The 72,089-nt window shown below is 36.2% G+C and overlaps 3 protein-coding genes across 3 annotated transcripts; 1 reads left to right on the top strand and 2 right to left on the bottom strand.

Moving 5' to 3' along the window:
- Positions 1–22,454: 22,454 nt before the first annotated feature.
- LOC130956025 (phosphoglucan phosphatase LSF2, chloroplastic) lies at positions 22,455–24,669 on the bottom strand. The gene is made up of 4 exons (XM_057883047.1): positions 24,397–24,669; positions 23,982–24,187; positions 23,481–23,651; positions 22,455–23,261 (listed from the first exon to the last, which is right to left on the bottom strand). Exons 1-4 carry the CDS (start codon positions 24,665–24,667, stop codon positions 23,058–23,060), a joined length of 852 nt encoding a protein of 283 aa, XP_057739030.1. The 5' UTR covers positions 24,668–24,669; the 3' UTR covers positions 22,455–23,057.
- A 5,322-nt stretch (positions 24,670–29,991) lies between these two features.
- On the bottom strand, positions 29,992–32,373 carry LOC130955362 (adenine/guanine permease AZG1). Its single transcript, XM_057882203.1, has one exon. The coding sequence runs from the start codon at positions 32,188–32,190 to the stop codon at positions 30,421–30,423; it is 1,770 nt and encodes a 589-aa protein (XP_057738186.1). The 5' UTR covers positions 32,191–32,373; the 3' UTR covers positions 29,992–30,420.
- Positions 32,374–48,055: 15,682 nt separating this feature from the next.
- Positions 48,056–50,442, top strand: LOC130957364 (protein FAR-RED IMPAIRED RESPONSE 1-like). The gene is made up of 4 exons (XM_057884228.1): positions 48,056–48,130; positions 48,448–48,934; positions 49,288–49,407; positions 49,853–50,442. Exons 1-4 carry the CDS (start codon positions 48,056–48,058, stop codon positions 50,440–50,442), a joined length of 1,272 nt encoding a protein of 423 aa, XP_057740211.1.
- The last annotated feature ends 21,647 nt before the right edge of the window (positions 50,443–72,089 follow it).

Raw genomic sequence — 72,089 nt, forward strand, 5'->3', positions numbered from 1 at the left:
TTCTCGAAAGCATTGAGTCTAAATTCCTCTAGCTCATTTAACTGAAGCAATCGTTTTTCTTCAGCTAATTTGGCATCAAGGTTTAGGAATCTGGTTGCCCAGTAGGCCTTATGTTCCAGTTCCACTGGCAAGTGACATGCTTTTCCATACACAAGCTGGTATGGGGAGGTCCCTATAGGGGTCTTGAATGCTGTTCTGTATGTCCACAGAGCATCATCCAAGCTCCTTGCCCAATCCTTTCTACGGTTAATTACAGTCCGTTCCAGGATTCTTTTGAGTTCTCTATTTGAGGCTTCAGCTTGCCCATTAGTCTGTGGGTGATATGGAGTAGCTACCCTGTGGCTAACTCCATAACGCACCAGAGCAGAGTAAAGCTGTTTATTGCAGAAATGAGTGCCCCCATCACTGATTAACACTCTAGGGATACCAAATCTGCTGAAGATGTGTTTCTGGAGGAATTTTAACACTGTTTTAGTGTCATTGGTGGGTGTTGCAATAGCCTCCACCCATTTGGATACATAATCCACTGCCACCAGAATATAAGTGTTTGAGTATGATGGTGGGAGAGGTCCCATGAAGTCAATGCCCCATACATCAAACAACTCAATCTCCAAGATCCCTTGTTGAGGCATGGCATAACTGTGAGGTAGATTGCCAGATCTTTGGCAACTGTCACAATTAAGCACAAACGCTCGGGAGTCTTTATAGAGAGTAGGCCAGTAGAAGCCACTTTGGAGGACTCTTGTGGCTGTTCGCTCACTTCCAAAATGTCCTCCATACTGTGATCCATGGCAATGCCAAAGGATCTTCTGTGCTTCTTCTTTAGGCACACATCTACGGATTACTCCGTCTGCACATCTCTTAAAGAGATACGGTTCATCCCAAAGATAATACTTTGCATCTGTGATAAGCTTCTTTGATTGCTGTCTACTGTACTCTTTGGGTATGAATCTCACTGCCTTGTAGTTTGCAATGTCTGCAAACCACGGCACTTCCTGGATGGCAAACAGTTGCTCATCCGGAAAGGTTTCAGAGATCTCAGTGAGAGGGAGGGACACCCCTTCCACTGGTTCTATTCGGGACAAGTGATCTGCTACTTGATTTTCTGTCCCTTTTCTGTCTCTTATTTCTATATCAAACTCTTGCAGAAGCAACACCCATCTTATAAGTCTGGGTTTTGAATCCTGCTTTGTGAGTAGATATTTAAGAGCAGAATGATCAGTGTACACAATCACTTTTGATCCTACTAAATAGGATCTAAATTTGTCAATGGCGTAAACCACTGCAAGTAGCTCTTTTTCTGTGGTTGTGTAATTCTTCTGTGCGTCATTTAGAACACGGCTGGCATAGTAAATGACGTGCAGAAGCTTGTCATGCCTTTGTCCCAACACTGCACCAATGGCATGGTCACTGGCATCACACATCAATTCAAATGGTAATGTCCAGTTTGGTGCAGAGATGATTGGTGCTGTAACCAATTTAGCTTTCAGAGTCTCAAATGCCTGCAGACACTCTTTATCAAAGATAAATGGCGTGTCAGTGGCTAGCAGGTTGCTCAGAGGTTTAGCAATTTTTGAGAAATCCTTTATAAACCTCCTATAGAATCCTGCATGCCCCAGAAAGCTTCTGATTGCTTTAACATTGGCAGGTGGTGGTAATTTTTCAATTACCTCTACCTTAGCTTGATCCACCTCTATTCCCTTGTTCGAAATTTTGTGCCCAAGGACAATTCCTTCAGTCACCATAAAGTGACACTTTTCCCAGTTTAAAACCAGGTTAGTCTCTTGGCATCTTTTCAGAACAAGTGCTAAGTGGTTAAGGCAGGAGCTGAATGAGTCTCCAAATACTGAAAAGTCATCCATGAAGACTTCCAGGAATTTTTCCACCATATCAGAGAAAATTGAGAGCATGCACCTCTGAAAAGTTGCAGGTGCATTGCACAGGCCAAATGGCATCCTTCTGTATGCAAATACTCCGGATGGGCAGGTGAATGCCGTTTTCTCCTGATCCTGGGGATCTACTGCAATTTGATTATAACCTGAATATCCATCCAGGAAGCAGTAGTATTCATGACCTGCTAGTCTTTCTAGCATCTGGTCTATGAATGGTAAAGGAAAATGATCCTTTCTGGTGGCTGTATTGAGCCTTCTATAATCAATGCACATACGCCACCCTGTAACTGTTCTTGTAGGAACCAGTTCATTTTTTTCATTATGAATCACTGTCATGCCACCTTTCTTAGGGACAACTTGGACAGGGCTCACCCAGGGACTGTCAGAAATAGGATAAATAATCCCAGCCTCTAGTAATTTAGTGACCTCCTTCTGCACCACTTCCTTCATGGCTGGGTTCAGCCGCCTTTGTGGTTGGACCACAGGCTTGGCGTCACCTTCCAATAGGATCTTGTGCATGCATCTGGCTGGACTAATGCCTTTAAGATCACTGATGGACCACCCAAGAGCTGTCTTGTGTGTCCTTAGCACTTGAATTAGTGCTTCCTCTTCCTGTGGCTCTAAGGTAGAGCTTATGATTACAGGAAAGGTATCACCTTCTCCCAGAAATGCATATTTCAGGGATGGTGGTAATGGTTTGAGTTCGGGTTTTGGAGGTTTCTCCTCTTCTTGAGGGATTTTCAGAGGTTCTATTATCTTCTCTGATTCCTCCAGATCAGGCTGAACATCTTTAAATATGTCCTCTAGCTCTGATTCGAGACTCTCAGCCATATTGACCTCTCTTACCAGAGAGTCAATAATATCAACACTCATGCAGTCATTTGGGGTGTCTGGATGTTGCATGGCTTTGACAACATTCAACTTGAACTCCTCCTCATTGACTCTCAAGGTTACTTCCCCTTTTTGGACATCAATGAGGGTTCGGCCAGTTGCTAGGAAAGGTCTTCCTAGAATGAGAGTTGCACTCTTGTGCTCCTCCATTTCCAGCACCACAAAGTCAGTAGGAAAGGCGAATGGCCCAACCTTGACAATCATGTCTTCAATCACGCCTGATGGGTATTTAATGGAGCCATCAGCAAGTTGAAGACATATCCTGGTTGGTTTGATTTCTTCAGTTAAGCCAAGCTTTCTGATAGTAGATGCAGGTATTAGGTTGATACTTGCCCCAAGATCACATAAAGCTTGCTTGGTACAAGTACCCTCTAATGTGCATGGTATCATAAAGCTCCCAGGATCTTTAAGCTTCTCAGGTAAGCTTTTCAGAATGACTGCACTGCATTCTTCAGTGAGGAAAACTTTTTCAGTTTCCCTCCAATCCTTCTTATGACTTAAGATCTCTTTCATGAACTTAGCATAAGAGGGTATTTGCTCAAGTGCTTCTGCAAACGGAATCTTTATTTCAAGAGTCCTGAGATAGTCTGCAAAGCGGGCAAATTGCTTATCCTGTTCCGCTTGGCGGAGTTTTTGAGGATAAGGCATTTTGGCTTTGTATTCCTCAACCTTAGTTGCTGCAGGTTTATTACCTACAGAAGTGGGTTGGGAAGCCTTTTTAGAAAGGTCAGCACTTGTATGTGACTGATTCCCCATTGGCATTTGAATGCCAGTGGTGGGGGCTGGAGTGGCGTTAGACGCCACTTCCTTGTTTGTTACTGGCGTTTGAACGCCAGAACCATGCTCCCTTTGGGCGTTCAACGCCGGATTCATGCTTGTTTCTGGCGTTGAACGCCAGGAATGAGCATGGTCTGGGCGTTCAGCGCCAGCTTTGTTCCTCTCTGGGCTCTGATTGTCCTTAGAGGGATTTTGAGTATCCTCTTGTTCATTTCTTGGTTTCCTGCTGCTTTGAAGTGAGGTATTTAATGTTTTCCCACTTCTTAATTGAACTGCTTGGCATTTTTCTGTTATTTGTTTTGACAGTTGCTTTTCTGTCTGCTTTAATTGTACTTCCATGTTCCTGTTAGCCATTCTTGTTTCCTGTAATATTTCCTTGAATTCGGCTAGCTGCTGAGTTAGAAAATCTAATTGCTGATTGAATTCATTAGCCTGATCCACTGGACTGAGTTCTACAGTTACTGTTTTAGCTTCTTCTTTCATAGAGGATTCACTGCTCAGGTACAGATGCTGATTTCTGGCAACTGTATCAATAAGCTCTTGAGCTTCTTCAATTGTTTTTCTCATGTGTATAGATCCACCAGCTGAGTGGTCTAGAGAAATCTGAGCTTTTTCTGTAAGCCCATAGTAGAAGATGTCTAATTGCACCCATGATGAAAACATTTCAGAGGGGCATTTTCTTAGCATCTCTCTGTATCTCTCCCAAGCATCATAAAGGGATTCATTATCTCCTTGTTTGAAGCCTTGAATGTTTAGCCTTAGCTGTGTCATCCGTTTGGGAGGGAAATAGTGATTCAGGAATTTTTCTAACAGCTGTTTCCATGTTTTTATGCTGCTCTTAGGCTGGTTATTTAACCACCTCTTAGCTTGATCTTTTACAGCAAATGGAAACAGTAATAATCTGTAGACATCCTGATCTACTTCCTTATCATGTACTGTATCAGCAATTTGCAGAAATTGTGCCAGAAAATCTATAGGTTCTTCATGTGGAAGACCAGAATACTGGCAGTTTTGCTGCACCATGATAATGAGCTGAGGATTCAGCTCAAAGCTACTAACTCCAATGGAGGGTATACAGATACTACTTCCATATGAAGCAGTAGTGGGGTTAGCATATGACCCCAGAGTCCTCTTGTCTTGTCCATTCATACTTACTTCCATAATGGAATACAAGAGATAATTTATATGTTGATATTATTTATTTTATAAAAATTAAATTTTTTTTTAATTTAAAATAAAAAAAACGAAATAACAAAAGAAATTGGAAATATTTTGAAATTGAAATTTGAATTTTTATATAAAATTTTCGAAAAATGAAGTTCAAAATTAGTTAGAAAATATAAATTTTTTTTTTTGAATTTTAAATTTTATGATGAAAGAGAAAAACACACAAAAGGCACAAGACTTAAAATTTTTAGATCTAATGCTCCTTATTTTCGAAAATTTTGGAGGGAAAACACTAAGGAACACCAAACTTAAAAATTTTAAGATCAAGACACAAGAAAAACTCAAGAACACCTTGAAGATTCACAAGAACACCAAGAACAAAAGGAAGAACACCAAACTTAAAATTTTTAGAAAACTTTAATCAAATTTTCGAAAATTATAAAAAGATTAACAAGAAAACACCAAACTTAAAGTTTGGCACAAGATTAAATCAAAGAAAAATTATTTTTGAAAAAGATTTTCAAAAGTATTGGTGCTCCCTCATCAAGAATATAAACCAATGTTCTAGCCAAATGGGCAGAAAAGGTAACAATTGTTCTGAATGGGTATATTCTTTTTGGAAGACTAATGCTTTGGATTAGTATAAGAAAAACAAGAAAAGACACAGAACAAGAAAATTTAAAGATCAATCAAGAAAAATGAACAAGAACAACTTGAAGATCAAGGAAGAACCAAGAACACTAACACGAAAATTTCAAAGAAAATATAAAATATGCAATTAACACCAAACTTAGAATAAAACACTAAACTCACGAAAAATTAACAATTAATTAAGAAAAATAATATTTTTGAAAAGAAATTTTTGAAAATAAACTATCCTATCAGAATTTGATGACTCTATAACAACAAAAAAGGAATTATTCCTAATCTAAGAAATAAAATAAGCCTTCAATTGTCCAAACTCAATAATCCCCGGCAACGGCGCCAAAAACTTGGTGCACGAATTTGTAATTCGCACAACTAACCAGCAAGTGCACTGGGTCGTCCAAGTAATACCTTACGTGAGTAAGGGTCGATCCCACGGAGATTATTGGCTTGAAGCAATCAATGTTTATTTTATTAATCTTAGTCAGGAGGCCAATAGGATTAAAAGTGAAATTACTAGATTTGATTATAAAAATAAAAGAGAATAACAGTGTTACTTGTTGTGCAGTAATGAGAAATATGTTGGAGTTTTGGAGATGCTTTGTCCTTTGACTTCAACTCTTCCTTGAAATCCTTCAATACACGCAAGGTTCCTTCCATGGCAAGCTCTATGTAGGGTGTCACCGTTGTCAATGGCTACTTCCCATCCTCTCAGTGAAAACGTTCCTATGCTCTGTCACAGCACGGCTAATCATCTGTCGGTTCTCAATCAGGTTGGAATAGAATCCATTGATTCTTTTGCGTCTGTCACTAATGCCCAGCCTTCAGGAGTTTGAAGCTCGTCACAGTCATTCAATCCCAGAATCCTACTCGGAATACCACAGACAAGGTTTAGACTTTCCGGATTCTCATGAATGCCGCCATCAATCCGGCTTATACCACGAAGATTCTGATTAAGGAATCTAAGAGACATTCATTCAATCTGATGTAGAACGGAGGTGGTTGTCAGGCACACGTTCATGGATTGAGGAAGGTGATGAGTGTCACGGATCATCACCTCCTCCATAATTAAGCGCGAATGAACATCTTAGATAAGAACAAGCGTGTTTGAATGGAAAACAAAGGAATTGTATTAAATCATCGAGACGCTGCAGAGCTCCTCACCCCCAACAATGGAGTTTAGAGACTCATGTCATCAAAAGTATGTAATTCAGATCTGAAAATGTCATGAGGTACAAGAAATGTCTCTAAAAGTTGTTTAAATAGTAAACTAGTAACCTAGGTTTACAGAAAATGAGTAAACAGAGATAATTGGTGCAGAAATCCACTTCTGGGGCCCACTTGGTGTGTGCTGGGGCTGAGACTAAAGCTATCCACGAGTAGAGGCCTTTCTTGGCGTTAAACTCCAGGTTATGACGTGTTTTGGGCGTTCAACTCCGGATCATGACGTTTTTCTGGCGTTTAACTCCAGACAGCAGCATGAACTTGGCGTTCAACGCCAAGTTACGTCATCTATCTTTGCGCAAAGTATGGACTATTATATATTGCTGGAAAGCCCTGGATGTCTACTTTCCAACGCCGTTGAGATCGCGCCAATTGGACTCCTGTAGCTCCAGAAAATCCATTTCGAGTGCAGGGAGGTCAGGATCCAACAGCATCAGCAGTCCTTTTTCAGCATAAGTCAGATTTTTGCTCAGCTTCCTCAATTTCAGCCAGAAAATACCTGAAATAACAGAAAAATACACACACTCATAGTAAAGTCCAGAAATATGATTTTTGCCTAAAAACTAATAAAATTTAACTAAAAATTAATTAAAACATACTAAAATCTACATGAAATTACCCCCAAAAAGCGTATAAAATATCCGCTCATCACTGGCCTTTTTCCTGAAAAGGTCAAAGCTTTCTTTATGGTTTTACTATATATCTAGGTATTTCGTCGAAGTTGTGATCTTTCTCTTTTGCTGTGAAGAAATGTTGATATCTGGGTTTCTTTTTTGCCTCTTTGTGTTTTCTTTTGTCTGAAAAGGTTAAGGCTTTGGCTTTTGCGCCATGTCTAGAGTAAGCACATTAATAATATCAAGAGTGGATAAGAGTATCATTAATGTGCTTAGTCACTACCTAATCATATCCCACTATTTGATCTTATCCTAATATCTATGGATAATTACCTAAGATAAATATGGATAAGATAGTAATTAATAATCCTAGTCATATCCTAGTCATGGCTTAGTAGGAATTCTTATCTCTAATGTCTATGGATAGTTATCTAAGATAAAAATTGATTAATGAAGAGGATATATATATATATATATATATATATATATATATATATATATAGAGAGAGAGATATATATATATATATATATATATATATATATATATATATATATATATATAGAGAGAGAGAGAGAGAGTAGGCTTAGGTAGTATCCTACTAGGCTTAGGTAGTATTTTTACCACATGATAAAAATATGTGTGGTCAAGAACCACTCTAGAAAATAGTGCATAAACATGTGGCTAAAATTCTTTATTGAAAAAAAAGAAAGAAAGTAGTAAAAATCCACAAACTAGCTTCTACGGTTTTTCGCAAAAAGCATAATTAACCCGGTTTTACTTTTGACATGGACTTTGACTGGCATTAATATCTTAAGAATACTGTAGAAGAAATAATAGATAAAATTATTTGTGACACTAGAATTACCTAATTAATTATTATTTTCAAAATCTTTTTTGAAAAAAAAAAGCGGGTTCTTACACAAGGAGCCATGAAAATGTTGATGTGGAACTGTCGGAGTTCGGAAAAATTCCTGACAGTTTACAGCATGAAAGAGCTGTGCAAAGCTCATTCCTCCAAGGTGGTATTTTTATTTGAAACAAAAAATATCACCCCATATGTAGAGAGGATTATGTGGGGTGTTGGCTTCCTTAACTTATTTTGTGTTTATTTAGGGGTTATGATGGAGGTTTAGTGTTGTGTTGGAAGGAAGATATGGTCGCTCAGGTAATTAATTGTGACGATTACTATGTGTAGTTTCTACAGACATATTCTAGAACACAAATAATATTGGAGATCATGGAGGTGTATTTAATCATTGAAGAAAGACAATGAGAGATACAATATAATGAGCTTCTCAATCTAATGGCTCACAGAGATGGGCTGAAATTATTTATTGGTGATTTCGACACATTAGAGCTTACCATGAGAAAGAAAGAGGTAAAATGAAATTAGCTTCATCAATTCAAAGCTTCAATGACTTTATAAACAATGGTGGATTGATTGATTTAGGTATGAGGAACCAAAGTATACTTGGTCTAACAAGCAATTTGGCAGCAACTTTATCAAGGAGAGACTGGATGGAGCTCTTGGCTATAGTGAATGGAGATCTGGTTATTCGAGGGATACAATCAACCATTTGAGTGACATTGGTTTAGACCGCAGACCTCTTTTACTTAATTCAGATATTGACTATCATAAACTGAAGAGAATGTGTCATTTTCAAGAAAAATGGTGCAATAAGGAGGAGGTCAGAAAGATAGTAAATAAAGTGTGGAAGACAAATGTTATGGACTCACCTATATTTAAGTTACACCAGAAACTGAAATAGTGTAGGCATGCTATTATCGATTGACAAAAGTCTCAACACTAATTCTGAGGCTCAAATATCTCACCTTACAACTTGGCTAGCCAATGAAAAAGAGAAAGAAGCATTAGTAGATGGAGTTACCATTCGACAATTTAAAGATGAGTTAGAAAAAGCACTAGAAATGGAGGAATGGTATTGGAAGGAAAAGTCCCGCATTTAATGGCTCAAATGGGGAGATAACTGTTCCGAGGGTAACCTGAAACTGTAGGTCGATCTCGGATGAGATCTTCTGTGCTGGTCGGAGCTGTTGTGTCCGACTTGTTGATGGTGGTCGGAGCCGCCGCGTCCGACTTGTAGATGGTGGCCAGAGCTGCCGCGTCCGACTTGTTGGACTGGTTGCACTGCTGATCCTTCGTCACCGGAGGGTGGGGGTACCTGCAAGAGACTCCGATGCTTAAGTTAGCATGGGTATTAAACAGGTTTTATGTAGAATCAGAGTATGAGTTATACCTGGGTGCTCCAGTGTATTTATAATGGTGAGAAGTGACCTTCTTAGATAAGATAAGTTAGTTATCTTATCTTATCTTATCTTATCTTTGGGTGAGGTCAGCTTATCTTCAACGGAACCACCTTTATCTTTCGGCTGCCTTTGGATTGGGCTGTGTTCCTTCGTTTGGGCCTTCTTGGGCCTCTGTGGCATTTTGGCCAAGCTCTTTAAGAAGAGGTCGGATATTGGCCGAGCTCTTTAAGAAGAGGTCGGATATTGGCCGAGCTCTTTAAGAAGAGGTCGGATAGCCTGACCTGAAGAGGTCGGTTGGCTTGTTGCTAAACATCCCAGGTCGGACATCTTGACCCAGGGTATGAACAGTGCCCCTGCTTGAGTTCGATCTTTTCGTGAGATCGTGTTTTTCAGAGTTTCGATCTCTTTGGAAGTCGTGCTCAAGCATCTGTCTGGCTTTGATTCTTCATTGCTTTGAAATCTTTTGCAGATTTTCTAGAGGTTTGGTACTTCATAGTCCGTCCTCTTTTGAGTAGTAGTGTGGGTTTTCTACCCTTGCCTTCTGGATCACGCCTTGCTTTTGTGTTGACAACCCTCTGCTTTGGTGAAGTTATCCTTGCGGCTTGATATCTGGACTCTTAGTGACTTGTCTGATGACTTTTTAGTGTTCTTTGTATAGAACCTTTTTAGTCTCGGATGACGTACGTAGCCCTGTTTGAGATTGTGCCTTCTTTGAGTGGAGTTGTATCCCTTTTAGCTAAGCACTTTTGAGCCTTAAGGTTTTTCTTAACCTTTTGGCTTGTTCTTTTTTGAGATTGTACTTGCGCCTCTTCTTAGCTGACGTCGACCTGTACGACTTTGCCCCTGCTTGAGTTCGATCTTTCCGTGAGATCGTGCTCTCTTTGGGGGAAGTCGTACTCAAGCATCCTGACTTTGGTCGATCTTGAGTAGTTTTATCTTGTGCGAGTTTGGCATTGCCTTTTTTAGTTTGTTGAGAGGTCTTTTCAGCCTTCTTCCGACTTGTTTGTCTTCACTGTTCGGGCTTTTTAGTCATAATCCAACAACTTTTTAGGTATAGTTCCTGATGGGAAACCTTTTATAGTCTGTTTGGATGACTTTTTAGCGCCGTTTTGATTTGTGCTTTTGCCTTTTAAGTAGTGTCTTTTTTCAAGACTTCGTACCTTTTAGCAAAGCATTCCTGGCATTCCTCTGGCCGTTGCGAGATGTCTTTGTCCCCTTTGTGGATCTTTGTAGAGTGTCGGTATTTTGTTGTCCGACCTCTTTTGATCACTGCTGGTTTTGTCCACTTTCTGCTTGGTTGAGGTGGTCCTTGGGGCTAACTTGTCCGACGACTTTTTAGTGTTCTTTGGTAGAACCTTTTTAGTTGGTCTGAACAATTTTGATAGCCTTGTCATGGAGCCGTGGCTTTTTGGGCAAAGCTATGTCCCTTTTAGCGCACGCTTTTCGTTGGTCCAATTTCTCGTGTCGACGAGCTGTAGCTTTCATTGGTCCGACTTCTTGTCGGTCCAAGCTGTGGTTTTCGTTGGTCTGACTTCTTCTTGTCGGTCCAAGCTGTAGCTTTTGTTGGTCCGACTTTTTCTTGTTGTTCCAAGCTGTAGCTTTGGGCCGACTTCTTCATGTCGGTCGCTTCTAAGTTATTTCTAGTAATCCTCTTTTATTGGACCTCTGTCAGGTCTCTTTCAGGGATTACTTTTTATAACTTTTTGTTTATGGGACGACTTCTTTACGTCAGTCCCTTCTCCAAGTTATTTTTGTAATCCTCTTTCTTGGACCTTTGTCAGGTCTCTTTCAGGGATTACTTCTATAACTTTATTTATTGTAGGAGACCGACTTCGTCATGTCGATCTCTTCTAAGTTATTTCATAATCCTCTTTCTTGGACCTTTGCCAGGTCTCTTTCAGGGATTACTTTTATAACTTATTTTTGTAGGAAACCGACTTCGTTAGGTCGATCTCTTCTAAGTTATAGCAATTCCTCTTTTATAGGGTTGTCCAGACCTCTTTCCAGGGATTTGCTGATAACTTGGGTTGACTTGGTCCGACTTCTCAACGTCGGCCAGTCTTTAAGTTACTATTTTAGCAATCCGTAAGACCTCGTCAGGTTCTTTTTTGGATCACTTTCGATAACTTCTTACATTATTCTGTGTTCATCTTTGCCGATTTGTAGAAAGTGGTTGGCATCTCTAGCTCGTCCTTTGGGTGAATTGCGTTTTCACCTTTATCGGACGACTCATCTTTATCGTGGTCGTGCAGTGAAATTGTTTTTCACTTTCTGCCGACCTGTAGCTTTATAATCGGACGATGAACTCTGCTTTCACTTTTTTGCCGACCTTGTCGAAATCGGGCGATGAATTCTGGTTTCATCTTTACCGAATTTTATCATGATCGGGCGGTGAATTTGGTTTTCACCCCGCCGACCTTGTCGTGATCCGGCAGTGAAATTTGCGTTTCAGATTAATGCGTCTTGGTATAGCAGTGAATTTTGTTTTCACTTTGTCGAAATCGAATGATGAATTCGGTTTTCATCGTGGTTGGGCGGTGAAGTTGGTTTTCACCTTGCCGACTTGTCGCTTTGTAATCGGACGATGAGTTTGGTTTTCATCTTGCCGACTTTGTCGTGATCGGGCGATGATTTTGGTGTTTCACCTTGCCGACCTGCCGTAGTCAGGCGTCTTGGTAGGAAACTTTTTAGGGAATCTGCAATCTTTTAAACAATAATATAAAGATAAGAGTGTGTACATGTTAGTACTTACCTTTCTAGGTCGGGCAATCTTTTTGGATCTCGGCCTGGCGCCCTTTTTAGATTGCAGGCATGCCATGACCTTGGTAGCTCTTGCCCTTCAAGTTCGGGCAGTCTGTAGCAACCTTTCCCCAGTTCTTCTAAACAACTTGGTATGGTCCTTTCCAGTTGGGTGCTAGCTTTCTTTCTCCAGGTCGAGTTGTTCCGATATCATTTCGGATTAGGATAAGGTTGTTGTTGGCAAAGCTTCGCTGTACTACCTTCTGATTTGTATCTTGAGGCCATTCGACGTTTTAACGCCTCTTCCTTGATCGGAGCTCTCTCTCGGACTCTTGGAAGTAGGTCGAGTTCTTTCCTTTGGATTTGGGAGTTGACCTCTTTATTGTAGAAGATCATTCTTGGGGGATCCTTCTTCGATCTCTACTGGGATCATTGCCTCCATTTTGCAAATCAATCGGAAGGGTGATTCCCCCGTGGTGAAGTGTGGAGTTGTCCGATATGCCCATAGGACTTGTGGGAGCTCTTCAGCCCAAGCTCCCTTTGTGTCCTTTAGTCTCCGTTTTAACCTAGCTAGTATGACTTTGTTGGCAGCTTCTGCTTGTCCATTGGCTTGTGGGTGTTCTACGGATGTGAATTGGTGCTTTATTTTCAAGTTAGCCACTCTTTTCTTGAAACCTGTGTCCGTGAATTGAGTGTCATTGTTTGTGGTGATGGAGTAAGAAACCCCAAACCTTGTAATAATGTTCTTGTACAAGAATTTCTGACTTCTTTGAGCAGTGGCATTAGCTAGGGGCTCTGCCTCAATCCATTTTGTGAAGTAATCCACCCCTACAATGAGGAACTTGACTTGTCCCGATCCTTGGAAAAATAGTCCGAGGAGGTCGAGTCCCCTCTTTGCGAACGGCTAAGGTGATGTTACACTGATGAGCTCCTCTGGTGGGGCAATGTGGAAGTTGGCATGCTTTTTGATGTAAAGCTTTGACTTTGTATTTGGGTTTTTGCTCTGTTGTTGCCTCCAAAGGGTGCCCTTGGACTTTTGTGTGAGTCCTGGGGTTTCCCTTTTACTGCCACGTCTGTCACTTTATGTTTTACTGTTATTGTCCGAGTTGTTTCCTTATTTGCCCGAGTTGTTTGGTAGTAATTCCATAGTCGACCTATGTCTTTGAGATGTCTACTAAGATCCCGGACAGCGTGTCTGATTAGCTGGATTTCATAGTTTAAATGCGTGTTACTGTGGCTGACCCTGAGTACATCCCTTATACCGCCTTCGAGACCGATTTGTTGTGGTCTTGTAATGTAGCTCGGATGAGGCTTCTGTTATTGCCCCTTGGTTGGCTAGTTTTGAAAATGCATCAGCTCGGGCATTCTGCTCTCAAGGTATGTGTCGGACCTCATATCCCCGAATTGTCCGAGCTGTTGGTGCTGGCTGGTTTTGAAAATGCATAAGCTCGGGCTTTCTATGTGTCGGACTTCATTTTTCTCCGATTTGTCCGAGTTGTTGGTGCTGGCTGCATTAGCTCGGGCATTCTATGTGTCAGACTTCATTTTCCCCGATTTGTCCGAGCTATTTTCTGTTTTTGTCCAGAGTCCCCCGAATTGTCCGAGATGTTCTCTGGTTTTGTCCAAGGTCTCCCGAATTATCCGAGCTGTCCTCTGTAGGATTCTTCCAGCTAAGTTTGTTTTCTGCAGGATGCCCTTTATTGGCTGGTTTGGTTGGAACTCTGATAGTGTGAGCTTGAAAGTATGGGTGGAGTCGTCGAGAGGTGAGTATGAGGGTGTAGGCGAACTTTTTCTATCTGTTGATAGGTTAGTTCGGTCCCTTGTAAAGCTTTGCTGATGAAGTAGACGGGTTGTTTCCCACTTTCGTCTTCTCTGACTAGTGCTGAGGCTATTGCCTGACTTCCCACTGCGAGGTATAATGAGTTCTTCACTTTCCCGTGGTCTGGAAAGGATGGGTGGTTGCCCCAAGAATTTTGAAATCTCGGAAGGCTTGTTCGTACTCCGTTGTCCTTTTCAACTCGTCCGACCTCCTTGGTGTGAGGTGGACGTTCAACTCGTCCGACCTCTTTGGTGTGAGGTAGATGTTTAACTCGTTCGACCTCTTTGGTATGAGGTGGACCTTCAACTCGTCCGACCTCTTGGTTGTGAGGTGGACCTTCAACTTGTCCGACCTCTTTGGTGTGAGGTGGACCTTCAATTCGCCCGACATCTTCGGTGTGAGGTGGACCTTCAACTTGTCCGACCTCTTTGGTGTGAGGTGGAGCTTAAACTCGCCCGACATCTTCAGTGTGAGGTGGACCTTCAACTTGTCCGACCTCTTTGGTGTGAGGTAGACCTTAACTCGCCCGACCTCTTCGGTGTGAGGTGGACCTTCACCTTGTCCGACCTCTTTGTTGTGAGATGGACCTTCAACTTCGTCCGACCTCTTTGGTGTGAGGTGGACCTTCAACTCGCCCGACCTCTTTTTGCTTTTGATTGGGCGAGGTGGTGGGATCTTCTCCGATTGATCTTCTCTTTTCTTGGACTCTTTATCCTTGTCCCGTGGTGGGTTAGGAGAATTCGGTTTTTTAGCTTTCTCCTAGTCGAGAGTTCTCTTCCATGTTGATGTATTTCTGTTCCCGTTCCTGTACCTCGTTCAGAGATGTTGGGTGCTTCTTGGATATTGAGTGGCTGAGAGGTCCTTCTCTTAGGCCATTGATGAGTCCCATGATGGCCGCTTTTGTTGGAAGACTTTGTATGTCAAGGCATGCGTTGTTGAATCTTTCCATGTAGCTGTAAAGGCTTTTCTGATCTCCTTGTTTAATTCCCAGCAAGCTTGAAGTGTGTTTGGCTTTATCCTTCTGGATGGAGAACCTGGCGAGGAATCTTCTTAACAAGGTCGTCAAACTTGTGATGGATCTTGGAGACAAACTGTCGAAGCACCATATTGCTGTCTTTGTTAGAGTAGTCGGGAAGACTTTGCATCGAATGGCGTCCGATGTGTCGGTGAGGTACATTCTTCTGAAATTACTGAGATGATGGCTTGGATCCAATGTGCCGCCGTACGGGATCATGTCGGGAGCCTTGAAGTCCTTTGGGACTTTAGCTTTCATGATATCTTTGGTGAATGGGTCTTGATCTTTGTAGGGGCTGTCTTCGTGACCGGATCGAGTTTTTTTTGGCCTTGAGATCTGCTTCGAGTTTTAGGAGCTTGTCCTTTAACTCGTGGCATCACCTAACTTCCCTTCGTAGGTCTCTCTCAGCTTCTTGTTGATGTTCCACCTTTTTTTCGAGTTGCTTTAAGCGATCTTGAAGTGCCTCCATAGCCTCCTCTTTTGGCGAATTCTCGCCTTTGGTGGGTTGAAGAGTATCTTTTGGTGTAGTATCCGCGTCTTTGTGCGGTGTTCTATCCTCTAGATCTGAATCATGGTCGTTGTCATGGTTGTCCGCCATGGTGATGGGATGACTTCCAGGTTCCCCGGCAACGGCGCCAATGTTCCGAGGGTAACCTGAAACTGTAGGTCAATCTCGGATGAGATCTTCTGTGCTGGTCGGAGCTGTTGTGTCCGACTTGTTGATGGTGGTCGGAGCCGCCGCGTCCGACTTGTAGATGGTGGCCAGAGCTGCCGCGTCCGACTTGTTGGACTGGTTGCACTGCTGATCCTTCGTCACCGGAGGGTGGGGGGTACCTGCAAGAGACTCCGATGCTTAAGTTAGCATGGGTATTAAACAGGTTTTATGTAGAATCAGAGTATGAGTTATACCTGGGTGCTCCAGTGTATTTATAATGGTGAGAAGTGACCTTCTTAGATAAGATAAGTTAGTTATCTTATCTTATCTTATCTTATCTTATCTTTGAGTGAGGTCAGCTTATCTTCAACGGAACCGCCTTTATCTTTCAGCTGCCTTTGGATTGGGCTGTGTTCCTTCGTTTGGGCCTTCTTGGGCCTCTGTGGCGTTTTGGCCGAGCTCTTTAAGAAGAGGTCGGATATTGGCCGAGCTCTTTAAGAAGAGGTCGGATAGCCTGACCTGAAGAGGTCGGTTGGCTTGTTGCTAAACATCCCAGGTCGGACATCTTGACCCAGGGTATGAACAATAACAATACTCGATTTTTCCACTCTAAGTTTCAAACAAGGAGTAAAAGAAACCGAATCACTAGACTAGAGACTGAGAATGGGGATGACAAAACTGATCCAAAAGGCATTGCACAAATAGCATATAATTACTTTGAGAATCCCTTTCTTGTTGCACCATCCACCATATCTGATCCAGTATGGTATCCAGATACAGGAGGTGCGCATCATGTAACTCCAAATCAATCTAACATGCTTTCTTGCTCAGAGTATACTGGCCCTAAGCAGGTTCAAGTTGGCAATGGTTCTCATATTGGTAGTTATTTTTGTATTCTTTGAATTCTAAACAATGGTTTTCATTACAATAGCTCATGCACACAACACACATCACTAAAAACCTAATTAGTGTATCCAAATTTGCTCAAGATAATTTTGTTTATTTTGAATTTCATGCACTTTATTGTGTTGTTCATTGTCAGTTCACTAAGAGAGTTCTTCTACAAGGTTTTAGAAGAGGAGGTTTTTATCAGTTTGTGAATGTTCATGTGCCTTAATATTCATCATCCCCTAATACTCCTTATGTTTTCTCTATTTTCTGTTCTAATTTTGATCTGTGGCATAAACGATTAGGTCATTCTGCCACCAAAACAATTCAATTAGTTCTTCATCAATGTAATATAGCTTATAATAATTTCAATTCTGATTCAATTTCTAAGATCTATAAAAATTGTGCTGAAGCTAAAATGCATAAACTGCCTTTTTCTTATTCTAATACATCTTATGATGCACCTTTACACCTTATTTATAGTGATGTTTGGGGCCCTGTCCCTGTTGTCTCTCATCTTGGTTATCGATACTATATGACTTTTATAGATGCATTTAGTACGTATATTTGTATTTTTTTGCTTGTTAACAAATCTCAGGTGCTATATGCTTTTAAACAATATAAAAATCTCCTGAAGAACCTTACTAATTGTAAAATTAAAGAACTCCAATATGATAATGGAGGTGAATACAAATCTCTTGATTTTGCTAATTTCATGGCACAAGGCATTTCACATCATTTTTCATGTCCTTATGTTCTTGAGCAAAATAGTTGTGCAGAGAGGAAGCATAGACATCTCATTGAAATGAGTTTGTCTATGCTATCTACTACGTCTATGTCTTTAATCTATTGGGATAAAGCTGTTATTACCTCAATATATTTAATTAATAGATTACCTACTTCTGTTTTGGCAAATAAATCACCATATGAAGTTTTATTACATTAAAAACCAGATTATAATTTTTTAAAAATTTTTTGTTGTTCTTGTTATCCATTGTTGCAACCTTATTCTAGCAATAAACTTGAATCTAGATCCCACAAATGTTTATTTTTAGGCTATGCCACAAATTATAAAGGCTACAAATATCTTGATTCTTCTGGCAGGATTTATGTATCTAGGCATGTGAAGTTTAGTAAAACTGAATTTCTATATCTTGAATTATTTCACAAATCTTTTTCTAAAAATTCTTCATAGGTTCCTGACAATAATGATCAGACATTAAGCACTATTTGTCCTTCCATGGTTCCTGTTTCATTATTACTAAATAATACTAATACTACTACTTCTATTGATAATTGTGCTGTTAATTCTACTTCCCAAAATGACATTGTTACTACCAGTCATAATTCCAAAGCTTTTGATACTAACAATCATCAAAATTTTGATACTAACCTTAACAGTCAGCATTCTAATTCTTCCCCCTTAGCTTCTGATCATCCTATTCCATCTCTTGAGCAAAGTGAAATTCCACATACTAAATCACTTTAAATTAAAGAATCTCATAATTTCATCCTATGGCTACCAGGTTTAAAATTGGACATTCTAAACTAAAGACCTATACTGCTACTGTTAACAGTACTTCTCGTGCAGATTATATACCAAAAACTCCCAAGGTTGCTCTTAGTATTCTACATTGGTATAGAGCTATGATTGAAGAGTATAATGCTCTTATGAGAACAAACACTTGGGATTTAGTTTCCATACCACAGAATGCCAAAATCATTGGTTGCAGATGGGTTTACACTATCAAAAGGCTACCTGATGGGTCTATTCAAAAGTATAAAGCTAGGTTAGTTGCTCAAGGGTTTCATCAGCAAGAGGAATTTGATTTTGAACAAGTTTTTAGCCTAATTATCCGACCTACTACCATTAGACTAGTTTTAAGTATAGCTCTCTCTAGAAATTGGGTTATTAGACAATTTGATTTCAACAATGCTTTTTTAAATGAAAATTTACAGCATATTATTTACATGTCCTAACTTATTGGTTTTTAACAACAGAGTGATACTCATGTTTGTAGGTTGAACAAGTCCCTTTATAGCTTAAAGCAAGCCTCAAAGAAATGGTTTCTGAAGTTAAGTAAGACCTTGAATAAGTTTAGTTTTAAAAGTGCTAATTCTGATACCTCTTTATTTATTCGAAGAACAACAGATTCTTTGATTTATATCTTGTATTATGTTGATGATATAATTATAATTGAAAATAATTATACTCATATAAATTCTATGATTAAGCAACTTGATCAGATTTTCTCATTAAAAGATTTAGAAACTTTGAGTTATTTCTTGGATGTTGAAGTCCAACATACAAGTGATGGAGTCTTACATTTGTCTCGAACAAAATATAAAACAGATTTATTGTCCAAAGTAGGTATGGAAGAGGTTTCTCCTATGCCAACTCCAATGATTTTTTCTTTGCTGTATTCATATGCTGAAGCTTTTGAAGATCCAAAATTGTTTAGAACTATGATTGGTTCCTTGCAATATCTTACCATCACTCGACCGGATCTCTCCTTTACAGTTGTAAAATCAGTCAATTCATGCATGCTCCTCTTCTTCCTCACTGGAAAGTTGCAAGGAAGATCCTCAGATACTTGTAAGAAATGAAGGAACTTGGCTTGGCTTTTCACAGATGAACTGACACAAGGCTTTATGTGTTTTCAGACTCAAACTGGGCTACTGACATTGAGGATAGAAGGTCAATATATGGGTTTTGTGTCTATTTTGGGACTAATTTAGTGTCTTGGTCATGTAGGAAGCAGTCTACTATAAGCAGGAGTTCTACAGAGGTAGAATTCAGGAGCTTGGCGTCTTGGGAAGCTAAATTGGTCTAGCTATGAAATCTTCTTCATGAACTATATGTCCCTCTGCCGACTCCTCCTACGATTCACTGTGATAACTTGAGCATAGTCCTCCTTATGCATAATCCAATCCTCCATGATAAGACGAAACATTTTCAACTTGAAGTTCAGCTCATTAGAGATAAGTTGAGGAACAATTCTCTACATATTGTGCACATTCCAAGTGTTGAGCAGATTGCAAATATCCTTACCAAGCCTTTATCTCATACTTCCTTTGAGAGATTAAGGATCAAACTGCGAGTTGCTCTTCGACCATACTCGAGTTTAAGGGGAGTGTAAAGGAGAGAAAAGATAAAGGTTCTAAATCTTTATTCATAAAAGAATTAGAAAAATAGTAGAGAAGTAGTTAGTTTGGTTTTATTTGGTGGTATATTCTGTTTTGAGTGAGTCTTGGTGTAGGACAGTTATATATATCTTTGTCTTGTGTATATATATAAGCTACTGCTGTAACTTAAGTGAGTTAGTGTATTCATTATCTATTCTTTTAATTTTTAGCTTCTGCCCTCTATTTTTCTCTTCTTTGACTTTTCTTTCTTTCTTTGGTGTTCTGCTCTCTCTCATTCAAAATTCACAATTCTAAAACTTCTTTAAATTTCAATATATCCCTTTCAATTTCAGTGAACATTTTTATTTGGTTTGAATTCTTTTTCTTATTTATCTCATTTGTCCACATTATGGTCTCATCACGAAATCCAAAACGAGAGTTTTTTACATCTTTAATCACTAAATGACAACTACAATAATTTAGGAGGTATTTATAACCTCTTATTAGGTTAAAATAAACAAAATCTTAAGTCCATAAACATAAAATTCAATTTATTAGCTAAATAAACAAAATTAAAATACATCAACCTAAAATAAACATTCTAAAAATATAAACTAATAACTTCTAAATAATATTTGAACTTTTCATATTATAAATATTTAAAATACATATCACTTTTAAATATTATTGACTAATTACTGATAAAAAACAATAAATTCTACTGAGTCTCTTATATTTTCCGTAAATATAAACTGATGAGTTAGTTCTTTTACAATCCTCAACTACAATATACAGAAACACAATATGTAGAGAGAAGACCATATACAAAGTACGCTTGGAAAAAAAATATTCTATTTTGTGCCTTGAAAAAAGGGAAGTTCTATGGTGTGGATGGGAAAAAAAATCCACACCTGTGGATATTATGTGGCAAGCTTCTTAGATGAACACGTTTTGGTTGGCCATAGTGACAAGTTCAGCTGATGGGACACTAGGTCAGGGAGAAGCAGCGGTTTTGCAGTTGTACTGCACACTGTAGAAAAGTTAATAAGTCTAATTAGATGGTAATTATTTTTGGCATCTTGGGGCTATTGGGCAAGTTTAATTTTTTTTTCTGTGTATGTGGCCATGAGTGGATTTTGGGCTTGGGTCACATTTTTTTTATGCAAGTGTGCAGAACAAGTTTTCTTGTGGTTAAAAATTAGACAAAGATAACATTAAAAAGGAAATAGGCTACAAGTTTTTTTGGACTTGTGTGGGTTAACCGGTTTTTTAGTTTCCAAAGAATGTGGCTAAGCTTATGTAACTTCCTAAAATCTTTTCGGGCTGGTGATCTGTGAAAAACCGTCCAATTATAAATCATTAAGAATAGCCGAACCGAACTGGCTTCTCGGACCGGATCTAAACTGGACGGTTCACAGAAGACGACGTCGTTTCGTTACTTGAAAGGGGGAAAAGGTATTGCACACGTTATCCCCCCTCCAAATCTTTCCTGTAGAAAATAGCTACTTCCCCTAGCCTCCGCCGCAGAAAGAAAACCCTAGCCTCCACCATCACTTATCGCCGTCTGTGGGAGTGGTACCCTGCACCCGCCGTTCGTCGCACCTAAGGAATTCCGCTGTGGTGCTCCCGTTCCTATCCCTGTCTCCTCCGCGTCCGCTGCACGCCTGTTCGATTTCTCTGTGCTAGGCTGCTCGCGCCTCCATTCGCTAGTGAGTGGTCTAGCTCTGCATGGTGGTTGTTGCCCGCCGTCCGTGCCTGTGGTTGTTGATTCTGTCTCCCAGTGTCACCCGAGTGTCGTCGCAGTTACTGGCTTCTCGTGGTTCGGCTTTGTCGTCGCCGGCGGGAGAAGGAACTCGTGGGGACTCTTGATTGGAAACTAAAAAACCGGTTAACCCAGACAAGTTCAAAAAAACTTTTAGCCCATTTCCTTTTTAATGTTATATTTGTCTAATTTTTAACCACAAGAAAATTTGTTCTGCACACTTGCCTAAAAAAAATGTGACCCAAGCCCAAAATTCACTCATGGCCACATACACAGAAAAAAAAAATTAAACTTGCCCAATAGCCCCAAGATGCCAAAAATAATTACCATCTAATTAGACTTATTAACTTTTCTACAGTATGCAGTACAACTGCAAAACCGCTGCTTCTCCCTAACCTAGTGTTCCATCAGCTGAACTTGTCATTATGGCCAACCAAAACGTATTCATCTAAGAAGCCTGTCACATAATATCCACAGGTGTGGATTTTTTTTCCCATCAACACCATAGAACTTTCCTTAAAAAAATTGAAGAAAAGATAGATGTCATTCTCTTCTCTAAAATTTATAATACTCACTCTTCACCGTACTTAATTCTCAATTTTTGGTGTCGTGAATCTACAACAAAGTTTTTCATTTTCCTCTCCTTATCCTCTTCTTTCTTCTTCTTAAGGCGGTATTGTTGGAAATAGACCAGTTTTCAAATTTCATATTATATAAATTTTCATTATTTTATGGAACTCAATTGAGAGTAATAGTGTTGGCAAGTCATTAGTAGATATTGTGGTATGAATTTTGTGTAGTTTGATGTTATTTTATTGTGTACAAGGGTTGGTTTTTGGTTTAAGTTTGTTCTGAAAGCTGCTTGAGGTTGCACGGCCTCTGGAAATTTACACGGTCTGTGAACTTTCCAAATAGTTAGTTGCTGACAGGATTGGCTATTAGATCAACAAACTATTCTGGATTCTCATATATTATGATGAAGTCTAGTACATTATTTACAAAATTGATTTATTTTTCATTCCATACTATACAAGTTATATATGCCTATGAATGTGCTTGGAAGTTGGATGTATTCCCAGATATGATTGCATCTTGAACCAACCCTGCAAGTTTCCAGGATATGCATGAATCTTGTTAAATAGAAACCTGTCAATCATGACACAGAACCTCCATGAAGGTGGGAAGAAGAGATGAACACCAAGAAAGAAAACAGAGAGCAAATCTAAGTGCTAGTGAGCGAATCTGAAATCTTTATTCATCTTGTCTTAGTCTATACGCTGAAACTAGCTAGCTAGAGTCAGTGCTAACTTCTATCATAACTGACCTGAACTACTTGTTATTAACTTAATAGCAGAATGCAGCTAGTTTTAGTATGCACAAGCTATAACCTAGATATACTACACCAGGCTGTATCATATACACTGAGCTATCACAAATATAGCATTGCATCGTTACATCATATGTTTTTTACATGAGTTGATAACAGTTGGCACATGAATCCAATAGGTGATGTTTTGATCCAGAATGCAAACACATGGAACCAATTTTCATAACAGGAACACTTAAGTAAGTTTTCAAGTTCCACGAACGGAGCGAACTCGATCTTGAATCAATTTCCTCTCCCAGTCTGCTATATCTTCAAATGCATGATCTGGAAGAGACTCAAATGGCTCCTTCCATGGATCATTCTTGGCCAAATCATAGGTAGCTCCTCGTATTGCTCTTTTATTAGGTCCACATGGTCTCTTTGAAGTTAACAACTCATATGCGGTATTTAGCTGTCACAAGAAAGATAACACATTCTTTTCTTGAAAATTAAGACTTCTTAAGAAACTGTGAACTAATCTGTCATACAGATTAAAAATACCGTTTTTCCATAACATGAGCTAAACCTCATATCTAGCAAGAAAATTAGTGCAACCATAACATTACACTTAAAAATATCAAATTTGATAATCATTTCTTGAATCAAAGATAGGTGGAAGTTTAGAACTCACATTCATGTCATAGAACCAGAACAAATAAGCTATTGCCACCCCTGGTGCTCTCCCAAGTCCAGCAGTACAATGCACATAAACTTTTCCTTTTCCCTCTGAGATTGCCCATTCCAATGATGAGACTGCTTTAGGTAGAACATTTCGCAAGGAGTTTGGATCAAAGTCTATTGCCTAATAGAATAGATTTATAAAATATATCAAGCTGTGAATTATAATCCAGTCTCAGAGAAGCAGGCAAAGCATTTAACAAACTCACAACTCTTTCAGAAAAAGGTTTTCTAACACATTTAAAGCACAATGTCAATTGCACCAAAAGTATATGGATCCTTGAGTTAGCCATACATTATTAACCAGATAGGAAAAATTAAAATCTGTATCTCATGACAATGCCATTAAGCAAGATAAGTTGGCATTGTTGTATATACTTTCATAAAATTCAGAGCGGGTATTATTTTCTCAACAAAATTGACTGAAATGCAGGCTTGTAGCTTTCTTACTTACCGGCCTCCTCATATGTCGAACATCGAGTTCATGACACCTCCTTGTTATCGACTTCAAGTCTATTCCCCAATATTCTACATCCTTATCCTGCTGCAAGTTCAGAATGTATGTCACACCCTCTTCCTTCTTGAGGTGATCGATGTCTTCAGGTTTCTGTGGTTGGGATCCCACAATGAGATTGTCAGTTATAAGTGTGTAATTCATACCTGAAATAAATCGATCACAGATTGCATCAGCAGCAGCAATCATATTACTGATGCTATGCATTTTATATAATAGACACAAATTAATACAGCAGTAACTGTTCCTTCTAGCACCTTATACAAAATGCAAGTAATTAACAAAGGAAACCCATCATTATATCAAACAGTTGGCATTCATAACTAACAAATAGGGAAAAAAAGAGGAAACTAACCCAGATCGTGGTGATACTCATAAGGATTTCTCATCATTCTCTTCATAGCAATATTGTAATCTTCCATTCTGTCCTTGGATTTAGAGGCAGTGGTATTGCTGGTGGAGGGTTTGTGCTTCTCATCAATGCCATTTTCTGATAGCTTCTTGCAGCATATCCGAGTGAATCTAAGAGAGTAGTTAGGAACCACAAAAGTGCATGGCGATTTGTACCTCCTAAGTACTTGTGTGTTCAACAAAGGAGATCCTGGTACTGAAGGAAGCATTTCCATCATCTTCTTCTTCTAGTTGGTTTTTGTTTCTAAGCGAGATTATATATATGTCATATAATTGATGAAGCTTTATTTACCGAAATACCCTCCAATATATGAGGTGGCTGATGCTGTAGCAAACTAGCAATGACACCAATAAAATGGATCCTCCCAAATAACTACCAGTGTTGGTCAGTCCATAAAGCTTGGTTTGTTTTATGGGTTGGGTCATGCTTACTCTTTCTGGGTATATATTAAAAAGCCTGTCCATGACCAAAAACAAGAAAAGAAAAGCCTGTCGAAGAAAAAAGAAGGGATGGGGCATCTATAGATTACTAGACTGCCATATCTGTTGGGTACATATGTAATTAGCAACTTTGGTTGGGTTGTAGTTAAATAATAGGAAGTAATGGGCAATGGTAGATGCTTGAGTAGTATGAAAGTGAAAAATTGAAAATTCTAAACCTGAATTTGGTAGCAGCGGATTAGGGGGCTACCGATAATATTCTACGGTTAATTAGAGGTATGCTTGGTTTGTTATTATCTGGAATTTGACATGCATTGTCGTATTGTTGCACTTATTTTCTCTTCGTATGACCTTTGTGTAATGAAGCAAGATATTTTCAACCGAAAATAAAAAAATCCTTTCGGTTACCAAAAAAGAAAAATGTAAAGAAAAAGGCGACTAAATGTATGAATTCTCTAGTCAGTAACAAACGTATGTATGAACATAAAAAAAAGGGATGTCTTCTGTTTAGGGTTGAATGTGCAGTCAATTTGTTGGATCAGATCCAAATAATTGTAATACTTACTCACTTGCAACAAAGATTGTCTAGTTGACTTTCCCTCATGGGTCAATTATATGGCACTAGCTAGCCACATGTTGTATACAGACTCCTCGATCTACTCTAGTACTCTTGATGAATCATATCATTTATATAATGTATAAGGTACTAGTTGTACAACAAATTGAATCTCCATATACAGTCTCTATTGTTTGAAGTTACTCACCCTCCAGGCATCCTATGTCATTTCACATTTACACAACTAAAAGTGGTTTTTGGACACAACCTAATTCAAATATAAAAAATAGAGTTATAATATTGAAATTTCAAATAAGTATTTCTATGAATTATATCTTCCGTTTATTTATGAAGTGAAATAAATAAACGTTGGGTCTTTTGATAATAAATACTGATATGCAGCTCATAAATTTTGGATAAGAATTCATGAATGTAATTCACAAACATACAACAATCTATGGTAGAGAATAAGGCTTCCCTTGACCCACATGAATGACATGCCATTGACTGCTTGTGGGTGACAGCTGAATTGAACAAGAATCTATCAACTCTACCTTAGCGTGTGCACTCTAATTATTATTATGATCCCATTCGATTAAATCCATTTGTTGAAGTGATAGAGCTTAAATCAAGGTTTTTAACGTTTATATTTTTGTAAGGATTTCTTAATCTCACTCTGTCACTTTCACATTATTAGTAGATAGATAAGGTATTCAATATGGGAGCGGGACTCAAAAGGTTTCTTTGCATTATAGTGCACCTAATCCCACTCTTGATGTTTACTTGTTTTGTGTTGTGTGCCAAAATGCCAATGCAATAAAGCTTTAGTCTTATTTGGTGCCACCACTGCCCTGTTTTCTCCGGCTTATTAATTATAAAACATTGAAAACCACATCTCTTTCAATGCCACTAATTCTTGAATGAGAAATTAAAGAAATGATCCTACATATGTAGCACAATTATATAAACGTGTAAACTTTTCGTATCAATGAGTGCAAAGTCCAGTGATCATTCCTTAGTCTTTTCATTATCTATACTATATATAGGATTATTATTGTTACAAAAACAATTGAATTTTCAATATAACGTAACCTTTCATTTGCATGGATATTAATGTAGCAAAAACAGAGAAACATCGGCAGAAGTTTTACACTAGAGAACTGCTCTGAGAACTGAGAAGCTTAACGACTGGAATCATATATGTTTCTTCAGTCTTGAGCCCACATTGTTTCCTACTAATCTTGTTTTTCCGAAACCTAAACCCTCATGAGAGAGTTGTTGATTTTATTTAATCAGTATCTTTCACATAAAAGAGCCACTCACGACTCACTAAAGACGCTGAAAAATGTCTTTTTATAAAAATGTTTTTTAATAATTAAAATTTAACACATATATAATTGATTAAATCGTGTTATTTTTGTTAAAATTAGACTAGACAAATTAATTTGACCGAAAAATAATAAATCAAATCTTAAACTAATCTAAATTAATATTATTTTTTTTATAAAAAATGACTAAAATATTTCGATTATATATATTAATTTTGAGAATCTTAAATTTTAATCCTTTATTTTTCTATTATAGAATTAGGACTTAGAATTTTTAAAATTAATATATATATATATATATATATATATATATATATATATATAGTATTTTAATCATTCTCTATAATAAGGATATTGTAGTTATTTTTTATAAAAAAATAATATTAATTTAGACCAGTTCAAGATTCGATTCACTATTTTTTCGGTTAAATCAATTTGTCAAGCTTAATTTTGACAAAAATAACATGATTTAATCGATTATATATGTTAAATTTTAATTAATAAAAAACATCTTTAAAAGAAGACGTTTTAGGCGTCTTTATCTGAGCCCTTCACAAAAACTAATTTGAGTTGATTGAATGATTAATTCATTCATTTACTTAAAAAATATCAAAAATTTAAATTTTATCATATATACACAATAATTCATTGACCAACAAAAATTCTTAAATAAAACTCAAATTTTTAGTATACTAATTCTTAGTTTTTACAGAATTCAATAAATTTAACATTTTAACTCATAGCACGCATAATAGGTGTACTAGAAAAGGTTAGTATTTTATTTTTATACATTTACTTTACAATTATTGATTAAACTATTATTCAACTTCATTTTACTTATTCAAGATAATTTTTAACTATAAATTTAAATAAATAAAAACGTTAAAAGATCAATATTTTTTTGTATTTATTTTATGTTGAGTCGATATTATTTAATTTGTTTTACCATAAAAATATTACTCCCCTGAGATTCCTTAAATTAATATCTCAAATACCAATTTGAATACAATTGTTTGCGGATAAATATAAAATGATGGAGGTAGGGTTTGCTAGGTTGTTGCCATTTATGACTATCACGTGCCTGTTAATTAAGAAATGGTGATTGGGTGTCATTTCATATGAGAATCTTCCCACTAGCCTCTTCCTATGGCAAACACTAACTAACAGGACTACCAACCAAACCAACCATATATTTTGCGTTGCTTTGAGAAAGGGGCAAAGTCTTCTGATCTTTTGGGCTATCGAGAGTTTGACACAAAGCCATGTATATTAGTTGTTGCAATTGCATGATCAAATGAGCAACTAGCTAGCCAAGAATATGTTCTATCCACTCCAATTTAATTTCTGTGCATTTCAATCATCACACGGAATCTTAACAATCTAATGAAACAGGAATTCATTTGGGAATAAGAATTAAGTTTAGAAGCCAATAATCAATCTCATTAAACTAGTAGAATCATGCTGTCCTCTCGTACTTTGGTACGTGTTAATCCATTAATTTTTGCTTGATTTTATTGGCAAAAGCTTATAGCCAGCTTTGCTTAATTAAGATGAGGTCCAAGACAAGTGGATGGTCTATGTTTGCTTTATTAATTCTCCACTACAAACTGTCTACTTCTATTGCCTTGTCATGGTGACATTATCCTTTTAAGTGGTTGATGCCTTCATGGAAAATTAGAAGGAAATAATTTTTCAACAAAAGATATCGTTATACTTGTATTTTAGGTTTAAATAAATTTTTTTTCCTTAAAAAATACCTGTTTTTTTTTGTTTTTATAAAATTAAGAATATCTTTATTTTAGTCTCTGCCATTAGTTTGCTATATTAAGTATTGACATGAAAGAGTAATAATAACGACATGAATTAAAATAGAGATCAAAACCAAAGAATAAGTATTTTATAAAAATAAAAAAACTTATTTGAGTCCGTATTTTATTTAGTAACTTCTCTAATTTACTAATACCCTTCTTAATTACTTAGACCAGTTAACAATAAACATATGTAAATTAGAAGGGAAAATTGATGTCATATATTAGCTGAAAATCGTATTAATAGTTTTATTTATTTTAAACTGTGATGTACGGACATTAATATAGACACAAAACAAGACATTATATGTGATACCTTGATACACAAATTTTAAAATTTTATAAAAAAATGAAAAACGCATATATATATAAAATATAATATAAAATATTATTTAGATAAATTATAATGATATTTTGATATTTTATTGATATTAATAAAATATATATCAATTTTTTAATTATTATTAATATCTTATTTTAATTATATAAAATATTTAAAATATTTATTGTTTTAATAAAAATAATATATATTATTTTTAAATTTATTTCAAAAATGCATGTTAAGAAATAAGAATAAAGTTGGAATGATGATACGTGATTTAAGTGTGTCCAAACGCGTCTAAATTTTTTTTTATTTTTTATTAAAATACAATTGAATACATCAAACACGTATGTCGGACGAATATCGATAAATATTGTGTCTAAAATGTGTCTGATATGTGGATATAATAACTCGACAAAGTAACCACACTTCAAAAATTTTAATTAGTTGTGCATCTTCTAACTAATTATGGTTAAACCACTCTTAATCAACTAAAAATGGTCGAGTATATACAAACAAATTTCAATGATGATATAAATAACTTTTTCTCGATAAAACATGCCAGAACATTAATAATTAAGTTGAAACAATTAGTAAGGCACTAAAGTTCAATTGTGATACTAAAAAAATCACACGTTCATGCATGTGGAAACTTACCCATTAGTCACACCTATGACCTATGTATTAAAGGTGAAAATCTTTCGGCATTTTTTTTAAAAAATAAAATAAAATTCTTGAACGTGTTGAGCAGACCAAAACAAATATGGTATTCATAAAATTCTTTGTTATGAAGTAGAGCATATGCCGGAGTATAAAATAGAAAACTATTAGCAAACAAAAAAACAGAGAAGGGTCAAAGATAAAAGAGCTTTCGGAATATACAATTAATGGAAACCTACCATGCAATTTGGCTGAATCCGAGGCACAAAAACTTGGGAGGAAAAACAATAGTAACTCCAAACAATGACGAAAATGAGTGAGACATGTTAGAGAAAACTCAAGTCCATCCACAATTTCCTCCTTTATTTTCTTCAGCTCGGAGAGAAAATAAAAAATGCAATTCTATATTAACACAAGCAAGAAAAAAGAGTAACAAAGGTATAAATTAACCATTAAAGGAACCAAAGCATGTATTCACAATAATAATCTCTATTACCTAAAAACTATAATTGGACATTAATTGAATTCAGAAGTGGTTCTATTACCTAAAGGTCATAAGAAGACTACTTAGTGGTACTGTGTGTGAAAGCCTAGCTTCCTATCAAATTGTCATATGAATGAGAAGCTAATAAAAATAAATAAGAAAAGTATAGGTGAACAATGAAAATATTAAACAATGTAAATTGGATGTTCATTTTACTAGTGTACGGATGGTTATTTTAATATTAAAATTTAGAGGGTTAATTTAAAAGTATAGTGTGTTTTTATTTGATTGGTGGTTGTTCATATTGTTCACCAAACTCATTGTCCCCCTAGCATTCTCCAAATAAATAAATAATCCAATAAAGCAAGCCTAAACATGATGTAATTGAAGCTCTTTAACAGAAGATCCATTACTTTGAACCCCAAGATTATGGGAATTGGAAGAAGGAGGAGGAGGAGCATTAGATGGTTTGAGAAAGAGGCCATAGTGACCTAAAAGCATCGAAAACCAGTCCCAAAGGTTCAACATTATGTAAGTGCCAATCCCACCAATAAGACCATAAGCAATGGAATACGTTAACGGCATCAGTAACAGCGTCACAAACGCCGGTATCGCCTGCCTCATATCATCCCAATCGATCTCCACCACTGATCTCATCATCAGCACACCCACCAGTATCAACGGCGGCCCCACCGCCCACGCCGGTATCGACGCCAACAACGGCGTGAAGAAAAACGCAAGAAAGAAGTACCCTGCCACCGTCAACGCCGTTATCCCCGTCCTCCCTCCTTCCCTTATCCCCGTTGAAGATTCTATAAACGCCGTGACTGGAGACGTGCCGAGCAGTGATCCCACGACGATGGACGTGGCGTCGGACATGAAGGCGAAGTACTGACCCTGGAAGTTGCCGTTGGCGTCGACGAAGCCGGCGAAGCGCGCCATGGAGTATAAAGTTCCGGTGGTGTCGAGAATGTCGACATACAAGAACGTTACGAGGGCTTCCCAGAAATGCCCTGTGTTTATGCCCTTGAAGCTCAGCGCTCCCGCGGTGCTCTTTATGCTGTGAATGTCGACAACCTTTTTGAAATATTCGTGGGCGGCGTTTCCGGCGTCCGTGTTCGGAAACGCCGTTACTTTCGTGTTACGGAACCACGATACCGCGGTTACGAACACGATGCCATAGATCATTGCGCCTTTTATGTTTTTCACCAGGCAGTAACCGATTATAATGAAGCCTACTAGGCCCAGCCACAGTGTTGGGCTTTCCATTCTGTCCCGGAGGCAGAATATGTCGCCGGAAACTGTGCCTCCAGGGATTAGGCTCACGGTTCCGTTTGCGGCGGCGATCACGGGTGCCAGGGATGCCCGAGATGAGCTCGGGCAGCCCGCCAGGGTTACTAGTGTGGAGGAGCTGTAACCGACCAGGCCTATTCCTTGGTTGTTTTGAAGCCCGATGAAGGCAAGGAAAAGCCCGATTCCGGCGGAGGAGCTGATCCTGACGGGCTTAGGGACTAGCTTGGCGAGCTTGGCTCGAAACCCGATCGCCGAGAGGAGGAGGAAGATTAGGCCTTCGATGAATACTGCAGCGAGTGCGCTCTGGTAGGAGACGTTACCGGAGCCGTGGAAGCCCACGACGGTGTAAGCGAAGTAAGCGTTTGTGCCCATGCCTGGTGCCAGGCCCAAGGGAAGGTTGGCGAAGGCTCCCATGATGACGCAGCCAATGAGGGAGGAGGCAACGGTGGCGACGATGAGGTCCTTGCGGGTCTTCTCCAGGCAGGCCGTGTAGCCCGGGTTTACCGGGTCGAACTTGCAGGAAACGTCGGGCTTCTTGATGGAGAGTGAGGGTCCGGTGCAGTTAGAGAGTGGGATGGAAGGGTCGGAGCAGAGTGGTACGCAGTCGGAGACAGAGCACGTGCCACCGGAGTCGGTGAGGATGGAGGCGTTGACTGCGAGTATGTATGCCATGGTGAGGAACGTGGCGGTTCCGGCGCGGAGCTCGGTGGTGAAGGTGGTGTTCCGCTCTGAGAGCTTGAAGCGTTTGCCAATTCTGCTGTTTGCAACATAAGCGTTAATGCCGGAGAGAGGCTTATTGTGGGCTTGGTGTTGTGGGAGCCCGGGCCCCTCGGCCTCGGTTTCCATGGGCTTTTCTGTTATTATTATGAGATTGGTGTGGTTTAATGATGTCAAGGTTTAATGTACGAAAGAGACAGAAGGTGAGACTGAAACAGAGCAATAGAAGAAGAAAACAGAGTCAGATTTCATTTCTGGCTTTGCTCTCTTCTTTTTTTCGTAGCGATAGATTCCTATAGGGAGGGGGAGGGGATCTTTTTTATACAAGTCATACAGTTGCCACAAAGGGTATCAAAATATTTTAATTTATTGAATTGTTTAAATATTTTCCATACCTGTACCTGTCAACCTATTAGAATTATTTTTGGTTGAAAAAGTCTAGGTAACCAATTTCGATATAAATCAACTTTTTTTTTTAATTTTAAAATTTAAAAAATTAGGATAATAGAATTTTTTTTAAATAATGGATCTATTTTTTAACTAACTCACTAGAGTTAGTTTCACTGTAATTAATTTTTTAAGAAAATCATTTTTATCATCATCAAGTTTGTAAGAAAAAAAATTAATCAATGTATAAGATTATATTAAATTTTTAAATTTTAATAAATAAAAAATAATTTTAAAAATTCTATTTTAAATATTTTAAAGAAAAATTTTATTTTTTAAAAACTACAAATACAAATTGGTTTACAATTATATTTTCAAAAAAATTTTCCTAACCAAGCCTTAGATGCACATTTCTTTGGTAGATTGATGTTTCTTAATAATAATAAAAATGGGCTCCATTGATTTCCATATAACAGATATTTAGGTATCAACATTACGGAATTTAGTATTCCATTTTGAAAATTTTTCAAACAATTAGGTCGGAGTTTGATGAATACAAATGTATTTGCTCCTATTGTGTTTACACCTTGACGCATAGCATAGCACACCACCAAATATGTTCCTTTATTCCTCAGAAATCCAAGTTCAGTATTATTAGCACATGCATGAATGATGTTTGAAGATTATGTTTCTTGTAGAGTTGGGTTAGTTGATGGCACTAGCTATTTGACTTTGATTTTCGGTTTTTCTTTCTGTCTTTCATGAATCATGACTATATTAATTTTCATTAATAATTTCATCTACTTATATATGTTTAGCATTTGTACTTTTGTAGTAATATGCAGGTGTGAACGCCAGTATAATTTTTCCCTCGCAGCTATTTATGGTCTAAAATAAAATTAAAATCCACCTAAAAGGCGACTATGGATAATCAATTGTTGACTAATTAACCATATTAGGCTATTAGCTGCTCCACTTGGCGCTGCAATTTTTTTTTTTTTTTTTTTTTGTGATGCATAGCATATAGATAAAAAAAATTAATAAAACATCAACAAAATTTATTATTTTTTATTAGTAGTTATGTTCATATCCTGGCGCAACAGTAAAGGCCCAAGTCCAAACAAAAGGCCTAATCCCACGGATTGAGCCTCACTCGGCACCGACTTTCGTCTTACGAAGTCAGTGCTCACCACGACTTGTTCTAAAGAAGTCGAGAATGAGGGTTAGCTGGCAGATAAGCACTCATTCAGATGAGTAACTGCCCCTAAAATCTCTCTAACCACTTCTAGTATCCATATCTTAACCTCCCCAAGATAAAGGGACGGTTAACACCCTAAAAAAGTGGCACTACTTCAACGGTGGTTATTGGTTCACCACTATAAATACACTGACATTCCTCAGGTATCTCTAGGTCCCAATACTCTCCAGACCTGCTTACGCTCTTGCTGACTTAGGCATTGGAGTGTCTTTGCAGGTACCACCCCCCATTCTTTCACGCGCACAAGTCGGACGGAGGCCCTCCAGGTGCCGATCCACACGAAGGCCTCCCCTTTCCAACGATTGGACCAACCAACGTCATCCAACCCATTAATCTCCGGTTACCCACCATAACATTGGTGCCGTTGCCGAGGACACGAGAGATCAACCAGTGATGGCGGACAGATCCCCCGAAGAGGGTCATGTAGAATCAGATTCTGAACAAGAGAATCTGGACACCGGAAACAATGACGCAGACTTGACCCTTCACCAGGGAACCAACGATCAGCACAGAGAAGGTACCTCCGGAGTCAAAAATCCGAAGGTGAATTCTTCAGAAGGGCGCGAATCGGAGAAAGATGGACCATCCTATGCAACTGAACTCATGGGATTAGTCCACGTCCACCAAAGTCGCCTGGAACAGTTAGAACAAGAACGGGAGTGACAAAGGGAGACTGAGAAGAACCTAAAAGAGGAGATGGAACGACGAAAAGAGTTAGAAAGGAAACTCTTGAAGTTAGAATCCTTCCTCAAAGGTCGGAACTCCCATGACGAACGAGAAGAACCGCCCTTAGGAGGGGAGGATCCTTTCAGCGAGGACATAATGAGGGCAAAAGTTCCAAGGAACTTCAAAAGCCCCGATATGGACCTCTATGACGGAACCACGGATCCGAAGCATCACTTAAGCAATTTCAAAAGTCGGATGTACCTGGCTGATGCTTCCGACGCTACGCGATGCAAAGCTTTCCCGACGACCCTATCGAAAGCGGCGATGAAGTGGTTCGACGGCCTTCCTCCGAGGTCGGTCACCAGTTTTGAAGACCTCTCAAGAAAGTTTTTGATGAGGTTCTCTATCCAGAAAGACAAAGTGAAACATGCGCCGAGCCTTCTGGGAATAAAGCAGGAGGTCGGAGAATCCTTACGAGCCTATATGGAAAGGTTCAACAAAGCATGTTTAGAGATCCAAGACCTGCCCACCGAGACAGTCATAATGGGGTTAGTCAATGGGCTTAGAGAAGGTCCCTTTTCACAGTCCATATCCAAAAGACACCCCATCTCCTTAAGTGATGTGCAGGAAAGAGCTGAAAAGTACATCAACATGGAGGAAAATGCTAAGCTGAGAGATCTGAGTTGGCGACCTGGGCACCTCCCCTCAACAAAAGAAAGGGAGAGGGAAACCAAGAAAAAGGAAGAACTCGGTCTCGATAGACCAAGGAAATATCACTCTTATACTCCTCTAAAGGTTTCTATAGTGGATGTATACAGAGAAATTTGCAATACTGAAAGGCTGCCACCTCCCAGACCCATTAAAAATAAAAGGGGGGGGGGGAGCCGCAGCGACTACTGTGAGTACCATAAAATATATGGTCACTCCACAAACAACTGTTACGACCTTAAAAATGTGATAGAAAAGCTAGCTAGAGAAGGTCGGCTTGACAAATATCTCTTAGAAAGGTCGGACAGTCGTGGGAAGAGAAAGCGAGATGATATGGATAGAAGAGACCCACCACCGCAGACTCCAGAGAGACATATCCATATGATCTCAGGAGGGTTCGTGGGAGGGGGACTCACCAAATACTTTCGTAAAAGGCATCTCAAGAGAGTCTACCAGGTCGGAGGAGAATCACCCGACTTCCCTACCATTTCATTCACAAAAGAAGATGGGCAAGGAATAATCCCTGGACACGATGATCCAGTGGTAATAACTATGATCCTAGCAAATGCCCATCTCCACAGAACCCTAGTAGACCAAGGAAGCTCAGCGGACATCCTTTTTAAGCCCGCTTTTGACAAACTAGGGTTGGATGAGAAAGAATTAAGAGCTTACCCCGACACCTTATACGGATTAGGCGACACGCCAATAAAATCACTAGGATTTCTACCCTTACACACTACCTTTGGAAAAGGGGAAAATCCAAAACTCTGAGTATACACTTCATAGTCATCGATGTAGGGTCAGCATATAATGCTTTAATCGGCAGAGTTACCCTTAATCGACTCAGAGCGGTGGTATCCACTCCCCACCTTTGTATGAAATTCCCGACCTCGGCGGGGATAGCAACGGTAAGGGGAGATCAGAAATTGGCAAGGAAATGCTACAATGAAAGCCTAAACCTGAGAGAAAAAGGCAGAGAAGTTAACACAATAGAGCTCGGTGGCGCAAGGGCTAGAGAAGAGCTGCGACCACAACCGGGAGGAAAAACCGAGGAGATACAGGTCGGTAAAGAGGAAGGAAAAAATACTCACATAGGAGTCAACCTAGGGGAAACCCTAAAACAAGGATTGACTAAGCTCCTAAGAGACAACTCCGACCTCTTTGCCTGGAAGGCCTCCGATATGCCTGGGATAAACCCCGAGCTCATGGCCCACAAGCTCTCGGTCTACCCGGGGTCCCGACCTGTACAACAAAGAAGACGCAAGCTCGGCCTAGAACGAGCCCTGGTAGTAGAAGAACAAGTACAGGTGCTCCTAGAAGCCGGCTTCATCAGAGAAGTCAAGTACCCAACATGGCTAGCCAATGTAGTGCTAGTCAAAAAACAAAATGACAAATGGAAAATGTGCGTCGACTATACCGACTTAAATAAGGCATGTCCCAAGGACCCTTATCCGCTACCAAGTATTGATACCCTAGTAGACTCCAGCTCGGGGTATCAATACTTGTCGTTCATGGATGCCTACTCGGGGTATAACCAAATCCCGATGTATGAGCCGGACCAGGAAAAGACATCCTTCATCATGCCCAGAGCAAATTTTTGCTATGTGGTCATGCCATTTGGATTAAAAAATGCAGAGGCCACATACCAAAGGCTGATGAACAAAGTGTTTGCCCCCCACCTTGGGAGCCTAATGGAAGTATACGTCGACGACATGCTGGTGAAAACCAAGAAAAAAGTCGACCTCTTGTTAGACCTCTCGCGAGTCTTCGACACCATAAGGTTACACGGGATGAGATTAAATCCCGCAAAGTGTGCCTTCGCGGTAGAGGCGGGAAAATTTCTAGGGTTCATGCTGACACAAAGAGGGATTGAAGCCAATCCCGATAAATGTAGAGCTATCTTGGAAATGAAAAGCCCGACCTGTTTAAGAGAGGTCCAGCAGCTAAATGGCCGACTTGCAGCCCTCTCTAGATTCTTGGCAGGATCAGCACTAAAATCCCTTCCACTGTTTTCCTTATTGAGAAAGGGATGTCAGTTCGAATGGACTCCTGAATGCGAGGAGGCATTTCAGGAGTTCAAAAGATTCTTGAGCCAACCTCCGATTCTGACCCGACCTGCAGCTGGAGAAGACCTCGTTCTATATTTATCTATAGCAGACAAGGCTGTCGCGTCAGCCCTGATAAGAGAAGACAAGGTCGGCCAGCATCCAGTATATTTCATCAGCAAAGTTCTACAAGGACCCGAGCTAAGATACCACAAACTAGAGAAGTTTGCCTACTCCTTAGTAGTAGCCTCACGAAGGCTACGGCCTTACTTTCAGGCTCATACAGTAAGAATCCGCATGAACCAACCCATAAAGTAAATCCTCCAAAAAACGGATGTCGCAGGAAGAATGGTTCAATGGGCAATAGAGCTCTCCGAGTTCGACTTGATGTATGAAACTCGGACGGCGATTAAAGCCCAGTGCCTCACCGACTTCATCGCAAAATACGCAGGAGATCAAGAGGAAAAGCCAACTACATGGGAACTCTATGTAGATGAATTCTCAAATAAGACAGGAAGCGGTGCAGGCATAATATTAGTAGATGAAAGAGGAACCCAAATAGAGGTTTCCCTCAAGTTCGAATTCCCAGCTTCAAATAATCAGGCAGAGTATGAAGCCCTGATTGCTGGATTGAAGCTAGCAGAAGAAGTCGGTGCTACAAAGGTGATGGTATACAGCGACTCACAAGTGGTGACCTCCCAGATAAGTGGAGAGTATTAGGCAAAGGACCCAAATATGAAGAGGTACTTCGAAAAACTCTGGAACACCTTGGGCGCTTTGCAGAAACCGAGGTCAAACACATAACTTGGGATCTTAATAGCAGAGCAGACGCCCTATCCAAGCTGGCAAGTACCAAGCCAGGAGGGAATAACAGAAGCCTGATCCAGGAAACTCTCCAGGAACCCTCCGTGGTAAAAGTAGAAGACAAACAAGAGGTCCTTGAGGTAGCCGGTTTAAACCTCGGATGGATGAACCCCTTGGTCGAATACATGAAATTCGACATTCTTCCCAAAGAGGAAAAAGAGGCTAAGAAAATCCGGAGGGAAGCACAACATTACACTTTGGTGAGAAATATTCTCTACAAAAGGGGGATATCAACGCCATTGTTAAAGTGCGTACCGACCTCAAGGACCACCGAGGTGTTAGAGGAAGTTCACAGTGGGATCTGCAGAAATCATCTCGGAGCAAGGTCACTAGCCAGGAAAGTGATCCGAGCTGGATTCTACTGGCCGACCTTGCAGAAAGATGCCACAGAATTTGTGAAAAAGTGTCAACCATGTCAGATACATGTAAATTTCCATGTGGCTCCCCCGGAAGAGCTCATCAGTATCACTTCTCCATGGCCCTTTGCAAAATGGGGAATGGATTTGTTAGGTCCTTTTCCCCAAGCACCAGGACAAGTCAAATACCTGATCGTGGGAATAGATTACTTCACAAAGTGGATAGAAGCAGAACCATTGGCCACCATCACCGTTCAAAGAAGTCGGAGGTTCCTCTACAAAAATATCACCACAAGATATGGGATACCTTATTCTATTACTACAGATAATGGAACCCAGTTCACCGACTCTACCTTTAGAAGCCTAGTAGCCAGTATGAAAATCAAACACCAGTTCACCTCGGTAGAACATCCGCAAGCCAATGGACAAGGCGAGACAGCCAACAAAGTCATACTGGCAGGACTGAAGAAAAGATTACAAGATGCAAAAGGAGCCTGGGCTGAGGAGCTCCCACAAGTGCTATGGGCTTACAGGACAACCCCCCAATCCGCCACTGGAGAAACGCCATTCCGACTAGTCTATGGCATAGAAGCCATGATACCAATAGAAATCAATGAACAAAGCCCAAGGGTGATTCTCCATGACGAGATCGGAAATATACAGGGGCATAAAGAGGAGCTCGATTTGCTCCCCGAAGTCCGAGAAGAAGCCCAGATAAAAGAAGCAGCGTTGAAGCAAAGGATGACTACAAGGTACAACAAAAAAGTCATTCGAAGAACATTTGCCCCGAATGACTTGGTCTTGATCAGAAACGACATTGGAGTCAACAAATCAGGGGAAGAAAAACTCGCTGCTAATTGGAAGGGACCATACAAAGTCAATGAGGTCTTAGGAAAAGGTTATTATAAAGTGACCGATCTGAACGGCACCGAGTTACCGAGGCCGTGGCATGCTTGTAATATGAAAAAGGTACTACAGTTAAAAGCGAACTCTACTCCCTGATGTACTCTTTTCCCAACTTCATGATTTTTTCCCAAAATAAAAGGGTTTTTTTCTGGAGAAGGGTTTTTAACGAGGCATCATAGTAGAGGCTAAGGGAAATAGGTTGTCAAAAGCCCTTAGTAGCAGTAAGGTACCCCCCCCAATAATAAAAGATCTTTTTACAAATATCTCTTATAAATTCCTTCTTGTTTTCTCTTTTTTCTACGAAACGCGCCGACTTAAGCTCGACAAAACGTGAAAATCCCATGAACCGACCTAGATGGTCGTCAGGATAAAACGACGAGGTACAAGTCGGTGTAAAGAGGTTATATGAGTTGATCGTAAGAAACTCGGAGACAATCCGACTCATAAGTCGAAATAAAAACCCGAGTAGAAAAGCTCGGAAACACTTCAACCCGTAAATCGGAATGAAGAACCGAGTAGAAGAAAAACGCATCGCAAAAATAACCTAAGACATAAAAGCTCAATAAACCACAAAGTTGAGCATAAAGGAATAATGGAAAAGAGAGATCGAAAAAACCTAAGCCCAAAAGACTGTCAAGCTCATAAAGACGAGCCAAAGAAAAGGTTTTCCAAGAAAAAGGTCGGAAAAATTCTCTAAAGTACCAAACAAAAACAGAAAAGCATGCACACGAAAGGTAACTTAAACTCTTATCCAAAAAAGGGTATTTATTTTTTGTTAACTTAAAACCCTTATTAAAAAAGGGTATTATCAAATGTTTTGTTTACAGCCTTAAAAGGCCAAAAAGAAAATTGTTCAGTAAACCACCAACAAACAACAAATAAAAGAGTTTAAAAAGGGGGGACCCACAGGCCGGGCCCCCATATAGCCAACAAAATCACTTTTTCAAAGGAGTAGACGGATCACCACCAGAAGGAGTAGTAGGAGCAGCATCGGGACCAGGGAGAGAGGCATCCATAGGAGATGAAGAGGAAGTCAGAGGAACTACGGAAGTGCTCGGAGCATCCTTTGGGCGAGGAGGGGACTCAATAATCCTCTGCCCCCGAGTCTTCAATTCTGACTCGGAAATGATCACGGGAGCAGGGGGATCCACTATGGCACCATCGATAACGACCTTATCAGGATCCAAAGGAGAAAGATCCAAGTCAGGAGCGATGACTCCGACTTGCTCCTTAAAAATCCTCCAAGCTTCCTCGGCCCCGTCAGCAATCGAGTCCTCCAACTCGGCATATGCGTTCCGAGAATTCAGCAGATCCTTCCTCACAGACACAAGATCTTCAAATAAACTTTGATAACTCTCCTGTGCTGTTTTCCTCAAGCCCATCTCCATGTTGCATTAAGCTTGCAACTTACTCTCCTTCTCCCGGAGGCTATCTCTCTCCTCCCTCAGCTTGGCGACTTCCTCCTTCAACTCCCTCTCATGCTCTTGATATATAAGAAGCCTTTCTTCCAGCTCTTCAACCTTGGAGGTTAAATCCAAAGAGCTGAGAGGAGTCTTCTAAAAAATATCTAAGAGTTTACCACAAACGCCCGCCGCCCTGAGACCCTCCTTAGCCAGAGTGGTAAGGTGGTTCCGAACAGAAACATCATCCATACTTATACGAGCATGGGGGTAGATGTACTTTCGGACGAATGCAAGATCATCCGCTTTAACCTCACCTTCAAAAGAAGAGCCAGACTCTAAAGTCTTATGCTTCTTCTTCTCTGGCTCAGGAAGAGGTTGGGCGGAGGGGGGTGGTCGAGATGAAGCTGAAGAAGAAATCACAATGGGCTGAGAAGGAGTCCCCGTGTTCCGGGAAGGAGGAGGAGGAGGAGAGACAATCGCCTTGGTGCCACCAGTCCTGGCTCGATACCCCACCTTGGCCTCCTGGACTCTTTGGTAAGATTCCTGAGCGTTCTTCTTCGCCATTTCTGCAAAAACAAGTAGTAACTAAAAATCAAACAAGTCGGTACAAGAAATCACGAGTCAGAAACAAATTAGAAAAACAAAAGCTACCTAGTTGCGCCTGGATAAAAGTCGGAGACCCCTAGAGGAATTTCTTAGTGTCCAGATATGGGGCCCTCCCCCACACTTCTCGGAGGAACCCCACAACGGCCGCCTCCACTTCGTCTAGGTCGTCCAGACCATATTTCTCACAGGGGGAGGCCTCCAACCAATACAGGGGAAAGCGAGGTGAAGAACTCTCATCCAAGAAAAAGGGGTGGTGACCCTCTACAACTTGAACTTTGAAAAAATAATTTTTAAAGTCATGAAAGGATTCGTCAAAGAGGGTGAAAACTCTCCGACCTTGTATGGCCCGGAAAGACACCCACTGTTGCTTATTATTTAGCCCACTAAAGGGTTTGGTCATATGAAAAAGATAGAAAAAAATTCTCAGAGAGGTCGGGAACTCCAAAGCCTGGCTGATAAATTGATAAATTTTCAAAAAACCCCAAGAGTTAGGGTGAAGCTGAGTAGGGGCAACTCGGCAGTGACGCAACACAGACATTTCAAAATTTGAAAAAGGAAGAAAAACACCCAAACGAGTGATCATACAATCATACATAAAGAAAAAATGAGGGGCCGCTTCATTGGCCCTCCCAAAGCAAACCCGTCTTCTGGGTCCGGGACTACCAACTCATACTTCGGCTCATCCTCCTCAGAAGTACAAATTCTATGGCGAGTACGAAGGTGGGTGATAAACTCAGTATCGACCGAAGGTTCCTCCCCTAAAACTGTAACATCAACCCACTGGGAAAGGATATCTACGGAAGCCATTTCTTTTCTTAAAAAAGGTGACAAAAACCTACAAGGAAAAAAGAAAAGAAAAATAAAAAAAATACGGTCTCTAAAGGGAGAAAATGCAGAACCAAACAGAAATCTACAAACCAACCTACTTATCTACAAAATAAAGGCATGCAAATATAAGGCATGTTACAGAAGAAGAAAAAGCTAACCTTTATCTGAAAATCAGGATTGGAGGAAGTAAAAGCCTTCGAACACAAGAGTGCAGCACGAACAAAGGAAGAAGAAATTTGAAAAACCGCAGAAACGAAACAACGAAAGAGAGGGAAAGTATTTATAAACATGCTAGGGGCACAATAGTAAAAGCGGGGCAGTCATTAATGAGAATGCACCGTTACCAAGACCATCAATCCCTACGCACATCCCTAACGGACACGACGCTTGATTAGACGTAACTGTCAAAACCAAAAGGTTACGAAAAGTCACGTCGGTTTCAAACCATCACGTCGGTCCTCTAACAAGTCGGCTACGACCCCGAGTAGAATACTCGAACCCAAATCTTGAAAAGAAAATTGGGCTCGAGTAGGGGCACTGTTCATACCCTGGCCCAACAGTAAAGGCCCAGCTCCAAACAAAAGGCCTAATCCCACGGATTGAGCCTCACTCGGCACCGACCTTCGTCTTACGAAGTCGGTGCTCACCACGACTTGTTCTAAAGAAGTCGGGAACGAGGGTTAGCTGGCAGATAAGCACTCATTCAGATGAGTAACTGCCCCTAAAATCTCTCTAACCACTTCCAGTATCCATATCTTAACCTCCCCAAGATAAAGGGACGGTTAACACCCTAAAAAAGTGGCACTACTTCAACGGTGGTTATTGGTTCACCACTATAAATACACTGACATTCCTCAAGTATCTCTAGGTCCCAATACTCTCCAGACCTGCTTACGCTCCTACTGACTTAGGCATTGGAGTGTCTTTGCAGGTACCACCCCCCATTCTTTCACGCGCACAAGTCGGACGGAGGCCCTCCAGGTGCCGATCCACACGAAGGCCTCCTCTTTCCAACGATTGGGCCAACCAACGTCATCCAACCCATTAATCTCCAGTTACCCACCGTAACAAGTTAATTATTAATATTTAAAAAATTAATTAAAATATATTATTAATCTAAGAAATTAAATTAATAATAAAAATAATAATTTTACTAATTTTAGATATTTCTCTTGCAGATAAATTATAGTTATTTTTATGCAAAATAATTTTATTATTAAAAAAAATGTATAGTGCCCATGTATGTTAAGTTCAAGGTGTGTTTTTTTTTGTTAGGATTTGGATTTTCTAAAATAAAGTGTGCTATTTTATCATTTATTTTATAGGTGGGAATATGAGAGAAAAATCATTCAAGAGTGAGAGATCATACTTTACCTTCTAAAGTGAAAATTCAAAATTTAGAGGATCCAAATTCTTATCGTTGTGGTCATTCCATAAATTAGATGCACCGATTTATTTTAAAAAAAATTACAAATTTTATAACGTTGAAATCAAATTATCCAATTTTACTTTTTAAAAATTAAAAAATGATTTCTATATTAGAAAATAAAAAAATTTTAAATATTAAATTCAGACTTATCGAAATATTTATGTAGTGTTTGAAAAAAATTGTATACATTAAAATCAAACCCTTTAATTTTATATTTTTCTTCGTCTCTTATAAATTGAAGTGTTTGATTTGTCTAATAACAATTTTTTAAAAAAATTAATACTATATAAAAAATATCAATTATTCTAATAATAATGCATAACACACAATTTGCATCCGTATTAAAAAAAATAAGCCCCGTTTTTGACTTCCTTTTTTTTTATTTGTTTCCTTTGGGTTTCGGATAACGTGGGAGTCTTCATGTTCTATTGTTTCATGTTATTCTCACTTTCTTGTTTTGTTGTGATCATACGTTTTTTTTGGAGTAATATTTAAGATAATTATTCAATTAACGGTTTTAGAATACTATATCATTATTGATTTATTGTTGACATTTTGCTGTGTTTGGATATTAGAAATTTTATAATGTGGATCGTCTTCGGGTTCTGAGTCTTCCATTTCCACTGTCAACGATGAATGGGATCATTATATACAACAATTGAAGAATATATACTCTGTCACCACGTGCTTAAGGAAATATACATATATTACTTGGTTTCACATGCAAAATTTTATCTTTTTTAGGCAATTTGATAGTACTTAACGAAAAAGTGTTTTGCATTTCTAAACAAAACACTGATTTGTTACTATATACTTACTTATATGTTAAAAGTTTGAAAGAAAAAGAACAGTAAAATTGTCTCAAGGTGAAAAAATAAAGTCAACTAAAAATTAATAACCACCTACTTTATTAGGGTGGCAACATACGCCCTAGCCGTATATATCTAGTCCGACTCAATTTAATTAGATAGGGTTATTAATCCGATTCGCAACAAATATTGTACAATGCGAATTAAGACTCAGTCCCATCCGATTAATCCGCACTCTATATATATTATATATTTATATAAAAATATATTTTGAGTGAATATTGTATCAAAGATCTTTCACTAAATACAAAATATTTTTATTAGTCACTAAGAGAAGATCATTTATTAATAATTTAATATATTTTTTATTTTACATAAAAATAAATTTTATTTTAAATTATCATAAAATTATATAATAATATTATATCTTTTTAATAACTCACAAGTAAGATTAAATATCCGTAAATTAAGAAGGAATATAATTAAAATTAGAATATGCTCAACTCACATATAAACCTAAAGTTGAATTCAAACTCTACTTTACCTGTCCATTACTAGTGCTATACTACACTATAATGTAGACTAAAATTGTTCTTGTTTTCTTTTTTTTTTTCCCTATTTTTTATCAATATGGAAAAAAAGTAGGTTAGATTATGCCTAGATGCATTGAGGCATATGTATTATACGTAAACTATATATACTAGGTTTTTTTTTGGAGGTGAGGGAGTTAACTGTAATAGCTAGCTTAAGTTTGACATGTAAATATCTTCACTAGACCTTTTGACTTGTTGGGATTCTAGGACTTATGACTAGCCTTTTAATTTTTATGAGAATATAAAGATAAAAGTTCACACAGTTCAAATGCTTATTTAGGAGCGTACCCCGTAAATATAAAATAATGACGATTTTTTTTTTAATTATAATAAACAGAAATATTTAAGATAACTATTTAAATGAAGATGATAAAAATATCTTTTTATAAAAAAACTTTATTTAAAAGTGTGATTTATTTATTTAGTTACACTTTAAACAAAGACAATATTTTTATAAATATTAAAATCTAACCATACAATCTATCATTTAAAGGTCAAAAGAAAATATTTATATAAAAATAATTATAAAATTTTCATTGTAATATCACTAATATTTAATATATAAAGGATATATATCACGCAAATCAATATCTCATGCATAAATAATTGTTTAAGTATTTTATTATGACTAAAAAATTTTAATATGAATTTTAGAGGTGTACTTTACGTGAAAATGAAAGTTTTTGGTGTATACACAGGTGGGTAGACGTTGCAGGCAGGTAACGTATTGAGTTAACACGCAACTAATGCGTTAGACACGTGGCACAATCGTATGCAACACGTAGATAATGTGTTGCTATATGGCGCACATCTATTCAATGCAGGTAACGTGTTGTCACGTGGTGCACATCCATTCAACACGCAGGCAGATAACGTATTGAACTGCTTTTCTGATATCTTCACAACTCTATAAAACATCCCAAACACCCATATTTAAACAAAACACCATTTTTTTTCCATATCTAAAATAATTTCTGTTTCATTATTCTATTAAAAAATTTAATATATAGAACCTTTTACAATTTGAGACGCTAGTGTGTGCTTACTTTATAAGTTTTTGTAATAAATAAAAAAAAATAAATATACACATGAAGAGTTACGCAGAAGATAGAATTATATACAAATAATTAAATTAATATTTAAAGTGGTCCTAAATTTGTATATGTAGTCAAGTTTTAATATCGTTTCTGAACTTAAAATTGTTTTAAATTTTTCTTTTAATTTAACAACGATCTTCTTAAGATACTTTTCGGTGACGAAATGATGATGTGGTTAGACGGAGACCAAGTTAAAAGCTATGCTAGACTGATAAAACATCATTGTTTCATTTTTGGTGTTCAAATAGAACGTAAACGACATCGTTTAGAATATTTTGAGGGGTTTTAACATATGTTGGAGTTAAAACCCCTCAAAATACTTTAAAGGACGTCATTCATGTTCTATTTGCACGCCAAAAATAAAACGGCGACATTTTACTAATATATCATGGCTTCTAGCATCGCATCCATCCAATCACGTCATTATTTTGTCACCGGAAAGTATTTCAGAGATGACTGTTATTAAGTTGAGAGATAAATTTAAGACAATTTTAAATTCAGGGACGATATTGAAGTTCAACTACGAATGACCACTTTGAGTATTAACTCCAAATAATTGTAACACAATGTTTATGCCATTGGCCACATTTATTATATCTTTAAAAGTTTTCTATCTCTATTAGTAAAAACTTACATCTCTTACGTTTTTTTAATTTGATACTCTATAGTCGGGTGTGTCTAAAACAAGTTTAGTAATTTTGTGCGTATTGGATGCACCATTTTTTATTAATTATTAGATTTTATTAAATAAAAATTAAATGATATTATTAAAGGCATAGTTATCAAAATCGAACTAGCAATTGATCTGACTAAATTACTGAGTCACTGGATTAATGGTTCAATTGGTGAATCATTGGTCGAACTATTTGACCCGGTAATAATTAAATAGATATATACAGTTATAATAAAATTTAAAATTTTGATGCATTATATTTAATTATGTTACGCTATATCAGCAAAAATAATTATTTTTTATATTAACCGTATGAATAGTTATTCAAAAAACGAAAGTGATTGAATAATTATATAAAATATTTTATACTGTTAATATATCAAAATTAAACTATAAAATAAATAAATACAATATTATTATGGAAGATCAAAAATAATATTTTATATTATTCAAATTGTATTGTTTTAAATTAAATATATAATTACTTTTAGTATAATATATATAATTATAAGTCTTTAACATAACTTAATAAGCGCATTGGCGTTGCTTTTATAATATATATAATTATAAACACTAGTAGTATTAAAGTCATCCATGGCACCACTTATGCGTCATGGAGGTACGTGGATGGAACATTGACCCGTCGGGTCAAATATGTCCGATTTAAATTGGTTTTCTGTAGGTCAATTATAAAAATGGTTAAAAGAGTAATTCAAATTGGTTTAAAATTTAATTCACTAATTTTTTAGTCGAACCAACGAATTTGATGACTATGATTAAAAGAGAATATTAATAGACTTTATAAATATAAAACATATTAGTATATATATATATATATATATATATATATATATATATATATATATATATATATTTTGATATATAATGTTTTAAAAATAAGAAGTATAATCTTTTATTTTAAAATAAACAAATATAAAATATGTAAATACATATAAAAATAATTTTTATTTATTAATATTAATTATTATGTAGTCTAGAATATCTCTACATCCATGTAAATAATTTATTCAAATTATCCAAGTTCCTTTTCCTAGACACGCCTTCCCCACACCCTCACTCGTTTGTCATACACGTGCAGCATATAACGTAAAGCTTCTCTGCTACGTGATAAACCTTTTACTCACCGTAAACCTTCTGCTACAACCTAAACCTTGTTCTCTGCTCGTGTTTTCGTTCTTCTTCTTCTTCTTCTTCTTCTTCAAAGTAATAAGCTTCGTCGTTCTCCTCTATTCGCATTTTCTTTATTGTTCTTCTTTATTGAATTGCATTGACTTCAACGTAATAAGCTTCGTCATTTTTCTTCTTTTTTGTTTTCTTCTTCGATCTTCACTTCTGAATCGAAACAATGAATGATTCAACTTCAAATCAGTTGAATGAGAACGATTTGGATTATTCTTCTGAAACGAATCATGCTGATGAGGTTTGGATTATTCAATTTTGAATAGAATTGAATGGAATGCAATTGTTAATTTTATTTGAATTAAATTTAATGGACATAGGTGTTTTTGAATCTGATTTGAATTGAATTGATAATATATAAATTGTAGACAGAGGTGTTTCGAATTTGATTTTCTATAATGGATTATGTTTCGTTCACTCAGTACTATAGAATTGTTTCACCATGAGTACGTGTTTCGGTTCACTATACAGAAAGCTGTTTGAATTTGATTTTATATAATGATTTATGTTTCGTTCACTGAGTATTATATAATTGTTTCTCCATAATGACGTTTTCAGTTCATTATGCAGACCAGGTGTGTTATGGATGAAAATTTTGTCCCAAAGGTGGGGATGATTTTCAAGACACTAGAAGAAGCTGGAAAGTTCTATAAACATTATTCCAAACTTGCTGGTTTTTCTACGAAAATAAGGAACACGACTCAGAAGGGAGACAAGGTTAAGAATCAACTAATCATATGCAGCAGAGAGGAGAGGTGGAAATCCAAGATATCTCTAACTTTGAAAACAAACCACTCAGCCGGGTTAAACTATCCAGCCAGGATCTATGTACACATAATGAAGGACGTTAGTCTTTGGACAATTTCTAAAGTCGTTTTAAATCACTCACATCCCTGCTATCCAGACCGGGCAGAGATGCTCAAACAACACAGGGAGTTAAGCATGTTTGTGTGTTGCACCATCAAAACCAATGAGGAAGCCGGAATCAGACCAAGCAAAACTTACCAATCCTTTGTAGCAGCAGCCGGCAGCCACCGTGAACCAGGTTTTATAGAAAAAGCTGTGAGAAATTACATCACAAGGGAAGTAAGGAATGTTTCCAAACAAGAGGATGCCAAAGAATTCAGGAAGTACCTACTAAGAATGAAAGAGAAGAACAAAAAATTCTTTTTCGAGCTCAACCTCAAAGGCGATCACTCCATTAAACATGCATTCTAGGCCGTCGCATGAAGCAGGGCCGCATGCTAGTATTTCGGAGATGCGGTTTCATTTAAAACCACCTACAACATAAACAAGTATTCCGTTTAGTCACGTATAGTTTTAGGTTCAGTGAATTTACAAATTTTGGTTCAACACTATTTGGGTGCATCCATTTATGCTGGTACAATCTGGTTTTAGGTTCTTTTGTAGGTGTGAATCACCACGGTCAGTCGACACTTCTCGGATGCACACTGATGAAAAATGAGGACATCCAATCATTCAAATGGCTATTCGAGTGTTGGCTCCATTGCATGGGAGGTAAGGCACCAAAAGGCATTCTTACCAACCAATGTGCATCGATGCAAAGGGCAATTGAGATGTGCATGCCAACAACATGTCGTTTGGAACTCGTACACGAGAGACTCATTCGACAGAAACTGGAACGATTTTCTCACAAAGTACGGCCTCGGAGGCAACAAGTGGCTCTTAGGTAACTGAGGTTTTAATTTAAATTATTTTCATGCCCATACCTTTTTGTTTCAAACCATGCACAGGTTTTGGTTTACCACAGCGTATTGGTTTGGTTCATTCTGCAGAGCTGTACAAGGATCGGCATATATGGATTCCAATTTACCTGGATGACGATTCTGGGGCAAGATGAGAAGCACACAAAGGAGCGAGAGCATGCAAGCATTTTTCAACAAGTTTATCACATGCAACAGCTCCCTGAGACAATTCGTGAAATAATACGACAATTGCCTAGCAAGCAGAGAGCAAAGAGAGAGAGAATTTGACGCTGCAGATTTTCACATCGTGATACCGTACCCAACAAAATCAGTAACAGAGGCCCAGTTTCAGCACGTGTATACCCATGAGAAGTTCAGGGAAGTTCAAGCACAATTCAGAGGTAAAATGAACTGCATCACAAGATCAATGCATTTTACCCTAGGTTTCATAATAGACGAAGTCGTAGAGCAGGTTTCCAACTCCAAATTCAACAAGTTTTTTGTTACCTACGACGCAGTATCTCAAGAGGTAAAGTGCCAGTGCTTGCTGTTCGAGTCAAGGGGCATACTATGCCGCCATTCCCTGAGCGTCCTAAGCTTCAAGAAAGTGGATAACGTGGCACCAAAATACATACTGGAATACTGGAGTAAGAACATAAAGAGGAGGCACACACACATTAAGAAAAGCCAAGACGAGCCTCTACTGGAGCCGAGAAGCAAGGGATTGGATGATTTGGTGTTTTGGTCGCACAATATATGCGAATTTGCATCTGAGTCCGAGGAGCTGACCGAAATTCTACACCGGACATTTGACAAGGTCATGGTCGAGATGCAAGAATATCAATAGAGAAGCAAAGAGATGCAGCAACCAAGTATGATGCATGTCTGGTCCTATATGAGCTCATGCGTCGGTTGGCTACCCGCAGCCCAACGTTACCCAGCACAAGTCCGGATATGGCTACTCCACTGGGTCGATCGTGCACCGGTGCCCAAAATACAATTGCGGCACTAATAAAGAATGGCTCAAAAATATAAGGTGCTCCCAGTGAGTAACAGTCCATATGGCAGGCGTCCCCATGTTCATATAATCTCTGGCCAGGCGGGATGGAAGTCCGCTCTGCCAGGTACTTCTTAGCACATTGGGTTTTACAGTTTCTTCTTTCGTGGCACATCTCAATAGAATTTATTTCTAAGGGACTTCTCTTTTCTTTTTATAAAAACTTGTGCTCGGATCTTTCTTAAAATGTCTCAACATTGTCACATTTTACTATTTTGCCATTTTTATTTAACTTTTCTTTTTACTGTTTTCTTTTGGTTTTTAATGACACTTTCACTCCCAATGTTATTATTTTACCATTGTATCTTCATATTTTTCCTAATATACCTTTTCTCCTTGATTAAGTTAATTATTCATTTTTAATTTGACTTTATACCTGAAATTACTAATATGCCCCTAAGTTCTCTAGTTTTTACTGTTTAACCTTATTTAGTATCAAATTTTACCGGATTAATCTTATTAGTTGCCTATGATTAAAATTATTCCTAATAATTTTATTTAATGCCAATTTTCATCCTAAGGGACCTAAAACCAAATTTATCCTTTATTAATTTTATTTACTTATTTTAGTTACTACTTTTTACTGTTTTACTTCTAACTTTTATTAAAGCTTTTATTTAGGCCCAAAACTTTTTTATAATTATAATCTTAACCCAAATAATTTATATAATTGTTACTAATGATATTGAATTCAGAATTTTACTTATTTTTCATTTAAATTACATCTTTAATTCTTTTTTTACCCAAAAATGACCATAACACCCTTTTAACCTTTCCTCCCTTGTTCCATAGGATTAAAAATATTTTTGTAACAACTTTTTAATACTTTTTCTATCATAATTTTCGTGCTTTTAGTGACTGAAAATTTTAGAGGTGCAATTTTTATATTTTTTTTTTTACTTTTTTGTGACGTTTAAAGCTTGAAACTTAAAGCCCAAGCGCTTCTATGCTTCCGGCTGTTTTCACACAAAATCCAGAGGTAATACAACAGTAACTTACACATATTTAGCAAGCTAAAATAGTGGTAACTCACAAAATTTCTAGAAATTCAAAACAAGCATAAATTCACCACAAAGTGGCTCATATAAGCACCGAAAATAAACACAACCATACTCTAACTAATCCTAACCCTTACCTCTTATGTAATTTAGTTAGTAAACCTTTTTCACACTAGAAAATGTGCATACAAGGGCAGAAACACAGCTGGTGGTGGTGAGTTTCGTTTTTGGGCCTAAAGTGTCACAAAACGTCAAAATTCAACCACGGTGTACTTGAAACTCCTTAACTCCTTAGGTGTGCTCCATGGGTGATTCAAGAGGAGTTTCCTATACATGGAGTAGAGTAAGGATTCATCATGGTTACTGTTTCTTTTTAAAAGAAAAAGAAAAGGAGAAAGAACAAGAGTTTACCTAACCGAATTTGGTATAAATACAAAGATTGGCAAAAACGGACAAAAGTTTGTGCTTGTATGGTTTGAGTCCTTGAAGAACACTTGAAGAATAGTATATGAATGGTGATATAAGGGGCTGAAAATATAGGTAGTATGTGCAAAATTTTCTCTGTTCCTCCTCTCTCACTTACGGTTCTTATCTCTCTCTTTATGGTAAAATGTTATTGAATTTTTGCTTGGTAATTGGCTTAAATAAAATTTCAAATCTAACCTAATTAAATGTGGTAAAAGAGGGCTGGAAAAATTAGAGATAAATGGGCTGATAGCAGGAGAGAAGGAGCGTGATTTCGAGAAAACACAGTCAGCATCATAATGACGTGTTTATCTGCAGTTAACCGCGGTTAATTAGTCGTGGTTAAAACATAGCAGAGTGGGATGAGAGGTTGGGATAATCTTGGCCCAGAGGCTAAGAGAGGGAGGCCGAGTTAATTGGGTAGCAAGCAAGAGGATTCGGGGCCTCTAGGAGTCATTTGCAATACTAGGCAGAAATTCGGCTCAGATAACTTTTACCAGATAGTAAAACAATTAATGGCTAATATCTATTCTTAAAGAAGTAAATCATGAAGAGATAGCTAATATAAATCTAGAGACACATTTAATTGAATAAAAATAACTTTTACCACTGGTTTTGAGGTTTTCAGTTATTAGAATTTTTCTGGATACACGCACAATCGTCACTAAAAGCGTTTTTGCGGCTCAAAAGTTTCTGGTGTGGTAACTAAGCCAATGGTAAGATATTATTTAGTATCCATTAGTCAAATTTGACTTAGAGGGATCAATTACCCTCGTAAAGCCAAGTTTGACCTCGTAACTCTCTTTTTCTTTTTATTTTTCATTTTTTTCAACCAGAAAAGTCTATTTACCAAAAATCTGGTTCTTACACTTTTGATCTTTTAAGGATCAATTGTTTTGAGACATTTCATGACGTATATGCCACAATCATAGCTAAGCAAGAATTCAGTAAAATACGATTAATAGTATACAAAATAAAACACATTAAAAATAGCACTATAGAAGAGAAAGATTTTTATTCTGTACGTTGACCATTTAGCATGATATACTTTGCTTCTTCTCCCTCTCCGTCCTCCATTAAGGGTTCTGCCCCAGTGTAAACCCTCATCTGGAAAATTATTAATCCCTGAAAGGGACACAAAAATTGAATAAACAGAAGTAACAACAATGAACTGAACTTCTTTAATGTTCTGAATAATTTGAATAATTTACAAAAAAATAACTTATAACAAATTTGTTCAGTTTCACTCTCGATTCAGGTATATCTTTTTTCTTCTTATTTACAAGGTCAAGCACATAGAATGACTTTTCTGGACATCGGCAATCCACAACCACCAATACCCTCCGTTGCAAATCGGAACAAATAGCTGAAGTTTGGAAAAATGATAGAATGTTTCAGTTGAAACAATAGCAAATGAGAGAATTATCGAAGAATTTTTAGAAATGACAACTTACAAATGATTTGAGAAACTTACTCCTTGTCAGATTTGGTTTGTTTTTTTGCCACCCTTTGCGGTTGTTTTCTTTTTACTATGGGTATTTTTCGATTTCTTTTTCTCTGCAACACAGACAAACACATCGAATTTATATCTGAGAAAAATATAAGCAAGAAAAACACACTAACAATCAAGTAAACAAAAATGACAGAAACCACCGAACCGAATGCAATTAATGTGCTGAATAAAATGTGATACATATTCAACCATCAAGAAAAACATTTCTGCATGCAAAGGGAGAAGTGAAGACGCAAACAATCAAGTGAACAAAAATTACAAAGACTACTAAACCAAAAGAAATTCATGCACTGAACAAAATGTGACACACATTCAATCATCAAGAAAAATATTTCTGGATGAAAAAGGACTCAATTGAACACTTGACAATCAAATAAATCAACTTGAGCAACTCCACTGAACAATATCACATTTGTAATTTACTTAACAAGCATACATAAACAATTTTCAGCAAAAAAAGCAAAACTAAACCAGAGGAATATCATACATTCATATAAATGAACATCGCCCAATACTTACTGGCTTTCAGATTTGCTTGTGCTCTCTGAATCTATCGGCATAGGCTTCCTTTTTTTGCTTTGTTTCTTAACCACCTTCTGTGTTTGTTTTCTTTTCTTTGTGGCAGTTTTTTCAATTTCTTCTTCTCTGCAATACATAAGAACAAGCGCTTAAGAATAATTTTAAGCAAATATAAGTAAACTGAAACCAATATGAAGATCAAACTTACTGGTTTTCAGATTCACTTTTACTTTCTAAATTCGTCTCAACAAGCTTTTTTTTAACGACCCTCTGTTGTCTTGTTATCTTTGCTGGCCGTGTTTTGTTGGATTCAGATTCAGATTCAAATTCAGATTCGAAAAATGTGTCTTTTTCTGAAGAAGAATCCAGATCAACAATTTTCTTTTCATCTTTCTTCCCTTTTCCTTTCTTATCTAACTTATTTATTTTTGTTTTTTCCTTCTTTATTTGCTTTCTATACAGATTTTCCTAAAACAGAAACTTATTTAATGAGCAAATACACTAACAATCAGCTGAATCAAGATGAGCAACCCCACTGAATCTAACGAAACTAACATGCTGAATAAAACACCATAAATATTTATTGATAATGAAAAGCATTTCTGGATGCACAAGGTCTTAACTGAAAACACTATCAATCAAGTGAATCAAAATAAGTAACTCCATTGAACCAAACAACATTCATGTGCTGAATAAAATGTGATAATCATTTAATCATCAGAAAAACATTTTTATATGCACAAAGACTCAATTGAACACACTAACAATCAGGTGAACCAAAATGAGCATGTCCACTGAACTGAACAAGATTCATATGGTGAATAAAGCGTGACAAATATTTAATCATCAAGAAAAATGTTTCTACATGCACAAGGATTCAAATGGACACACTAACAATTGCAAGTAGGAAAAATACTTAAAAATTAATTATAACCTAAAAACACAAGCTTATTTAGTTTGCAGAGTATTTTAGAAGCATCTAAAACAAAATTTTAGGGGAAATTTTTGTTTAATTTACTAATGTGTCCGTTGCTTCCTCTGAAATCCGGTCGAGCATCATCTTTTTTGTGCAATGGGCCACCCACGGTGGCAGGGGAGCATCAGGACCAAACGAGCAAGGAACTTAGTTTCATGGAAGTAAATCAGCATCAAAACAAAAACACAGCCGTCAACAGACTATTTCTTTCCCTTTCTCTTGTTTTCAATTCCTTTCCTCGAAAAGCTGAGCACATGTTTCGCCCATTCCCACTCTTGGATGTTATCCACATGAAAGATAGGTGGCTTATGGATCGGGGAGGCCACGTTTACCGTCGTCGGTAGCAAGAAGCACTTCTATACAAAGACGACAAAAGTCCTCTGGAATTTTTGCCGGTTCTCTTCCCCTTCAACATTCATATCCAGGACAGACTTTGTCAAAGTCGCCAACCTAACATTTTTGAGGCTGTCAAATATTGCCTTGTCTTCCGGATTCAGTTTGCAGTAAGCAACCTTTACAGAAAAATGATTCCCTACAATATTTTAATAGCAACAAATCAGCCGAAAAGGCTCAGTTTAATTTTTTGTACCCCAATGAACCGAAATTAAAGGAATCAATGAACCGAAATTAAGCAGGAAGCAAAAAGTGTATTATCGCCATTGCTTATGCCCAACGTAGCTGCTACCTTTTGAGAAATTATGTATATTTTCCCTGGAGAGTTTTCAGAAATCCATGATACTCATCATAGCAATCAATCAATTCCTTCAAGAGGGCGCGAGAGACATTCATTTTCGGGACATGTGCTAGGACACCAAATCCCATTTCTTAACTATATCTTTCTTTTCCTGACTCATATTCTTGAACACGGTTGCTATTGCCTTTGTTTGGCATCTGCAATCATGATTTTTTTGTAAGTTTTGAAATAGAATGTGATGATATATTTATAATGCAAAATAGATATTATTCGAATGAAAGTGGATAAATATATTTAATGTGATTACGTTATAGCGTGGCCTCTTGTTCTTTGTCACCATTGTCTTCTTGAGTTTTGCTTTAATGAAAAAATTTGGTCAATACTTCACTCAATACACCGACAAGCACAAGCATATATATCTTAATCAAGTCAATTAAAATGTCCCAGCCCACTGAATAAAACATGATAAATAATGAAATAACTAGAAAAGCATTGCTGCATGAAATCAGAATAACCCTAAATCCTGAACACACTAAATATCAAGTGAATGAAAATCACCAAACCCATTGAACTGAACACGATTCATGTGGTAAATAAATTGTTATAAACTTTCAATCATCAAGAATAGTATTTGTCCATGCAAAAGAAGTCAACTGAACAGAATAAAAATAAGAACAACTTTCATTCAAAGCCTTAGTTACACTGTAAAAATGCAATCAGAATAACCCTAAACCCTGAACACACTAAATATCAAGTGAATAAAAATCACCAAGCCCACCGAACCGAACAATATTTATGTGGTGAATAAATCGTTATAAACTTTCAACCATCAAGAATAGTATTTCTCCATGTAAAAGAAGCCCACTTAACAGAGTAACACTCAAGCTCAAATACCTAGTTACACTATCCACTGAACTGAATGAAAATAAGAACAAATTTCATTTAATGCTCTAGTTACACTATAAAAATACAATTAGAATAACCCTGAACACACTAAATACAAGTGAAGGAAAATCACCAAGCTCACCGAACCGAACAATATTCATGTGGTGAATAAATCGTTATAAACTTTCAATCATCAAGAATAGTATTTCTCTATACAAAAGAAGTCCATTGAATAGAGTAACAATCAAGTTCAAAGCCCTAGTTACACTATTCAGTGAACTGAATAAAAAAAGAACAAATTTCATTCAACACCCTAGTTATACTGTAAAACTCGATTAATTAATGACTAATTAACCCATAAATGAGAATTTATTCTAAAAAAGCAAAAAATGTGATTTTTATAGCTTAATATGATAGACGAGATTGAAACAAGAATTTCGATACTAATTTTATAGAAATCGGCCCAAAATTGGACCGAACGGGACAAATCGGGCCAACCGGATCCATATTGGGCCCTTGGCCCAACCAAACTAAACCTAAAACCATTATTTCAGCACTCTCTTTCCTCCCTTAAACCTCAAACACGCTGGAAATTACAAAGAATGGGGGAAGAACACTCTTCCAAAGTTCTAACCCTTGTTTGATATTCAAACCACCATAACTTTTGATCTGGAGCTCCGATTGTCGCACCGTTTGCGGCCACGCATTCACCGTGATGAGCTCTAAAAAACCCACTAGTTTGTTCTTGAGGTAAGCCACGATTTTAGTTCAGTTCCTCAGCCCTTAAATTCGAATTTTTGGGTGAAAAGTGTTGAGATTTTGGGCTCTTTGATGTTATAGGATCCAACTAGCTTGAAGGAGAAGATTATTCTTATCTCCTTGATCCTTGGGTGTAGTAAAATTCTCAACCCTAGTGGCATTTATTGGTTTATGATGCTTGGATATTGAATTGTTGTGTTTGGGTATGATAATTGTGGCTTAGGTAGTGTGTATGTTAATATTGAAGCTTGACTGAGATTTTGGAAAGTTTGGAAAGGGGCCTTGGTGTGCTAAAAATTTGTTCTTTGGAGGTGTTGAGACCTTGAGAGCTTGTGGAAAAGTGATTTGGAAGTACTCCAGGTTGGGCGGGGAAATCAGCTAAGGTATGGTCTCGGTTTCCCATATCTAAAATGTAATGTGGTGTGAAAACTTAGGCTAGAGGCTCTAAGACAGGGATTGAATTGTTGATGTTGTTGAATGGTTGAGACATATTGTGTGGTCATATATGTGATTATGAATATTGATGTTTTGATGGTATAATGCATGAGAGATATGCATGTCTTGATATACGTTTGATAATGGGTTGATAATGAATTGTGAGTCAAACCATGTTGATGGTGAGGATGATATTGATTGTATGTAATAATGGTTGATTGGGAATGGTGTTGTTGGAATTTGGGATGAGGAAGAGTATATGACATGTTAATGTGCTTGCAATTGAGTTATTTGATTGAGGTGAGATAAAATGGTGGGATGGTGATGTGTGAATTTAATAAAAATGTTAATGTATGAGTTGAGGAGGCTTGAGGTTGATTTTTGGTATGTTTTGGTTGATTTTAAAAAGGGCTAGAAATTGTTTGTTTTGAAAATGGCACTTTGTGGTTTTCTATGAAAATGTGGTTTTTGGGCATACTTTGACGGAGTATAATTTGGACTCCGAATCCTTGATTTGTACCAAACTTATTTAAAAATAAAATTGGATCTGGGATGTGTATGTCATTTGAAGAACGGGTGAAAAATGATTTGAAACGGAGAAGTTATGCCCGTCGGAAGATTGGGGTTTGAAATTGTGAATTCTGCAGCTTTTAACTTAGAAAAATTTTTGGCAGAACGCACTCCCACGCATAAGCGTGGCTGACGCGTATGCGTCGTTTTCACTACCCACACGTGCGCCTGGCCGACGCGTATGTATCGATAGGCTGATTCAATTGCCCAGCCAAATTCCCGAGAGTTGTGTGAGAATTGTGCTGGCTTTGTGCGTGGGGCACAAAACGCACCGATGCGTACGCGTGGCTGACGCACGGGCGTCACTTGGCTTTTCTCCCATCCATGCGTATGCGTGGGCGACGCATACACGTCGCTGTATTTTTGGCTTTCCACGCGTGCGCGTGGGCAATGCGCACGCTTGAGCCGGTTTTCACCCCAAAGTTAATTTTTGAGTTTTCAAAGCCAAATTTTATACTTCTAAGCCTCCGATCTCACCCCTTATGTCATAGATCTTTATGAGATGCCTAGCAATGGGAAAGGAGCTAGGGAATGTGGTAACTTCTGAATGAAGAAAAGGAAGAATTAATGATCAATGATGATCAAAGATGATTGTATGAGATATGGAGGAGGGCAGTGGAAGTGCTTTATATGCCATTAGCCGAAGGGATGTAATTGTTAATAAATTGGCTGGTTATGGATTGAATTATGAACTGGATGGCAGAGTTATTGCCGAATTATGGCGGAGCCATTAATGAATTATGGCTGAGTATGATTGCATATATGCTTATTGAATGAAATGTGAATGTTGTACTTCTACTATCTGAGATACGAGTTTTTCTAGGTGATAGCAGTGGCTAGCCACCACGTGTTCCAGGTGGAGACTCGATACTCTGCTAATCCTATGTCGTAAGTGTGGCCGGACACTGTGAAAGTTCCGGATGAGCTTGCCCCCGTGAATATACACTAGTGAGAGTGTTGGATATGAATTATGACTTATGTTGAGTATAACTCGAGTTGGGGATGCACGACAGAGGGACAGTCCAATGGTTAGTTACCAGGAATTGTCGGGTTGGCTTTATAACCGACAAATGAGACTCATCAGCCATTAGGACAGGCATGCATCATATGCATATTATGTGAATTATTTGGAATTGCCTAATTGACTGCATATTACTTGCTAATTGTCTAAATGTCATATCTGCTTCCTATTTGTATATCTTCTTGTCTGATATAATTGTGTTTGCCATATTATATTACTGCTGGAGGTTGGAAGGTCTGAAGGATTTGGAAAGGGAAGTATTAGTTAGACTGAAGATCTTTAATCAGTGGTCATTTATGGTTTAGTCTGTTTATAAGCTTTGATTTATCTGTTGGTAGTTCTAGGATTGCCTTCGGCTTTCCCAGGACATTACATGTTAGATATGTGGGCACTGTTACTATACTGAGAACCTTCGGTTCTCACCCATGCAGATTTTGTGGTTTTCAGATGTAGGACGTGAGGCTTCTCGCTGAGGCATGCTGGAGGGTTCTGGATTAGCGAAGATCCTTGGTTCTCGGAACTCTATTTTGGTTTTATGTTTTTGCTTAGATACTTATTATCTCCACTAAATAATACATACTGTGTTGACTCCTCTTAGAGGTTGTCTTGGAGAACAGGTTTCTGTATTTTTGTCCTTTGGGTTCCTTACTTTATATATATGTATATACTTTTATGCTCGGATCAGTTATCTTTGCAATCGGATTTTGAGTTTTTGATATTCGTATTTTTGGCACTCCATTGTATATATATTATTACATTGGCTTATCCCTTATCCATTACGTTATGTTATCGATCGAAGTGTTGCACTTTTCAACGTTTGATTTTGTTTTACCCTATTTTTCATCAAAAGCTCCTAGCTAGTTATAAACGTTGTTTCCACTACTACATATACTAAATTTTAATTTTGAGGTCGTAATACCTTGCCATCTCTGTTTTATGACTTAAGCATAAGACTCTGTATGATAGGGTATTACATACACGGTAAAAATGCAATTAGAATAACCCTAAACCCTGAACACACTAAATATTCAAGTGAATAAAAATCACCAAGCCCACCGAACCGAACAACATTCATGTGGTGAATAAATCATTATAAACTTTCAATCATCAAGAATAGTATTTCTCCATGCAAAAGAAGTCCACTGAACAGAGTAACAATCAAGCTCAAAGCCCTAGTTATACTATCCACTGAACTGAAAGTCAATTAAATAGAGTAACGATCAAGTTCAAAGTCCTAGTTACACCATCCACTGAACTAAATGAAAATAAGAACAAATTTCATTCAAAGCCCTAGTTACACTATAAAAATGTAATCAGAATACATCGATCTACTAAACGAAGCAAATCAATCCAGCAATCTTAAAATGCAACTAGGAGAAATGCTACGTTGCAAGATTTCAAATGAACAATAGTTTTTCTCATACCTTTGTCAGTCTCTGTTGCTGTTTTCATTTATTTTTGCTTGTTCCTTGCGAAATCTTCTCGCGATTCTTCTCCACTAGTAGTTTTCACAGAGAACGTGAGTGACATTTGAGTGATTTTGAGAGATATTCGAAGAGAATGAGCGATTTCGTGTAGTGGTTTTGTGTTGAAAAAGAAGTAACATTTTTTCATAATGAAGTGCAAATGAAGCAACGAGACATTTCGTGTGTCTTTGGCACGTGGAATCATGCTTCATTAATGCATGTGAGTGAATTTAGGTTTGGGTCAACTTGGATACATATTTTACATAGATGTGTAGCATGACCTTATGCAGTATTACTTTTAATTGCAAAATATAAAATAATTAAATTATTTTATATTACATAAAAAATCAGATGTTTTTGTTAACAAAATGAAAAAAATTGTTGCTGCTAATTTTTTTTTAAATTTATTATTATTGTTGTTGTTGTTGTTGTTGTTGTTGTTGTAATGGATGGAATTGGAATTGGAATCAGAATAGGAGTGGAATCACTTACAAGGGCAGAGAAAGAAACAAAGATCAGAATCATCGACGTCAAGCTCTTTCTATCGTTTATGCAGATTTGGTAGAGAGCTTTACTAGAGTGGAACACTAAAAGAAAATCACTGGATACCGTTAAATTTTTAAATTGTTTTAATTTATTTATAAATTTAATATATGATTTTAAATATTTAAATTTAATCATTTCTAAACTAACAAAATTTAAAGTGCAATCCATTATTTTGATGATGGCTGATGATAATTTACAGTAATAATCAAAATCTTAATTAACAAATCATATGGTTAAAAATCTTAATTTAAATTCATACATCACATGTTTATTATATTCTACACATATTCAAATACCAAACATTCTTAAAATAACAAAACATATCCAAATACTAAACATATTAATGACAATCTAAAAACATAATCTCATGATTTTTTCCTACACAGTTTCTATTATAATACATAATAAAAAAAATATATATATACAGAGTGCTAGTAAGGAACATGTTTTCTGTGACAAATATAGAAGATGAAAATTAGACCAAACTAGAAATTCGAACAAAAATTTTTATCTTACCACTTTTATCTTGTTGGAAGTAAAAAACTCTTGAACATAGTTGCTTTTCATTGAATTGATACCACCACGATACCACTCTAATCATATTAATTTCATACTGCAACAAGAAAAGAGGTAATTGATTCGCAACAAAAAAAATCATAACATCTCTAATAAAAAAGACAAATTGATGTAATTAACTATCTTTTATATGAACAATTAGAAACAACAAGCAATACTACACATTTTCAATATTGAATAGAAGAAGGAATAATTTACAACTGAAAAATGAGTTCAAGACATTCATAATATCCCGAATTTAAAAGTTGGAATAAAACAATCTGTATACACACATGAAATTTGCAACGATGAAGATGGCTCTCCTTCTAGACGACGATGAAGAGAGACGAAGAAGACAGTGACGAAGACAGCGACGCTAATGCAAAGAAGGCGGCAACGCTAATGCGACAAAGAAGATGAGGGGAGCGGGACAGCGAGGGGAGAGAAGGGTGGTGGATGGCGGACGACGGTGAGAAGATAGGTGGACTGGAAAGAATTACTGCCTTAGGGTTTCATCAGATGAAACTAGGAATAATTGAAGAAGAGAGGGAGTAACGGCTAGGGTTAGGTGAATCACACACACATACATATTTACACATGAAGGGTTAATTTTACTTCCGATAATGCACTACCTGTGATCAAAACAACACGTTTCATTTAATTACCGTACCATCTGATTTTTTCGACCCTAAATTTGACGGTAATGATCACGCCAATTTTTTTCTCCAATTATTATAGGTAAATTTATCATAAAAAAATCAAATCCGACGGTAATTTTTTTACTCGACAAATTTATTGTCAAATCTACAGGTAAACTCGCTGCGTGCTAATGTCTGATACTAAATTCGATTATATTCAACATTTTTTTGTAGAGAAAAATAGAAAAATAGAGTAATAAAAATGATGACAACATCACAACAATAGTAGCTAGTGCCAGAAACCATGGAAATTCGACCATCAAATATCTCTCCGAAGCATGACCAAAATCGTTGATTCATGCTTCCCCGATTGCAATCTTCTCTTCTCCCATGGCAGATCTGATTCCATGAATTTGGAGAAAAATTACTTTTGAGTTTCTCATGAATTTTTTTATTATTTTAATTAGATTTTAGATTTAGATATAAACTAGCTTGAGCTAATTTTAAATCAATTTAAATGGTTCAGATATTATATTTGAATTTTTTTATGAGATTAGGGAAAGTGAGGATATCGTGAGGTTGAAGATGATGATGTTAAGAATATTTTAGAAATTTAATGTGTTTTAGAAAATTAACAAAGAAAAAAGATTATTTATTTAATTTTTTTATATATATATCACTTTTATAATTATTATTTATTTCAAAAGTTATATATAAACAATAATTATACTTGATTATATAAGTATGCTTTGTGGATATAATATTTTGAATAAATGCATATTTACAAATATTTAGATAAAACAACTGTATTATACATCTTGAACAAAATTAACTACAACAATATTTTTAATTTTTTTAAGGGTTAAGTACGATTTTGGTCCCTAACGTAGAGGTCGAAAATTTATTTTGTTTTCGACCTTTTTTTGCTATAAAATTGTCCTGAAGGTTTCAGTTTGTTTTGAAATCATCCTTCAGATGAAAATACGCTTTCTCTTCTTCTCCAAAATCAACCAGAAACAAAAGCAGAGCCTAAAGCTAAACTAGAAGCGGAAGAACAACAGAAGCAACAACAATGATACAACAACAACCAGACAAAGAAGAACAACAACAACAATGAATCATATATACATTTAACCATTAACAGAAATTCAATAACCTAAGCTAATCCTATCAAACCTAAGCTAATTCAACAACAACAATAACAATTCATCAGCAGCAACTTTCAGCAATTCAACCTAAGCTAATTCTATCATACCCACCTAAAATTAACTAACAGAAAATCAAAATCTAGCTAAACTAATCCAGAATCAAATCAAGGAACTAATACTAATAATAAACAGAAATTGAAAGCCAAATGGTATCCTGGATTATGAAAATGGAAAATAGAAAATAGGGGACAGGAGAGGCAGTAGTAGAGCGCCGACGATTTGGGCATGACGGGAAGGGGCTGGAGGGAGGGGAACGGGCAGTGGTGGCTCTGGTTCCTTCTGTGACAGGGATTAAGGGAGGCAGGGGCGAGATGGCGCGAACGGACAATGGGGAAGAAGGGCTCCACATTGCTGTGCGGTGGTGAAGCAGGGGATGCTCGCTGGCGGTGAGCTATGGTCCGAGGAGGTCTGAGACAAGGAAGGAGAGAAGGAGGGGAGAGGGTCGCGGTTGCTCTGGGATAAGCACGAAGGGGAGAGGAGCAGCGGCGGTGGCCCTTCCCCTTCTCCTTCCCCCTCTTCTGAACCAACTCCCCCCTCCCAACATGCGTGATTCTCTTTCCCGTTTTCTCTTTATTCAACGTTTTTGTGTTTTTTAGTTAGGGGTATTTTCAGATTAAAAATAAAAAATTTGATAAAAAAGACAATTTTAAAACAAACTGAAACTTTCGAAACTATTTTGTAACGGAAAAAAGGTTAGGTACGAAATAAATTTTTGAACTCTACGTTAGGAACCAAAATCATATTTAACCATTTTTTAATAAAAAATTGATTATTTTCATGTAATATATAAAATAATTTAATTATTTTATATTTTATAATTAAAAATAATACTGCATAATAATTAATATTAATAAATAAAAAATATTTTTGTATATATTTATATATTTTATATTTATTTATTTTGAAATAAAAAATACACTTATTATTTTTAAAATATTATATATTAAAATATATTTATATACGTATGTACTAATATGTTTTATATTTATAAAGTCTATTAATATTTTTTTTATAATATTTTTTATTTTTATTTAATAAAATCTAATAGTTAATAAAAAGCGGTCCATAATGCGCATAAAATTGCTAAATTTGTTTTAGACACGTGTAATTAATATTTAATGATTGTATTTGTATAGCTATTTAGTGATTAATAAAAAATATATGGCTATTTAGTGATTAATAGTATCATATATTACACTTTTTAACTTGAATATAGAAGTAAAAGTGGTATTAGACTCGGATATGGGAAATACAGGTGCTTCACATCCATGTGGTGTTAGTGGAACAGAATTCGGACCATGCGAGTTTTCCATTCCATAAAAAAATTGACAACAACAAACAACTTGGAGGATCCGTTTTCTAACTTCCGAAATTTATATTTGCCCAACTACAAGTCGGACCATGCGATTTATTAAGCAAAATTTTAAAATCAAACAACTCGCATAGTCCGATTTATGTACTCTGAATTTTTTTAAATTTTTTAACACAAATCGACCCTCTGATTTGTGTACTCTAAATTTTTTCAACTTTTTAAACACAAATCAGAGAGTCCGATTTGTGTACTCCTACAATTTTAAAAAATACTAAAAATTACCATATTCAAGTATATCACTCATTTTGTTTCCATATCAAAATCTTGTAACCTCATATATTATTGTCTTAATACACTTTAATTTTTTATTAATCTGAATAATTGTCCTAATAATCACATCACAGTATCAGCATAAAATAAAACGTGGTACGTGTGTATTTTTATTAATAGAGGCAGAAATTCATTAATAAAATAGTAGATGTGACCAACAAAATATAAATTTTTGTGTACACTTAATTACTCATTAAATTATGGATTATGTCGAATAATTAATGACTTTTTTAAACAATATAAACAATTACTAATTAATAATGTTTGAATAATATAAATTAATAGGATTAAAAGAGTAAATTGATCTTAAATTTAATTAAGAGTATTAATTTATGGTGTAGTGTAATTAGTAGTTGTTCATGTTATTCAAGATAATTATTGTTTACCCAGCATTCCCCAATAAAAATATATTACACTTTCAAATTATCCAGTTAAATTTTAATATTAGAATAACCATTCATATACCAGTGAATTAAACATCTATATATCTATTATTTACATTATTTAACATTTTTATTGTCTACCTATATTTTTTTTAAATTGTTTGTGTGTGATATTATTATTGTATAATTCTTTATGTGTATATTTGTTCATTCAAAAAGCATATTTTCGTGTATATTTATTCATCTATCAAGCTGCTTGAATTATAATTAAAAAAAAAACAACGAACTCTCCACGCGCGTAGTACCGAATCAATGCATTATGCATAACCCACATGCATTGTCCAATTCATTAGCCATATTCTTTTGAGAGGATGAAAAACAGAATTGCGTGAAAAATACTTTTTTTTATTAAATATAGAATATATATATATATATATATATATATATATATATATATATATATGATAATTTTTTTTGTAGTTTTTTCTATTGTCAAATAAACAATTTTTATTTTTTTATTTAAAGATACAATAAATCAATGTTATCCCCTTTTTAATCATAAAATTGTCTCAAATATGTTTAAATAAGTTATTGACTTCCGAAATTTCAGAATCATCAATGTTCCTATTTTTCTTATTATACTAAAAATTCATGATTGAATCCAGCTGAAGTTCTATTACAAAATATATGATGAAACAAACATTAGATTAAACAAAATGTGATATAAAAATAGTAGGGTTACGCTGTACTTCGACATAGTTGGGACATGCTTAAGCTAGACCCAAACATAACCCAATTTTTTAGTTGTTATAATTATTATAAAATCATTCAAAAAGAAATAACACATAATTAGTTGATTTTTACCAAAATAAAAAATAGCTACTCGACCATATAAATAAAATTTTATGTTAATAATATATATTAAGGTGGAGTCTATAGTACTTATAATAAAATTAAAAAAAAATCTTAAACGGTTCTAACAATTATTTTAGAAGACAACGAAATTTTTAATAAAAAAATTCTTTTTGGTCTTTGATCTTTGTTTTTATGAGACCGATTAATCTCTGTGTCAATATTTTTTATTGGTATTAACGGAATAAGTCTATATAACATGTTAAAATTGTTGATTTATTTATTAAAAACTAATTAGAATTAACAATTTTTTTTGTTAGAAGTCTCGTTGTCTTCTAAAGATAATTATCAAGACCGTTTAGTTTTTATTTTTATTTTTTATTATTTTTTTTAAATACATTAGCTAAATTTATTGTGTAAAATTAAGAAATATTAATAATTTTTAAATTATTTTTACTTATAAAAATTAAATAGAAAATATATTAGTGATTAACGTGTCATATAAATATGATTTTTATAACAAAAATACTAAACAATCCCACAAAATTAAATATAAAAAATTTTAAAAAATATTTTTTTATTTAAAAACTTCGTAGTCTTTCAAAAGAATTATCAGAAAACTAGATTGAATAATCACTCAAATTTTATATTAATAATATACTATCAACCACAACCACCTTAAAGAGTGGGACAAAAATACGATGATGAAACGAGTTTGTAGTAATTGTTGAAAAGAGATAATGGCTGTGCAATCAAAACAAAATTAAGAAAATCTTAAACATAAATCATACGAGATAAAGGTCATCAGAAGTATGAGAGAGAGAGAGTATCTCAAAGAAGATTTAATTGACTACAACAATTGCAACAGAAGCAAAATATTATGCAGAGACCAAAGAAATTTTAAATAAAACTAAAAAATTACAAGAATATTTACAAAGAAGAACTAAAGACCAAGCGATGGTCCAAATTTAAAGATTTTGTTTATGAAAGTTTACAAATCAATAAATGAAAAAAGAGATGATTAGTATTACTATTTTGAAGATTAAGATGAAGATTCAAAATAATTAATTCTACAAACTTTATTTAAAGAAGACAAATTGGTAATTAAATCATGAAAAATGATCATGTTACTTTTAAATTAATAACATCACTCTTTTTTTAATTATATTTTTTTGTTTTCTTTTAAAATTATCTACAATCCTTACATATATGACAAAAAAGTATGAGAAAAAGTTGATACGATAAATAAAGATTAGGAATAATTTTGAAAGAAGATAAAAACTATAATTAAAAAGGCGAGGCGTTTCAATTTGAGAGCGGCATTTTCATTTTTCATAAATCAATATTGTTTTTTTTATTGTTAAGGATGTGTACGAGTTAAATCTCAATTTGTTTCTTAAAATTTGGTTCAACGCTCAAAATTACTTCTATAATTTTATTGGCCCCAATTAGAACTTCTAAATTTATAATCGTAGGTGGTTTGTCTTGCAATCATCTCCGTCACTAAAATGTTGATCTCGCACAATTGCATAATATGATAGACATTACTTAAACGACGGCACATTAGTTTTGTGTCCAAACTCTTTAAAAATCAGTGTAAAAATTTTCTTGATATTTTACAATTTATAATCGTCATAGTGAAAATAAAGAGAGTTTTAACCCACAAAGTTTGCTATATATTAATTAGACAAATGTACGTGATTAAACACTATCTAAGTAGTTGTTTGGAGGATTAAATATGATTTTGGTCCCTAATGTAGAAGTCAAAAATTTATTTTGTCTCCAATCTTTTTTTCGCTACAAAATGGTCCCAAAGGTTTAATTTAGTTTTAAAATCGTCCTTCGGACGAAAATACTCCTCCCTCCCCTCTTCTTCCTCAACACCCCTCTTCTCCTCAACATTAACCACAAGCAGAAGCAGATGTACAAACGCAGAAACAAAAGCAGGCAACTATGGATAACAATCAGCAGAACAACAATAACAATAACAATGGATAATGGAATTAGAGCGACAACAAAAACAAAATCAGAAGTAGAAACAAAACAAAAACAGCAGAAACAGAAGCAACCAAAGCATCAACAACAACAATGGAATAAAAAGAATAAACAGAAGCTACCAGAAGCATCATCAACAACAACAACAATATAATCTTTTAAATCTGAAAAATTAAAAAAAAGAATAAAAAATTGAAACAGAGAGAAAGAGTTGCGACAGTGGTGGTGGAGGAGGGGCTGCGGCGGTGAACGGCGATGCGGTGTTGGCGGGCTACAAATCGCCACGAGGAGGGTACTCTGGTGGTCTGCAGTGCTGTGGAGGGCTTCGTTCCTCTCTTCTCTTTCTCTCTCCCTTTGCTCTCTCCTCTCTTGCCATTAGTGTAGGGAGTAGTAGCGGATCACAGGTGGTAGAACGGCGGTGCGACTGTGCAGCGGTGTGGCGGTATGACGATGCGGTGGTACGGCTTCCCTTCCCTTCCCTCCCCCCTCCCCCCATCCCGTTTCTCGTTCCCCACCCCCTTTCTTTCTCTCCTCCCTTACTCTGTATCCCTTTTTTTTCTTTTTTATTTATTTTGTATTTATTTTATTTTATAATTTTTTTAATAAGGAATAATTTGGTAATCAAAAAATAAAATTGGTAAAAAGGACGATTTAAAACAAATTGAAACCTTTAAGACCATTTTGTAGCAAAAAAAAGGTTGGGGACGAAATAAATTTTTAACCTCTATGTTGGGGATCAAAATCGTATTTAACTCTTGTATGAAAGAAGAACAAGAGATTGCCAACACATGTTTAAAGTGCATGTCATAATTAATTAATTATTAATATTTTTATTCATAATGTAGTAATTATGGAAATATAACTCTTTTAAAATTATATCAGTTTTATCCTGATATTATAGATTATGATACAAAAGATTTATAAAATCAAATTACATTTACAAAAAGATCGTAGGGGACAAAAGTCTTCGTCGATTAAGAAGACCAAGATCTCCATAGATAAAAAATCAAATAATAAGATTTTTAGTTATTATTTTCATGTGAAAGAGTTTAATTTAGTACTAATAATTAATTTTAATATTCGTTATCTAAAATTTGAAACTATTTAACTTATATACTTTTGATTAGGTGTTAAGTCTGTTGCACAAATAAAAAATAATTAATTTTTATACTTATTATTTAAAAATAATATTTTTTATTTTTATGTATATAATGTTGGAATAAATTATTTTATAGTCCAGATCATCTATATTGAAACACCAAAAAATTATATATTTTTTGGTGACTAAAATATTATATACATCATAGTGCAGAAGCGTACCTTTACTCATAGAAAATAGAAAATAGAAATAAATGAAAAAATTGTCTCAGTCTTCTTCAATCAAAACTTTCTGTATCCCTAATAGGGTAGCTGCATTGCAACTTCTCTGATGGAAAAAGAGTTGCTGAGACAGCTTTGGTATATTGGGAACCTGAAAGCCTGAAGTCACTATTTATATTTGAGCATGACACCCAGCCCAAATAAAAATAGTATCTATAGTCCAAAAGATAATATATCTAAAGTCCAAAAAATAATATTTGATTTTATTCTCATTTAATTCTAAATCAAAAGTAATTATGACTTATTCAATTTAGTATTTATAATAATAAACAAGATCACTGGTATATAAGTAGTCATTTAATTTGAAATAGTATAATTTATGATTATAATCAATATATGTATTTCTCACAAACAAATTAGAAAAAATTAAATAATTTCTTAACATATAAAAATATAATTAGATATTAGCATAAAAAATTATATTGATAGTTATAAAATTAACTCAAAATCAATTTCTTTAGATAATTGAATCTTGATTTTAACTTTTAATCATAATATTAGTATTCTCTCTAAATTATATTTAATAAACATTTGAAAGAAAAGAAATGAAAATATAGATTAAAAAGATAAGTAGGTAAAATTTAAAACTAAAGAAAAAAACTAAAAAAATATATAATAATAATATTTTTTATTTAAATTATATTATTTTGTTAATTTTATTTTTTGTATAATAAAAAGATAGAAAAAAAATAGAGAATGAGAAAATAGAGAGAAAGACAAAGATGAAGAGGGAATTTATTAATTTTGAAAGAAAAAATTTATTTTAATTATAATAAAAAATATCGAGTGACACATTTTGCTTTATCAAATTACTAATATAAAATATAAATTATATATAAAGTGAAAAGGGTAGAGAGAAATAAAAAAAAGAGAGAGATAGATGAAAGAATTTGGAAAGAGAGTTTATTAATTTTGGAGAGAAGTATTTTCTCTCAATTTTAATAAGAGAATGTCATGTGACATATTTGGTTATTAAATTAGATAATAATATATAAATATATAATAAATTATATATAGAGTGAGAATGGTAGAGAGAAATTAAAAAAAGGGAGAGAGGTATATGAGAGAATTTAGGAAGGAAGTTTATTAATTTTGGAGAAAAATATTTTCTCTCAAGTTTAATAAGAGTGTCATGTAACATATTTTGTTATTAAATTAGATAATATAATATAATATATAATATAGATATATTTTCAATTTCAATATTTTAATTTTGATTTTAATACAATTAAAGAATGTCATATTGCACATTTTAATTGTTAAATTTGTAATTAGTCATTGATAATGATATATAAAAGAGATAGAGTGGTTGAAAGAATGAGAGGAATAAATAAAGGGAGAGGAAAGATGGGAGAATTCTTTAATTTTGGAAGAAAAGATTTGATTTCAATTACAATGAGAAAATGATATGTGGCATATTTTGGTTGTAAAATTAGTAGGGAGAACCGAAGAACTTTTTAATTTTGGAGGAAAAAATTTGATTTTGATTGTAATGAGGGAGTGACATGTAGCATATTTCGCTTATAAAATTAGTAGGGAGGAGGGTAGAACTCTTTAATTTTAAAAGAAAGATTTGATTTCAATTGTAATGAAAAAAAATGATATGTGCCATATTTTGATTGTAAAATTAGAAATATGCAATAGAAAAGCAAGTTTTATTCTCATGAGACTACCACCATCTCTTTATTGCGATGTCAATCTTACACCACTTATTTGTGTAAAACTCATGCTTATATAAAAAGATAATATGTATATTATTGTTCCTAAGTGAAGTTTATAAATTAATACGGAATTAGACTGAGCATTTTTTTTATTGTGAAAGTAATTAAGAGTAGAGATATGTATTAATATTGTGATTTTATTTCTTTTTTAATATATCATTATGTTTTTTTTAAAGATAAATTTATTGATGCAATAAAATGAATTATCCATCTTAG

Source organism: Arachis stenosperma, chromosome 10 (genome assembly GCF_014773155.1).
Source record: "Arachis stenosperma cultivar V10309 chromosome 10, arast.V10309.gnm1.PFL2, whole genome shotgun sequence".
Lineage (NCBI taxonomy): Eukaryota > Viridiplantae > Streptophyta > Magnoliopsida > Fabales > Fabaceae > Arachis > Arachis stenosperma.

Bases quoted from the DNA above. Each gene is read 5' to 3' on its own strand.
- LOC130956025 (XM_057883047.1), bottom strand. From the start codon at position 24,667: ATGGAAATGCTTCCTTCAGTACCAGGATCTCCTTTGTTGAACACACAA. The intron at 24,188-24,396 runs GTTAGTTTCCTC...GATTTATTTCAG, and splicing joins TGAGTATCACCACGATCTGG to GTATGAATTACACACTTATA. The intron at 23,262-23,480 runs GTGAGTTCTAAA...TTCTTGTGACAG, and splicing joins TCTGGTTCTATGACATGAAT to CTAAATACCGCATATGAGTT.
- LOC130955362 (XM_057882203.1), bottom strand. From the start codon at position 32,190: ATGGAAACCGAGGCCGAGGGGCCCGGGCTCCCACAACACCAAGCCCAC.
- LOC130957364 (XM_057884228.1), top strand. From the start codon at position 48,056: ATGAATGATTCAACTTCAAATCAGTTGAATGAGAACGATTTGGATTAT. The intron at 48,131-48,447 runs GTTTGGATTATT...TGACGTTTTCAG, and splicing joins AAACGAATCATGCTGATGAG to TTCATTATGCAGACCAGGTG. The intron at 49,408-49,852 runs GTAAGGCACCAA...ACAATTGCCTAG, and splicing joins TTGGCTCCATTGCATGGGAG to CAAGCAGAGAGCAAAGAGAG.